This window comes from Pinus tabuliformis, chromosome 2_1 (assembly GCF_031772625.1).
Source record: "Pinus tabuliformis cultivar Carrire ecotype Pingquan chromosome 2_1, CPIR1, whole genome shotgun sequence".
Classification (NCBI taxonomy): domain Eukaryota; kingdom Viridiplantae; phylum Streptophyta; class Pinopsida; order Pinales; family Pinaceae; genus Pinus; species Pinus tabuliformis.
Window position 1 is genome coordinate 638,218,992 of NC_142299.1, and position 72,089 is coordinate 638,291,080.

The window sequence follows — 72,089 nt, forward strand, 5'->3', positions numbered from 1 at the left end:
ATGCATGTTCCAGGATTTAAGAAGAATCTTATCTCGGTGGCGATGTTAGAAGACAAGGGGTATGATGTTGTTTTCAGCGAGGGAAAGGCTTTCCTGCGCAACAAGACAACTGGTGAAACCCGGAAGATAGGGGTTCGAGTGAGGAACCTTTATCAGTTACATGTAGATGGATGCGCAGCAATGGCATGCAAGGCAGAAGGATTGGTGAGCTGGGATGATGGCGAGTTGTGGCACAGGAAATTGGGTCGCCTTCACCATGGAGCCTTGAAGATACTGCAGCAAATCACTACAGGGCTTCCTAAAGGCACTCTTGCGCAGTCAGATCGGTGCAAGGGGTGTACTTTGGGGAAGTTTGTGAAAGCCACCTTTCACGAGAAGGATAGTTGCACCACAACGATCCTTGAGAGAATTCACACAGACGTGTGTGGACCTTTCTCAGTTGCTTTGACAGCAAAACACAGGTATTATGTGATTTTTGTTGATGATTTCTCTCGTAAGTGTTGGATCTTCTTCATGCAGAAGAAGAGCGAGACATATTCAAAGTTCTGTGAATTCAAAGCATTGGTCGAGAAGGAGTCAGGGAAGAAGGTGAAGGCTCTTAGGAGTGATAATGGTGGTGAATACATCTCTGACAAGTTCAAGGATTTCTGCAAGGCAGAAGGGATTTGAAGAGAGCTCATAGCTCCCCATAACCCACAACAGAACGGGGTTGCTAAGCGGAAGAACAGAACGATCGTGGGTGCTGCACGGGCGATGTTGCATGATCAGGGCCTACCCCTTCACTTGTGGGCGGAAGCATGCAATACAGCAGTTTATGTGCAGAACCATTGTCCTCACAGGATACTTGGCATGAGTACACCCGAGGAGGCTTATTCTAGTAAGAAGCCTGATCTTTCTCATTTGAGGATTTTTGGTGCTAATGTTTACATGCATGTGACGAAGGATGCCAGGAAGAAATTGGAGCTGACCGCAGAGGTTGGGATATTTGTGGGGTACACTGATACGCCCCACAACTATCGCGTGTATTTGCCAAACAGTCATAAAACTGTTGTGCGACGGGATATAAAATTTCAGGAGGAGAAAGCCATGAAGTGTTCACTTGAGATGGAGCTACACTTGCATGTAGATGAGGAGCTATTAGTTCCTAAGGATGAGCTTCAGGATGTGGATCAGCCACAGGACGAGGTTCATGGAGTGGAAGAGACCACTCACGTAGCGCCAACCATCAGAGGGCGAAAGCACTTGACAGAAGCTGAGCGACTGCCTCAAGATGCAGAGAAAGTTGTAGGACCACCTACGGCCCAACGCAGGCAGAGACAATCACCTGATCGGTACACTGGATACATGGCTCTTATGAGCAAGTGTGTTGTGACTGAGCCATCCTCTTTCGAGGAAGCTGTGGAGGATCCCGCATGGGTAGACGCCATGGTGGAAGAGTATGATTCTATTGTCAGAAACAGTGCATGGGAGATTGTTCCTAGACCGGAAGGGAAATCAGTGGTGGGTTCGAGATGGATCTACAAAGTTAAGCAGGCAGCTGACGGGAGTGTGGAGAAGTACAAGGCAAGATTTGTTGCCCGAGGCTTTTCACAGATAGAGGGGATCGATTATGAGGAGACCTTTGCACCTGTCGCAAGGTATTCTTCCATACGGACGATTCTTGCTCTCTCAGCGCAGATGGGATGGCACATTCATCAGATGGATGTGAAGACTACATTCCTCAATGGAGTCATTGAGGAGGTGTACATTGAGCAGCCCAAAGGTTTTGAGATCTTCAACAGCGAGTCACATGTGTGCATGCTCAAGAGAGCGTTGTATGGGTTGAAACAAGCACCACGTGCTTGGTACACACGGATAGACAGCTATGTCACCGGACTTGGATTCTCCAAGAGCGAGGCGGATCTTAACCTATACTAGATTGTGGTGGAGGGTAAGTTGCTTATCATTGTACTGTATGTAGATGATTTGATTCTAACGGGTGATGAGCTGTTGATACTTTCATGCAAGGATGATCTTGCTAAGGAGTTTGAGATGAAGGACTTGGGCCTCCTTCATTATTTCATGGGATTGGAAATTTGGCAGCGCAGTGGTGGACTATTTGTTTCTCAGGTAAGTATGCTCGGGAGATACTGGAGAAGTTCAACATGCATGGCTACAAGCCTGTTGATACTCCTCTTCCTGGAGGTTGGAGGAAGGAGGATGCCACTTCGGCAGAAGAAGTGGATGCCACTGTTTATCGACAGTTGGTGGGGTCGCTTATGTATCTGGTCAATACACGACCTGATATATGCTATGCAGTTAACCAGCTTTCACAAGCTATGGTTAAACCTACCAAGCTCTTCTGGAAGGCGGGCAAGCATGTATTGCATTATTTGAGAGGCACATCGGGATATGGATTGTGGTATAGACAGGAGGATGAGGTGAAGCTATGTGGCTTCACAGATGCAGATTGGGCAGGGAGCCCAACGGACAGAAAGAGCACATCAGGAGGGGTCTTCAGTCTTGGGTCGACAGCAGTTTCTTGGTACAGCAAGAAGCAGAGATCCGTGGCACTCAGTTCAGCAGAGGCCGAGTATATGGCAGCAAGTTTGGCTGCATGCGAGGCTATATGGATGAGGAAGATCCTGGTCAGTTTGTTCGGTTCTCATTTGGATCCTACTATGATTTACTGTGATAACCAGAGTTGCATTAAACTCTCTGCTAATCCTGTATTTCATGATAGATCTAAGCATATTGACATCAGGTACCATCATATCAGAGATTGTGTGCAACGGAGAATCATGTTACTTTCAAACATTCCAATGGAGGATCAGGATGCTGATATTCTGACGAAGGCGCTCACCAGGAGCAAATTCGAATACCACCGAGGCAGGATAGGGGTTGCTGATAATCCATATCTTGTTGAGAGGGAGTGTTGAGAATGCAACAAGATGATGGAGCTTAGTGGAAAGGAGTTGCCTTCACTAAGTGGGCCCACAAGCAAATTATGGCGCAAAGTCTATTTTTAGACTATGTCTATTTTTAGACATATGGATCATGGTCTATGAGCTGCAGAATGTTGTTTATCGATGGTTGGTCATGTTGAGAAAAATAGATGGACTTCTATTTTTTTATCACATCAGGAGTGATCAGAGTCTATTTTTAGACTGCTAGTCAAAAATAGAAAAGTCTAATATTATTGTCTCATAATAATATTTGGACTATAAACTTTATCTTATCCTCTTGGAGCACTTTAGTTTGAGCTACAGATGTGGCACATGCAGCTGTCAGAAGGAAATACACTTTCTTTGTGGGTCAGTTGAGTTTTTGCATGCAGGACTTCAGTTAGAACTCAAGCAGTTGAGTTTGGTGGAGTTGATTGTGGAGTTGATGGAGTTGTGTTCAGTATGACTTGGTTAAACTAGTTGTAATTAGTCTAACTGTAAATAGACTAATAATGAGTTGTTAAACTAATTATTAACTCATAAAGCAACTAAAGAATACATCAGTTAACTCAGTTGCATGTCAGTGCATGTACAGTTCAACAGGGACAGGTGTTAGAGGTTGAGATTGCTATCAGTTGTGACTATAGTTGTGCATGAGGATTTGCACAAGCAATGTATTGAGTATGCCAATGAGTATTGCGTTGATTTTCCCAGTAGAATAGCCTGTGCTCACATGATTTCCAGTGTGAATGATTCTTAGAAGGTTTATGCAATAGAGGCAGGCAAAGCAGTGGAGAAGATTTGAACCTGTGACTTGTTCAGGTCTGAGCTGGTTTGTGTGTAACAGGTGGAGATAGTGTTGGATACTTCAGAGGAGTATTGTACTATGTAATGTTACATGTTCTCAATCATTAATATACAGATAGTGTGGGGTTTTCAGCTGTAAGCTTTCTCCGAGTTACATATTGTGTTAATGTGTGCATGCTATTGATGTTTTATTGTTATTGATGCTGCTAAATTGATGATCAACGTAGAGGAGCTTATGTATTGTGTATGTATTCTGCAATAGTACATGATCAGGATAATCTTCGTTGAATATGTGTTTATTATTCAAAATTTCTACATTTCAAGTTATCTTCATTGGACTATGCATCATTTTCTGAGATACAGTGCAGGAAATGAGATTCAGTGATTAGGCTTCACAGATTCATATTGGGTTGGCAGTGATGCAGATGGAAAGAGTACTACAAGTGGATGTTTTAGTTTCGGATCCTCTATGATTTCCTGGATGAGCAGGAAACAAGACTCAATTGCATTGGGTAGGGTTGAAGCCAAATATATGGCAGCCAATGAAGTTGGTCTAGAAGCAATTTGGCTCTTAAATTTGCTTGCATATTTGTTTGCAGGACCTTTGGACCCTACCATCATATGTTGTGACAACCAAAGATGTATAAGGTTGACATAGGACCCAATTTTCCATGCTAGGACAAAGCACATCAATATCAAGTATCACTACATTCGAAGTTTGGTGCAGGATGGGGTCGTGAAGCTACAATACATCTCCACTTACGAATAGCTAGTTGACATATTGATAAAGTATCTTCCTAATAGGAAGCTTGAGTACTTGAGAGACAAGATTGGGTTTGTGAATATTTCCTCCCTGGTTGAGAGGGAACGAGAATGGACACCATATTCTCCATGTGTCCTGCATTATGGCTAGGACTAATAGTTGTAAGCCTAGTGAAGGCACTAGTAAGGAGAATGGTGGATTAGATAAGCATCTGGGAACAATACTTCTTGGGCAATTGTATCCAAGATTGGAGTAGTCCCGAGGATCGATACTCTTTGAGGATAGGATATCAAAGATAAGAGTAATCCTAAGGACAAATATTCTTTAAGGATGGGCGATATCCAAGATAAGAATAGTCATGTAAGGACATACCCGATGAACATCTGGATGGGGTATGTGCCTTGAGAGGCAGTGGTGGTGTCCAATTGTATGCCTCCCAGCATTATGCTCTGATCTAGTGGAGAGATAGAGCTTGTAAGTCAAGGCCTTGCTATGTTTGACAATGTTGGTTATGATGATGATGATGATGTTTATCAATTTGAATCCCTTCTTATGAGAATATTTAAATTTGAAATTATCTTGTCATACCATTATGAATACCTTCCTAGTTAAGAGGGAGTGTTGAAAATGTAGCTAGTTTCGGTCTTCCTAACTAATCAAAATGTACTATTGAAATATTTATTATATTCATTTATTACATTCATTATTATTATTTGTATTTCTAGTTAAAGCATGTTCTTCATGCTTTTAGGGTTTATTGAGTCAAAAAAAAATTCATTATGAGTCAAAGAATTGTATTTGAGTCACAAGTCCTATTTAGACTCTTTGTAAGAAAAAAGAAAATCATTTAATCTTCAACGAAAAAGAGTCAAAAAGTCAATTTGTCACCCACAAGACCAAGTCGGCATAGAAGAGGCACCTATTTGACCTCAAGGACAACTATAAATAGGAGACGCTTCGACCTCATTTTATCACTCATCACACTCATCTATTTTTGTGCCAAGAAGAAGAAGAAAAGCAAAAAATTCAAAGGAGAGAGAAGAAATCAACGGAGAAAGAAAAAGTCAAAATTTTTCTTGTTTTTGTTCACATATGCAAAGATGTTGGGGCAACTTTGCAAATTGTAGGTCTGAAATTACAGGCCTGAATTGCAAGTCTAAAATCGCAGGTCTAAATTGCAGTTCTGAATTTCTGTGTTTGACCAGTTTTGACAAGGTTTTACCAGTGTTGACTTTTGTTGACTTTGACTTGGTTGGAGGAGATTTGAAGGAGGATTGACTTGGTCTTTGTGAAGGTCTTGGTCTTGGTCTTGGATCTTGGATATCTCACTTTGATTTGATTCTATAAGAAGAGGATTATGGGTTTTCTCCCTTGTGGGGTTTTGCCCTAGCTTGGAGCCTACATCTTTGTGTTCCTTGTCTCTTGTGATCTCACTGTTTTGAATATTTTAGTAATTGTTTGATGAAGAGAACATAATTAAAGTAATAAAAGCCAACAACATTCACAGGTAATTATCAAGTAAGAGGAATCAACCCTAATCTACAAGCACTTTGATTTCTCAACAATGATCATCTTCATTACTATTGTGAAAAGATTCTAAAAATTGCTTTGGTAAGCTAGTGTTGTTAAGGTTTGTTAAAGACAACCATGGTGAAGACAAGAATCTGAATGATCAACATTGAATGATTTATTATTCACAATGATACATAGTTATAATACATTGGAGTGACCGTTGGATTCCATATTCCAAGGTCTCTTGGACTCCCTTTGACTCCTCACATTCCACACCAACCCTTAGAGGATTAGGTGTCTAACATTCCCCCCCTTAATCCGAAGCGATATATATGAGTCCAAGAAGAGTGTTGTAATACAAAATGTGTGAAAATTCATGGCAGCACTAAGCTAAATGTGTTCGTTGAAATGTTGGTATAAGGGGGTGGTTTAAGGATAACCACCAACACTGAAACGCTTAGTGCAGTTCCCGGAACTCTTCCAAGTCTTAAAAGAAGTTGAAATATTCTACTAGAGGAAGTGTCCCTAATGATTTGGAGCGGGAGACCTTCAACCTGAAAAGGGGAAGTCTACAACCTACGGTGGTTTAAGGATGACCACCAACTCTGGAATGCTTAATGCAATTCTTGGAACTCTTCCAACACTAGAAAGAAGTTGAAGTCTTCTGCTAGAGGAAGTGTCCCTAATTCTTTGAATAGGGAGAAGCTCAACCTGAAAATGGAGGTCTCACCCTCGCATAGATGGTTTAAGGCTGACCAACAAACAATGGCATGCTCAAGGGCATCTCTGCCTCTGGCTACAACTCTGAATCTGGTATGACAAGTTGTGGCTCAAGCTCGCTTGATGTGGCTTTGACGCTTATATATGACCATCATTTCCCCCCATCATACACAAGGTGAGAAAATGGCAAAAAATCAGCTGCAAGACTATTCAATACTCTAGAACAAGTGTTGACATATGACTAAAATATCTTCTTGGTTGTTGAGGCCCATTGCCAAGAAAAGATCCATTCAAGATGAATATTGTTCTTGCAGGAGGCTTACAGTGAGTAGTTTTATGACAATTCTCACATGGATAAAGATCAAAACAGTGATCTTTCATATGACCAACTCAGTCACAATGTTGGGATTTAATAATATGTTGTGCCTACAAATGTGGAAGAGCATAATCTTAAACATGTGAAGGTGAACAGCAATGAAGAAACTCAACACTTTGAAATTGAATGGGCTTGGAATAGTCGGGAATATGAAAGGACACATCCTTGTCATATCCAAGACATGTTTTGTGCTTATTGTTGACAAGCTTTTCCCAAGGTCTGATGATTGACTTGGGAAGTGCATGCTGGATTTCTACTTTTGCATGCAAATATGTTGTTTCATTATGCACTGAATGTGAATCTTCCTCAACCTTACTGATTTTATCACTTGCTGGTTGTTGATGGGTGTTTGTTTTAACCTTGAACAAGGGATTTTTTTTTAGCAGAAAACAATTTAGAACGACAAATTTGTTGAAGCTCATCTCACTGGAACTGGGACTCCAACTACAAAAATTCCATGTTTTCTTGTGCATTTTGTAGGCAAATTTTAAAGTCGGAAAGAGTGTCCTTACTGATTTTTACCATCCCATCAACACTAAAATGTATCAGAGTATTTTACAACTCTAATGCATTATCAAGTTTGGTCATTTTCTTCATTATCAAACTTACACTTTAAAGAAATTGATCACAACTATTAACCAATGAGGAAGAAGCAACAGTCACTCACAATTCAATGTGACTCCAATAGCCTTTGTAAATGTGCACCAAATAACCAGTGTGCAATAGCTCCATTCAATGTACATACCAAGACTTCAACGCAAGGACTTAATCCTCCAACCAACAAGCAACAATGATTGTAATGCATTCACAATCGAGTACATATGCATAACAGTTCACTCATAACCAACATATAAAAATAAATGTAGCGACCAATATTACTCACTGCAGATATAACCAGCATATACCTCACATCATAAAAGTATTCATCAATTTCTTGACTTGATCCTTCCTTGATAATTTGTGGGAACTCTATCAATTCTTTTTACTGAAAAATAATCCCTCGCTATTGAGCCTCTCAAGGCCTTGAAGGATGGCCTGAAGGATTTGGACAAGAGGGTCGTGTATGGGATGACAGCTTCTGAGTTTTTCGACAATATCAAGCCGACGGAGTTTGTGTTAAATTTGAAGAGAAGTATGAAGGTGGCTCCAACACATTCCCAAGATGCGAAGGATGTGGCACCATTGGATGTTCCAGAGCTTTTGGCAAGTCTTGTTAAGCAATCTGGCCCATTACTTCATCAACTTGGTGTAAGAAAAAATGTGTGTGACAAAGTCTTGGATGTTTTATGCAACCATAAACGAAAGGATCAGCTTGACTTGAATGGTGCTTTGTCAACGAATGCCATAATAACCACTAAAGATAGTGAGAAGAGCACTAACGAATTTTATCTTGGATGACTGGAGCAGTTGTTAATCCTCTTTTTTGTGCAGCATATTTGGCCAGAAGTGCGAAGCATAATGTTACATTGCTTGTACATTTTCGGGAACACTGAATGAAAAGCATGAGCCCATCGCATTCGAGACAAAGGCATATGTTATTGTAGCTATGATAGCATATGTGAAGCCCAAGGTTTATATGATGAATTGTGGAATGGCCTTTGGCCAGGCAACAATGCTTCTGTCACTTGGAACCAAGGGTCGTCGTGCTCTTATGCCTAGCTCAACAACAAAATGAAATGGAGGCAGTGTTATATATGATAGAGGGAGGCGAGTTCGGGCCCCATCTTGATACAGAGGCAGCGTTATATATGACAGAGGGATATGGTGGATACACAGCGTTATATATGGTAGTGTTATGGTGGATACACATATACGCTGGTGGATACAGCGGTGGAAACATAGTAATATGTAGAAAACACATGTATTAAAAATGCAGTTAATACACGGTGGCAACACAGTGATATGCTAACGCATGTATATATTAAAAACGCAGTTGTACATTGAAACAAAGCGGTATATCGGAGTGTGGTATGGTATGGAGCAGTGATACCACCAACTGGGAGTCAAGCGGTTTGTGGAGCGAGGAGGTATTAACCATAGCAAAATTCAACGTATTTAAAAGCCTTCAACGAATTTAAAAGCATACTAGCACAGAACTCAATGCATATGTTGCATACCAGTCAATGAAGTTTCGGTCTTCAACAATGGTAAGAACAACACCAACACAGCGTATAGCAAGAATGGTCTTTAGAACACAGTAGGAATGACCAATTCAAAGGCACCGAGCACAGTCAACACAACACGGTCTCAAACCAGTTGCAACGTATACCATACGACTCTGTGTCAAATTGGTTAAGCACACCGCCATTAACAGTGGAACTCATAACATACCATCCATACACAACATTCAGTCGAACATAGTCCTTCAACGCTTATACGCACCCTTCATTGCACACCAACATAGTTCCAACACCGTTCAACGCACAACAACCGAGTGTCAATTCAATCCAATGTAACGTATTGGTTTCTAAGCAGCAAGAATAGATTACAAAGACAGAGAACCTGGCAGGCCAGAGTAATGCAAAGACTGATTTTATGGATATATATGGAAAACTATATAATAATAATAAAAAGAGCAAAAAAGAGCGACAGATTTACAAGAGCGGGAGGAAGCTAAAGAAGGGTTGGCTCTGATACCATGTTAAAGACAACCATGGTGAAGACAAGAATCTGAATTATCAACATTGGATGCTTTATTATTCACAATGGTACATATTTATAATAAATTGGAGTGACTCTTGGATTCCATATTCCAAGGTCTTTTGGACTCCCCTCCTCACATTCCACACCAACCCTTAGAGAATTAAGTGTCCAACAAGGTTCACCACAAAGATGGCTATAATTTAGAAAGAAATGAATTGTTCCTTGAAGTAAATTGAGTGATGCAAGGAAAGAAGTTTATGGTCTCTAAACTTATGGACCAACAAACACAAGTAGTGCTTGTCATTTCTCAATTGTTATACTTCCAAAGTCAAAGTCTATACTACCAAATCATCCTCCTAAAATTTTACCCTGTTATTTTGTTCTAGAAGTATGTTGTACTTTCTTTCTTCTCCCACTAAAGCCAATTCTTCTTCCAACTACTCTCCCATGTCTTTCTGAGTTACCAAGTCAACCTCTAATTCAATAATATTTGGCACATCAAACAACCTACTCCTTGGTCTTTTAATTGCTTCTTTTTCTTAGCTCTCTCCCAGTTTTGATTCTTCTACAATATCATCCAGTTTTGGTTCCTCTATGATATTACCTCATTCTTGTACCTAAATTGTATAAAGGGCAACCCACCCTTTGCAAAATTTGTTTCTTCTACATCAACTCCATCATGGACAACCCCTTCCTCTACAAGCTCTATTTTTTCTTTTCCAAGGTCTTTTGCGATTACATTCTCTTGAAACTCCTTATTTCCTTCATCAATTCTCTTTTCATCCTCCATCTTTGTACCAGTTATTAGGGTTAGGTTGAGAGGTTCTCCTCTCTCTCTCTCTCATTCCACCTTTAACCTCATCCTTTTTACTCCATATACCCAATTGATTGAAGGCACTAGTCATTATGTGTCAATCTTCTTTAAAATTTGGTATTTTTCTCCTTTTTAATGATAAATTGGGGTTAGGGTTTTACAAAATCTGTACTAACTAGCATAAAACACCTTAAATGTCGTATACTTGTTTACATCCATTAAGTTGAAAACGAAAAATATCATTTTTCATACATTTCATTAGCAATAATTATAAGGCTAACATCTAGGGTTTCCTAGTTATTTTGTGTATTTTAGACATGGAAAATTTTGCCTTAACCTTTTCTCTTATTTACATTTTTAATGGTCTTTGATATTTTATTGTGTATCATCATTTATAGGCTATTTTTATTGTTGTTGTCATAAATTTTGCAAGTTGTGAAGTGTCTTTATTTCAAACCCTAATTTATAACAACAATTGTTTATTTAAAGGTAGGATGTGTTTAGAATCTATTTGAGCATCTTCTAGACTTATCTCAGCCATCTAGACTTAGCCATAGGTTCTTTCAATTCACTACTTAATTTTCACCTAGAGCCCTACCTTATTTCATACATTTCTGGAGTGTCTTATTAACAAGCTCCTCTTAGGATATTTAGCATGTGCTTCCTTGAGTTGATCTCTGGGGCTTGTTGAGAAAACCTCCATTGGAGGAATAATATCCAATCACAAAACAACAAGAGAAAGACCACTACGGTGATAGTGGTTGCTGATTTCATTGTTGCTCTAGAGTGTCTAGTGAGCCTTTGCACTACACTCCTAGATTTTGTAGTAACATAGCCAAATTAGGAATCTTCAAACAAATTCCATACTAAGTCTCTTTAAAATGGGTTGTAAATTATGTTTATCTTGTAATAGATTATTTGTTTGATGTACAGTAGTTCCATGTGTGTGTACCTATGAACAAGGGAAGATAGCATGCTAGGAAATTTTGTTACTTGATACAGAAATTTATTATTAAAACATTTTCAACCACATTGCACTTATTGAAAAATAAAACAAGATTTATATTTTCTCTATAAAGGAAAGGAAATTGTACTTACTGGAAAATAAAACTAGATTTATATCTTATTTATAAAGAAAGAAAAATAAAACAAGATTTATATTTTCTCTATAAAGGAAAGGAAATTGTACTTACTGAAAAATAAAACTAGATTTATATCTTATTTATAAAGAAAAAATTCACTTGGAACTGTCTCACTGAATATATAGGGATTTATATCTTATTTATAAAGAAAAAATTCACTTGGAACTGTCTCACTGAATATATAGGGGGAATGAGTATAGTTTTCTCTCATGTGATGTCATAAGGGGTCAAAACTCGGGGAATAAAGTCAATGTGCCCCTACAGTGGAGGCACAATTTGTCAAATTCAGCGTATTACCCGAGGTGTAGATATAAAAAATGATCTTCACTCTTTCAGATTTATGAATGTTAGAAATTCCAAAATCACTTCAGTAAGATATTTATATGCATTTTACATACACAAACAACAACAGAACTGGAATTTAATCCAAAACATTCTTTGAATCCTCTTTAAAAAGCATAAGCATAATTAAATAAAACATTATATATTTACTTGTAGTTCATATGCATCAGTTATGAATTGTCAAAACATATTAGAATTCATTACCTGTAGTTCGCATGCATCAGTTATGAATTTGTCAAAACATATTGGCTGAATTCTCGTTCAGAATTAGAACTACCTGATAATTCAATCAATCAATTAAAAATGCCCATGAACTATGGCTGCTCATGTGTTTATGTAATACTGTAACATATTTTCCAACACTGCATACCAGTCAAAATCTTATACATGAATGCTTGTGTTAGTATTTTACTACCTAATATATTTTCCAGAACTGCAATCTAATCAAAGACATCATCAACCATATTAGTAATACTGCAATCTAATCATAAACCTCATCAACCATGTTAGTAATACTGCAATCTAATCAAAAACCTCATCAACCATTCAGTTAATAATAGTTAAACCATACTTTCAAGTATGTTCCATTAATTAAACTATACTTTCAAGTATGTTCCATTTGCCTGCTGGCCCAAATTATGTATGCACGTTTCTTAAATCTTCTTGAAAGCATATTCCACAATCTTAATTTACTCTCAAATATCTTCAATTTATTCTTACCTTAGTAGTCCCTCACTTCCCTGCTTTTTTGCGTCCGGAAGTCAATTTAAATGCCTCTTCCTTATACTAATACTATGCGTGGGCCATATTAAAAATATTGTCGTCCATTATGTGAATTTACACGAATTATATGAAACAAAATCCTTATTATTGCCAAAAATATAAGATGTTCAGACATAACAATGATGTATATGAACCCTGCCTCGAGGTATGTCGCGTTTACGAAGATTTCTTATTGTGTGATTATTGTTTGAAAGAAGAGAGAAAACAATTCTGTAATACACGTCATAAGCACAGAGACTACTATGTTTGCCACCAACATGTTCCGCCGTTCGATATTATCAATCTCTCGAATTAAAATAGCAAAGCCCTGAAATGCCTCCTTATCGCAATAAATCATAAAAATTCAACATCTGAAATTTTGGTGTTTGGGGAATATACAATATTACCCTCCAATTATTTATCTCGCCATGGCAAACCAACACGAGCATTACTTTTGCTACTTTCTGGACATGATTGCTTGCTCTCTCAGTTGACAGCAAGGTTTGTATCACATTTGTTCTTTCATTCGCCTTCAAGGTTTATATCACTTTCGAAAGACTTAACAGTACAGCATTCAAAAATACCAGAAAACAAAAAAGAGAAGCCACTGTTACTTAATAGATAAGCTTACTTGGCAGACACACTGCTGGTGTGAAACTCCAAAAAACAAGATACGTAGTGCCATTTGACTGCTGACCTTTGCCGAATCGAGAAAGAAGGAAAAAAACAAAACAATATGTTATAATCATGAGTTAGGAGCACTCATAAAGATGTATACGTGACACTTAATGATAACAAATGGTCCTTTCAAAACCCTGTAGATAAAACATGAGTTCAATATTTCTTACATGAAGATGTAGAAATACAAATTCTTGAAGTCAGCTGGTAAAATCACGAGATGTTAAAGAACTTTTAACACCTCAAAAACGATCACAATATAGCAAGCCCCAGGTTAATCCAAACGCTATGTATAACAAAATCACGTCCCTAGACAATATTTTTGAAGTCTAGCAATGTCGACATCCATGCAAGACTATGATGCACCTAAACACACTTGTGGTCAGATAATTTACAAGGTCTGCAAAAGTCAAAACCCAGGCCAAGGAATACTGATCTTGAATAATTTAAAGAGAGTCAACAGACAACCCACAAATTCAAACGTCTTCAAAACCATCTCCCCACAAAATTCCACCCACAAATCCAAAAGTCTGTGCACAAGCAGAAAAAATTTGGCAAAACAACAGAAGATTAGAATAAAACTCATCACCATGCTTCCACTCTTTCTATTTGCTGATCAATAGGACTTAGAACCCTTCTTCCTCTTGACTTCACTGCAGAATGGTTCATCTGAATCATGCACTGTGCATGGTCCTTTACATCTCCCTTGGTATCCTCCACATCATTTTTTGTTTTCCGATCACTGAAAATCCCATAAACTTTGTCAGAATCCACTTCACTCGTACCTGCGTAATCCTGATCTCCTTCTGAATGAAACATGCGAGGGCCTTTCCCAAATTGAAAACCATCACTTTTGTTAATTTTTTCTAGTATTGTTGCTCCTATATTTTCCCTCACTGCAACATCTGCACTGCTTGGACTAAAATCACCAGCTCTGCTATCACCAGAAAGCTCATCATCATCTGTGGTATCCTTCTCGCCAAAATGAATCACAAAATCTTCCTCAATGTAATTGACTGAATCACGTGAATCCTCGATATCATCTTCAGTACTGCGGGAATACCCATCCATGAGAAACTCACCGCTACCACTTGTGCGTTCATCATCTGTGCTGTACTTTGCTTCACAATTGCCCAATGTCTGTGTTGTACTGTCATAACCGTCATCATCACGTGAATCTGCACAATAAGTTGGCCAGTGACCTAACGCTATCTCTTCACGTTCCCTCAATGATTTGAGAATTAAGGTCTTGAGGAAATTCATCACTTGAACAGCATGCATAAGGGCAGTCAAGGGATCTGACATCTGTTGGTGACAGAAGAGAAACATTACACTTTCAAAACCATCATTCACAAAATTTTCCAGTCAATATTCAGTAAAGGAATAGAATTTGAGGGTGAAGTAACTACTTGCGTCATATTTGGTGCAAAGACCATTGCAATGTTCCTTGCATTCATTTTGTTGTGCTTCTCTTCTTGTACAACATCTGTCATTAGATCAATTGCCCAATTTAAGAGGGCTAGTTGTGTTGGAGGAAGAAGCTTGACAAGTTCAACACACTCTTCTTCTGCATTGCACTGAAGTACTTGCTCAGGGGTGAGTGAGTCCAGCACTCCTGCTGGCAGCTCCCTAAACCATGCCTGTATTACACAGCATGTCATAAATTTAGCACCATCTGCGAGATGAGGAGCCTTCTACATAAAATGTTATTTTAAATAGAATGAAAATAACAAGCATATATTTGAAATATACCCATATCCAGCTCCACAAATAATACAGATATAGCAATCTAGAAATTAACACGAAGAATATCAGCATTGAAACAACTGAAATTTGTTCCCTGTTTATGCCCATTTCCTTTTGCCTTTCAGCATACAGCGTTTGGGCACGTAGTGATGAGAAATGAAAAAAAACAAAAAGCCTAACATCCTGGTTGACAAACTAAGTGCTTAACCATCTAAAAGCCAATAAGAGTTTTGTGCCTCGACCTAACACCATTGTTTTTGTCAACCAGGATGTTAGGATTAATACCTATTTCTTAGGATTTGTTGATTTCCTAATGTTCTAGTTCATCAATAAAATAATGACTCGGTGAATTGTCATAAATATAATGTCATAATGACCAATCTGGGAGTTAAATGAAAAAGGGATATTGTCTTCAGAGCATATTTGGACAGACTCTATAAGACATCAATCACTCCGTTCCAATTTGACTGTATTGAAATATTCTGTTATTGAATCTCTAGCAACAACTGAATATAGGGATTTCCTCCTTCTCTCCAAGATCGTATCTACCTTTATGAGTCTTGTGGTAATAATTACTCGTGTGAGAATTTTTGGGTATCCGATATGCTAAGGTGAACCATTAGAACTCAAATTCATTACAGCTTTAATTATAGCATATGGGATCAGAGCATTAATTTGATAACATGGTATCAGAGCCATGACCATCAGTGTTTCACAGGGTCATATCCCCCAGGATGGGGGGCATGGTCATAAGATGAGGGGAAACTCAAGAAACGCAAGGAGAAACATTTTCCCAGTGTGAGGGGATGTGTTTCCCCAAAAAGAATACTTGTAGGCATCCCCCCTCAAGAAAATTTGGGCGTCTCCTCTAAACTTTACGTAAAAACAATAATTTATGAGTGGAGAAGCCTAACATTCAACCCTAGTGCACCACAAATGCTATGCAATTAATGGTAATGTTAAATTCTTAAAGTAAAATCCTTCATTGTTTCAAGATGTTTGAGTAGTTCCAACTTCATTGGATTTCATATAGAGAAACTAAAATTTTAGATCCCACTCAAAATCTAGCAGACTAAACAGTTTTCACGATTTCAGAAGTGGGGGGAATGCAATACTTCCATTAGATTCCATCATGTATGAGGATTATGAAACTAATTCTATCATGTATGAGGGTATGAACTAGCATTCAATCAAGAAAACCAAGCCCTCTATGTGCCTCAATGTTGGTGGCATTGACTGTTGAACTCGTCTTTCATGACCCTAGTAAAAATGTACCCATACTCACACAAAATCTTGATTTGACATGTTAAATTTTTTCCATCTTACTTTAATATTTAAAGGGTGATATTCATGATGAGAATCCCAATATAAGCAATGATTTTGATGATATGTAGGTACTTGTTTGTTGGATTATAGTCCATAGAGGCCATCTAGAGCCTCTTTGTTGATGTATTTTTGGTTCAAAAATGGAATGCAGTCGATACTATTTTGGTTATATGCACCCTCACGTGATATATATGTGAAACTTTGCATATTTGTGTACAATGCTTTGGATTCATATGGATGCACATGAATATTTATGTATTATTTTCAAAATTTGAATATTTATGTATTTTTTGGTCGACCAGTTTTTGGGTTCGGTTTTTTTTCCAGTTCCCATTTTTGGGGTCGACCAATTCAATGACCAGTTCAGTTCTCATAAACATTGGTTCATTATCTATCGCTCATTTTCAGTTTCAACTTTTGAGTCTCGACTCTAGATACTGATGACCTCAAGCTGAGTCTTTGACTCATCACCTTTTACTATTTGATTTTCAGTAATTTCAATTTACTATTCCAAACTCCAGACTAGTATCTACTTTTTTGCTTAGTACTAATCAGATAATAAAATAATGTATGGTGAATTTAAATCTATGTATACAATATTTTACTATTTCTATTTCATTATTGAATTTGAAATTGAATAATGTTTATATATATATCTATGTTGCACGGGAACCGTTCCTGAGAGCTGGGAAACCCGTTCCGGTGGTTCCCACGCTCCTTGGAACTTTGGAGCTGCACAGGAACGTTCCGTTTTCTGTGGGAACGGTAAAAGAAACTTTGGACGGTTTCCGGAACTGGTCAGACTTAAATTTGCAACGCTCCAGCGTTCCCATGTGGACCCATGTGGAAATTCGAATTGGCAGCGGTCTTTTAGCTATGACAGCTAGTTTCAAACCAAACATTCCAGTATGATTTCGATGGAAACTGCCAGCCTGATATGAAAATTGGCTACTTTGAATTCACTAATTTAATAATTTTCACTTTGAATTCACCCACGAAATTGCAGAATTTAGTAATTGAATTCACCCATAAAATTTTATAGTGGATTACCAACAATATGGTAAGTCAAAAATACTGTAAATCCCAAAGAAAAGGACCTGGGTAGAGAAAGACGCACTTGCTGTTACACACTGTATGATCAGAGAGGGAAATACGCACTTGTTATTAATAGACGATGCACTATTCGTCTTTCCACGAGTTTCTGTGGATATGAATGGGTGGGAATGTTTTTGGCGCCAAAAAAAACCCTTCAGTGTTTCCATAAATGCTGGTTGCTATACTTCTTTTCACTGAGAGCTTTAGTTGTTGTTTGGCGTTGAGAGCGGAGAGCTAAGTGTGTTGAGAGCGGAGCGCTGAGTGTGTTGAGAGAGGTAAGTGTGTTGATAAGTTCACGAAAAAAACAAATCAAGCATATTTTATTTTTATTTTTGTTTCTGTATATATTCGAGTTGTTTAGGAATGCAGCGTTTAAAAATTTAGGCGGAGAGCTCATGGCTTAAACATTTACATGTACGATCCAACATTTTACTCAAACATGTTCATGGATACAACTATCTAACGCAATGATTAATTCAAAAGAAAATAATAAGATATGGCTTCAAACTTAAAATTGGTATCTACACTACATTAGTAAAAAAGTGCCTTTAAATTTGTTACGGATCACTAAATTTTTTAAAGAAATATCTGCAAATTCTTTTTCTTACCTCTGTAACTTATATTAATATAATTTTAGTAAAGGTTCACCCTATTGGTAAATATTATATTTTTTTGGTAAAATAGGAGACATATGTCGTAACATATGTCAACATATATATCTTTTTGCTATGGCAGTTGTTTTTTTGATTATATATATTATTTTTTTATTATATAATATTGTCGCTCCCAATTAGCCGTTTCCTGGAAATTTTGGGGAAACCTCTAGCCGTTCCAGACACCCGTACCCAAGTTCCCAACGTTCCCAAGTTCCAGAAACTCATGCAACATAGATATATATATATATATATACACACCCGGATATCGACCTATCCCCCCTGAATTTCCTTACGACTTGTGGAGGTGCTCCCACATGTCATCCTTGTGCATCTCCCCATTCTCATGTCCACCTTGTCCCCAAAACCTAGTGGAACATTGATAACCATAATTCAGTGTTCCATGAGGGCATGTCCCACAAGGTGGAAGGTGCACCCACAGGTTTTCCATGCTCCAAGGATGGGAGGACACATGGGGAAACGTTTCCCCACATCCCCCCCTTCCAGGAAAAACTTCAAAAAATGTTTCCTTGGTGTGGGAGATGCATTTCCCATAAGAGGGATGCGAGGGGGATGCCTGAGTACTCCCTCCAAAAAATTTGTCTAAGCCCCCATGAAGATAGAACAAAGATGAGGGATAGAGCTTTGGGGAGTGTTGGAGCTTGGTAATTAATGATGATATTAAATTCTTAAATTAACAAATATTCTCCCTTAAATTTTTAAGATTATTGTTAATTGTTTCAAGGTGTTTGAGAGTGGTTCCAACCTCATCAGACTTCATATGGAGAGAGTGAAATTTCATATCCCATTCAAAATTCAGCACACTTAACAGATTTCAAAAAAATTCAGCACACTTGACAGTTTTCAAAATTTCAGGATTGGTAGTAGTATTGCACTTCCACTGGATTGCACAACACTGACTTTGCATGGGATGAAATGTTCTTGTTGGGATTTTATCATTATTATTTTTATAATTTATTATTTATGGACAGTGACCCCCATGTTAGGGACCCCAAAATCCCCTCATCCTCTCTGAATTTTCCTGAAATTTGGAGGTGCTCCCACACATCTCCCTTATGTGTCTCCCCACTGCTGTACTTCCCCATCCTGGGAACTTTGTGAAACATAGCTAGATTTTATGTGAATGGCTGTATGAATTGTGAGAGGACTGTTCTTGTAAAAATGTTAAAATAGTGATCCACTCATACTTTATTGTATGTATGCTCATCACAGACTCTACTTTTATATGTTGAATGTGAAAATCAACATAGCTATGATTTTATGTGAATGGCTGTATGAATTGTGAGAGGACTGTTCTTGTAAAAATGTTAAAATAGTGATCCACTCATACTTTATTGTGTGTATGCTCATCACAGACTCGACTTTTATATGTTGAATGTGAAAATCTGTGTTGGGTATTCTACTTCAGATCTATGCAGATCTTTTTTTTGTGGTCTTGGGTGTGAAGGAGCTACCTGCAAAGGTTTGCAAACTTTTGTGAAAAAAGCTGCTGAAGATTCAAGAAGTTCAAGAAGCTGCTGATCACCAAAGAAAAAGCTAAGCAAGGTGCGTAAGTAATGACTTAGTGCAACAACTGTAACATTGTGTCTGGTGCCGTTTCTCCCCATCACAGAACTGAGATATTATGAGAGAGATCTGTTAATGAAACCTCTTTGCAGCTCTCACTGAAGAGATGGGTGTTCACTGTTTTCTTACGGATGGATAATCCACATAATTATCCCTTGGCAGTATGATAGATGGTAGTGTGCCTGTGAATTTTAGTTTCATGTTTCAACAGGACAACATGAAATTGCGATGGCACACATGGGAGTGTGTTCTGAAGTGCTCGGTAATGAAAGTGTGAATTTATGTTGAATTTCAACGCAAGCAGCAAGATCAAAAGCATCTTTGAATTATTTAAGGCATTGGGACGGAAATTGAGTTTCTCAAACCAATTTTCATGGGTTGTCATGTTCAAACTTGATCAGATCTGATTGGTTCCAACAAAGAACACAAAATTCATTTGCACGCATTGAAGATAAAGAACAAGGTACGAAGACAATATAGTGGCCAAACAAAGGGATATAGGAAATATAGATCGATGATGAGCCATATGCACGGAGAAATTGTTTGTGTCAGATAAAATAACACTGGATAATTCCCTTGTGTAATGGCATGATGCTCCCTTATATTGAATGAATGGACTCTCCAGTGTCGCAGATGATGAAATTTATCCACCTAATTAAGGGTGTAGGAAAAGGGTCAGACATTGAGGGGAAGCAGATTTGGATGCAAATTTCACAGATGACATAGCCAATCAGAGTCTGGCACAGACAAACTGAAGAGCCCAGATTTGATGCAGAAAACATTTATTCCAATAGTCATTAAGGGAGAGTGTAAGGATTAATGCCAATTTTCCTGCCTTTGTAGATTTCCTAATGTCCTAGATGATAAATAGAATAGCATGTAGTTGCACATGTGGCACATAGAATTATCATAAATGTAATGTCATAATAACCAATCTGTAAACTACAAGACAAAGAAATATTGCACTAAGCATCGTAAGAGGATATTTGAATTTTAGAACCTCAATGGTTATGTATTTTGTTGCTGATATGTATTGTAATTGGTGCCATTTGGATATATTCACCCTTACATGGTATATAGATAAACAAACTTTGCATAATTTGTCTCTAATGATTTGAAATCATGGTTTGGAATCTTAAAAAAAAAATCCATGAAAAAATAATTATTTTACGTATTTTTTTGAACGGTTCATTGAATCCGGGTCATCTGAATCCGAGTCAAAACCCAGTTTGACAGGTAGCCAAGTCAAAGACCGGTTCCACGCTTTAAAACTATGATTTGGAGTTAATAAAGGGATTTACCTTTTTTTATCCAATATTGTGCCCATCTTTATGAGTCTTGCAGTGATAGTTCATTATGTGAAATATTTGAGTGTGTTTGGTATGCTAAGCTGCACCATTAGAACTCACTCTCGTTACAGAACTTTGATTATAACATATATGATATAAAACTATAATATCATAGAGTATAACACAAGTTTTGGAAGGCACCCAAAGATTCCATTCACAAACATTCTACCACTACATATTTGTTAAAAGCTATCTAGTTATAAATTAGGCACAAGGTTATCTTTATGATCTATTTCTGAAAGACATTACCATAAAATATCTACAACTAATAATAATGGTTTGGAATCTTAAAAAAAATCCATGAAAAAATAATTATTCTATGTATTTTTTTAAACGGTTCATTGAATCCGGGTGATCTGAATCCGAGTCAAAACCCAGTTTGACAGGTAGCCAAGTCAAAGACCGGTTCCACGCTTTAAAACTATGATTTGGAGTTAATAAATGGATTTACCTTTTTTTATCCAATATTGTGCCCATATTTATGAGTCTTGCAGTGATAGTTCATTATGTGAAATATTTGAGTGTGTTTGGTATGCTAAGCTGCACCATTAGAACTCACACTCGTTACAGAACTTTGATTATAACATATATCAATATGATATAAAACTACAATATCTTAGTGTATAACACAACTTTTGGAAGGCACCCAAAGATTCCATTCACAAACATTCTACCACTACACATTTGTTAAAAGCTATCTAGTTATAAAGTAGGCATAGAGTTATCATTATGATCTATTTCTGAAAGACATTACTATAAAATATCTACAAATAATGCTTTTTACTTTCCCACATGCTTCTGAGAGTATTCATTACAATTAGCAAATTGTAATTTTGCATATATGTGTAACACTGCTCCATAATTCCAAGGTTCCGGGCTCATATCGTAATGTAATTCAAGCTGGGGAGCAGGCTGACAAAATTTACTATGGGTATTCTAGCAGCAATTATGCATGCCAGAGTAAATCTCTAGTTTGCTTTCATAATAGCATAAATTTCTTTATCCTGTCCGAACCAGGGTGACACATGGTTCCGAGTTTCTTAAAAAGAAAAGGAAATTAGAAATTACAACAGGCATACCTTTATCAAGCCTGCCAAACAGTGAACATCTATATCATTTGGCACAATCCCCTTATTCAGCTGGTCTCGTACATGCTCCTCTTGACTATTTTCTGCATTTATTCTGAATATGCCTTCAGCCTGAAAGTTTAGACAGAGAATTGATGAGAGAGAACAAAATCAACTTATGTGAAGATCTTCAGATAATTTTCGAACCACCTTTTTATAATATAAAAGAGTCCATTATGCAATGAGTCATATAACTACAGACCTTAAGACCTCCTTGAGAATACAATCGCTCCTGCATAAGCAAAAGAATAGTGGGCACACTATTTCCTTTTGAATCATATGTACACTGCATTGACTCTGCAGAGACCCCAAATACACTTGCACTGCAAAATATAAAATACAAAATAAATTCATTTTTCTGGTAATATATTTCCCCGTGAATTCGGGGATTTCCCTACCATCTTATTATCTATATTTTATTTGCTAGACTACTATACTTCTAAAGCTTCATTTTCATTCAGTTACCCCATTTGCAACTCCCCTCTCCAACTGATTGTTTTGTGAAGAGAAAGCAGAGCAAGGAATAAATGTATAATTGTACGAAAAAAGTTTAATGATTGATCACAATTACCACTATTGATAAGGACAATTCACAACAGTAGTGACCACAACAACAACAAAAACAAAAACAAAACAAACAAACAAACAAACAAACAAAAATATATATATATATATATATAAGATGTAAAAGAAATCATGCCACGACTTGTGTGGCTAGCAATGCCTCAAAGTTCAAACATGTCTTCCTACATCAGGTTGAATCTTTATCCCATTACTCAGGAACCAGGGTACAACCACCGATGTTACTGATAATCTGTAATTGCCAGATAGAGTGCAACCAAAAGACAATGTATAATTGCCAGTCCTATTATTTAGTTAATGTATAATTGTCGGAAAAATTTTAAAGATTGATCACAAATATCACTATTGATGAAGACAAATCATAACAGTAGTGACCACAACAACCATACAAATTAGATAAAAAGAAAACTAGAAAGTTGCTCTGGACCACACAGACTGCACATTGCATCAACAAAATAGAGGAAATATATTGAAGATATAAAAGAAATGCTGGATATGACGTGTGTGGCTAGCAACAACTCAAGGTTCAAACTCCAAATCTGTCTTCCTAAAACAGGTCAAATGTTATCCCATCACAAAGGAACCAGGGCACATAAATAGGGTTGTTGAAACCACCAAAGTTACTGATAATCTGTAATTGCTAGATAGAGTGCGACCAAAGGAATCCAGCCAGTTCTATACCTCATATTATGCATCTTAAAATAATAGTATCTGTATACCTTGTGTTGTTACTCGACAGTTTTGCAGAACAAGCTCCCCTAATTCCAATCTCAATCATATTGTGCCATGAATCTCCTTTAATTTAAATTAGAGATCCATCAAAAATCTATGTAGCCTAGCACAACAGAATTCCTAACTTTTCTTCCTTGTACTATTCTCACCTACTTTAATTTAATTCCATATGTTTTGCCCACATCCAACAAGTTCAAATACCAAAACTGTCACCCCGTAGCCATCCCCGCTTGCACACCCACCATCCCTAGTAACTGTGAAATCCATACATCTATTGAGGAAGTGTTTGTGTTGGGTTGGAGTAGGAATCATATAAGATTACAGTCATCTGAAAGAATAACCATAAAATCTTAAGACCTGGATTTAATATATCTAATCATAATGTGGACATACCAAATTACTAATACTAATCCATCTAAAATAGTCTTCCATAAACTGTTGACTAACTAAATAATTTTAAAATAAAATGAATAAAATAACCTATTCTATAGTGTTTTTAATTCTGCAATTGAGCCAATGCTTGATGGTCATGATTAAACATTGGAGTGAATATTTGACAATCCATCAATGAAACTAATTCAGTGTCAAATGGCATAATTTCTTATATTTCAACAAGATTGCAGAAGACACATACAGTAATGTGTTGATGACGTAACAATTAAAATAACCATTCTTCCATATACAACAAACATTGAACAATAATTAACAGCTGGCAAAGGCAAGTTTAATGATAACTCTATGAAAGACCAAGAATTTTTAGAACTACCAGTATTTCAAAAAGGTGATATTAGATTTAATTGTTCAACACTGTCAATGAACAAGCTACAAGTACTTTTGTCAAGAATTGTCTAGAGTTGTGACTTACAAAAAGCAAATGCAAAATAATTTATTTTTGGCAACAGTTTCCCTCAAGATGGAAAAGATTTTGAAAGAAAGTTTATTTTAATTACATCAAGTAAATGCATGGTTTCATCAGTTGTGAACTGCTAAGAATGGAATTGGGCCCTTCTCCAAAAACCAACAGAGAAAGGAGAAGCCACGAAACAAGACATTGGAAAAATATGTAGCAATTGGAACTTTATTAAGACCTATTACCCACTAAAAGTGAGTAACCAGTAGGAGAAAAATGTTCTCCTTATTTGTCAGCCAGCCAGCAGCCCTATGATTGCCCACAGATAGCTTTACATCAGAGCTCTCTACCTATGCTCTGGTCAGTGCTCAAAGGAACTTGGTTCATGGATCCTTTAACTTTAAATCTCCCATATAGAGAAGTCGCTAGTGTTTCTATGGAAAGAAATGTAATCTTCCGCCCTCGTCATCCAAGGCCCTCTATCATAAACCTTGCCCTAATTCAATCCATTACCAATTTGAAAGAAGGCGCTAATGTAGTTGTGGTGGGCATCTTAAATTTCTACTTCTTTTCTTAATTCTTGGTAGCTAGCATTAGGGTTTGGTTTAAATTTGCATCTTATGGTAATTTTGCATCTATATGTCATTATTCTATTGGTAAAATTTTGCATCTAATAAATTGGAAAGGAAAATCTAGCATTAATTGCATTTTTATCACCAAATTAGGATTGATGTCCAGGATCCTATTGCTGTTTTATGCATCTTCAACCATTAAAAACTTCAGAAGTTTTCTTTTCCCTGGCATACACCTTGATAGCCTTTAATACTTTATTGACTCTCACTTTAAGAGGCTATTTCCTGGCCACTATATGCTTTCGCATGTTATAAACTTGCATTCCATAAAACCCTAGTTTATAGTAGCCTTCTTGTAGTGCACCGGGTTTGTTGAAAGTGTACTTGATTGCTTGTATCATTTATATCAGCCATCTAAGCCCTGCTAGTACTTTCTACATAACTATTAGACCTTGTATCACCCCTCAGCCCTTGTTTGTTGAAAATCTTGTTGGGTGATATCTTGAGAGAAGCCTCCTTGCAAGGATAACATCCATCACTAAACAGCGGGACAACAGCCACTAAAGTGAGAGTGGTGGCTAATCTCTTTGTTACCATAACAACTAGGTTTCCCAGTCCCTTGACTCATCTAGAGCGGGGCAATCAGATTTGGATAAGTTTGTCTTTTGGAATATTGTTACTTCTAATTTATAGCATCCACAAGGAGGGACTTTAGCTATTTCATCTCCCCAGTAATTTGGTCTTTTCTACCTCTTCCTTTTCTCTAGCTTAAATTTGATGAGGCGTCCAAGGGCAACCCAACCCATGCAAAGATTAGAGTTGTCCTATGGGGGCATCAATTTGCATGTTTCTCAAAAAATATTGCATTGCTACCAACAATAAGGCCTATCTACGAGGGCTTCAACTCACCGATGACCTAAAGGTTAAATAGTTCGTGATACATAATGATTCCCTAGTCAATATTCAAACGCTTAGCAAACTCATTATCGAAGGGAAATTCAATATTCAAAAACATAGCAAACTCAATAGGAAAGGGCATTGGTTGTGCAACAAACTCACTAAATATTACTCATGCCCCTTCCAATTATTATGACCCTGTTGCCTCAAAATCTAGCATGCCTTGTGAGATACCTCACAAGGCAAAGACCAGACCTAGTTACAACAACGAGGTGGATTGTCACTCTCTCTCTAGCAATCCTTCTCCTACTCTTCAATGGAATTTCACCACACTAGAGGCTTCTTTGTTTTCACTAAGTCGAATGGCTTAAGGTGATATGAATCAAAGGCTAAGCAAGGTAATTCTTTAATGGACTAGGGCACAATTCTTTATGTGTAGGATTAGTGTACCACATACAAAGCCTTAGAGAGGCACTTGACACCTAGGGTTTCAATATGTAGATCAACAAAGGAGTGCCTAGGCATACAAGCACAAAGAAAAGGTTTGCAAAGGATGTAATCAACAAATGAGAGGGAAAAACTTCAATTTAAGCCCCAAGTTGAAGCCTTAGCCAAAGTTAGGGTGTCTCTAGGGAAAAAATTACTTAGGGAAGACAACATCAATCCTATTAGGGCAAATCCAACTATGAAAAATGCTAGACTTTGTGTGTCAAGGATCAATCAAGGTGAATTCAAGCTATGGGAGCCTCAACATCCATCTAAAACTTGCCCTAATTGAACTCAGCCCTATGTTCTAGCCCTAGCAGCTTGCCTTAAAGAGCTTAGGAAAATGACGAAGAAAGAAAAATAAAGTTTGTCATTTTTTAGCACCACAAGGATTCCCAATGCCTTTCCCTACTTGGGTGATGGAGTCTTTAGGGCTAAATTTAAGAGATATTAAATTTATGCTTGGAGTTAAGGGGAAAACCCTAGTTTTCACTTGATAAACACTTGTTATCTTTTTATGAGGGGAGAAATTAAGCAGAGGAAAGCTCTCTAGGAGGTCCTCTATGGCATTCAAGGAAAATAATTTAACATGCAATGATCAAGCAAGATTTTCCAATAAAGATATGCATTTAGACATGGAACAAGAGAAAAACCCTAGCATACATTCATTACATGAAAAAACATTAAAAATCTGCAATTCAACTAATATTTTTTTCCAAGAAATAGCCTTCTTTCAATCCCAAAAAGACATCTCAAAGACACAAATCATTCTCCAATACCAATAGCTTAAAAAATATCACATCACTACAAGTAACGAGATACAACTAAGCTAAGTCGAGCTCTCTAAAGGACGTTGAAATCCACAAGTGATAATGAAAAATGAGAATAGAGTGAACCTCTATTTATAAGAGGCCAATCACATCCATTAATTCATTTGAAAGTCCTTGTTACCTACCAAAAGTGGGTGACCCCATAAGAGAAATTTTCTCCTAGTTATCTCTTCAGCCGACAACTGCTGACAGCCACCAGTGTAGCCAATACATTGTACCATTTGATCTTTGCTCCCTGCATCAATCATATGTTCCCCCGCCCATCTTTCAAGAGCATATGTTAGAAGGTGGGCAATCCAACCCAAAAGGTATGTTTTTCATTGTGCAATCAGGTGCTTATGCTTGTTTTTCTTGGGCATCTTAGGCATGGATTATTGAGTGACTTGGAAGAAGGAAGGGCTTTGACCGTGGTTTTGTTCCCTCACCTTAAATGGGGGGCTAATCCTCAATCCTAGTCTTATGGGATCTCCCCTATTGACCTATGGTTTGAAGAAGGGCCCTACTTGGGAAACCCCGATTTTGGTTGTGTGGTCCTGTTTTACCATTCCACATTTTCACTCCCTTCCACACATTACAAGGCCTATTTCATCATTTTCCTTCTCTAGGTCCACATAACCACAGGGTCCACAAGGCACTGGCACTCCCCTCCCTTTGTCCACATAGTTGGGTCGAGCCTAGAAATGTTGCCCTAGAGGTTGATGCAGCTAAAATAACGTTAAAAGCATATCATGGCCACAAGCAAGAAACAAAAGAAAATCATATTAAAAAATGCAAAAGATGGTCAAGACATTTAATATAACATTTAGGCAAAAGCCAAACATGAGTTCTACCCCTTAATCATGGCCATCACCCTAGTTCCTAGGTCCCCATCAGTGCCCTCACATCATTGAGGAACCCATGCACATCCCAACCCTTGGTGGGCGATGAACTGCCCCACCTTACAGGTAATAATTGTTTCATATCATACACAGCATGCTCTAATTTCCCAGAGCCCCAAGCAATAATACAAAAAAATCAAGAAAAGGCAAAAGGCAAATAAAGAGGGGTGGAAAAACAAAGGTTGAGGTAACTCATGTATCCACGATTGCTCCCTCCTACATCTATACACCGAATATGTGGGCATCCCTCATTATTGCCATCCTTGTACCCATGGCATTTGGCCTTGAGACCCCAATGACCCCATCCATTTCATCATCATTCATATGCCACCTATCAATTGAAGGATGTACTAAGGACCTGTCTTTCCCCTTAGGGGTTGGGAACACCTAATAGGGTTGTTTATTAGCCACTCCTACCTAGGGAGGTAACACTATTACGAGATTAAAGCCCCAAATTTGGAAGGGAAGCCCAATATGAAGTCTCAATGTGCCCTTGATTAACAAGCTTGGTTCACTTAGATGCATTAATGAATTATTGTACCTGATGGTGAGGATGCAACACTAGACATTATATGTAATTGGCAGGTGGTTTCATCATGGACATAGCAACTTAATTGGGGCCCATGTCCACTAGAGGATCATATTGACACCCCTAGGGGAAGCATTGAGAGCCACAGAACTCCCAACATGTGCAAGCATCATTTCATGCCATGGGCACCTTTAGCACCCGCAACAATCTACTCGTTACCCCACATTATTCACGAGATAATGCACTTGGACTAGTGTGCCCCAACTCCAAGAGGGAAACCTTAGGTTCTTCTCCCTCAACATGTTCCTTGAAAGTTGTATGATCTTGGTACTTGTTGAAGTAAATCATAAAAAGCCTTTTCTCCCAGGCCTTAACCTTGTATGGAATGTAATGAATGTTCCTAGTGGATAAATATCTTTGAATTCTCCATGAAACTCCATTATCTCTTGAAGTAGGTGAATGTTTGAAATTGGTACCTAGGGCATCACTTTTGAGCCTCATTAGGGATGTTTTATCTCATCTTAAACAACCTAAGACACCATATGCCCAAAGGACAAGGCAATAATCCAAGTCCTTGGTCGTCAAACTTCCTCCTTCTCCATAATATTTCCTCTTAAAATTTAGTCATTTAGGGCTAGGGCAAAAATCTAGGGCTTGCAGCGAAATTTTAGGGATGAGATTTTTTTGCAATTTGAGAGCCTAAACATCAAGCTTAAGGTCTAGGCCACATATGCTGCAAGTTTGGTAGGCATCCACTCGAGTTTCATCCATAAAATCTCTTGCACTAGGTGTCGCTCCAAGAGGGAAACCCTAGGTTCTTCCCCTCAACTTGTTCCTTGAAAGTTGTATGATCTTGGTACTTGTTGAAGTAAATCATAAGAAGCCATTTCTCCCAGGCCTTAACCTTGTATGGCATGTAATGAATGTTCCTAGTGGATGAATATCTTTGAATTCTCCATGAAACTCCATTCTCTTGAAGTAGGTGAATGTTTGAAATTAGTACCTAGGGCATCAATTTTGAGCCTCATTAGGAATGTTTTATCTCATCTTAAACATCATAAGACTCCATATGCCCAAAGGACAAGGCACTAATCCAAGTCCTTGGCTGTCAAACTTCCTCCTTCTCCATAATTTTTCCTCTTAAAATTCAGTCATTTAGGGCTAGGGAAAAAATCTAGGGATTGCAGTGAAATTTTAGGGATGAGATTTTTTTGGAATTCGAGAGCCTAAACATCAAGCTTAAGGTCTAGGCCACCTATGCTCCAAGTTTGGTAGACATCCACTCGAGTTTCATCCATAAAATCTCTTGCACTGGGTGTTGCTCCAAGAGGGAAACCCTAGGTTCTTCTCCCTCAAATTGTTCCTTGAAAGTTGTATGATCTTGGTATTTGTTGAAGTAAATCATAAGAAGCCTTTTCTCCTAGGCCTTAACCTTGTGAATATGTATTTCAATCGAAAAACCTCAAAACCCTAAGTCTTGTGATTTCTTTTCTAGGGCTTTTCTTAGAGAGCAAGTTGTTTCCTTGAGGCCTTGTGCCTTTATTGAGCCTCTCTTTAGAATGAGCTTTAGCGTGATCACTTCGTACCCTATACCTAGCATATCTATTCTAAGTGATCTCCTTCCTACCGAGACACCTCCCATCGGTGAAAGTCCCTAAAGAGTGGGGGTCCTTAGATGTGGTGACAGTGGATCATTGTCCTATTGTTGTTGCTTAGTCTGACTCCTTGTCCTATAGGCTTTCCCTCCTTAGGGCTTGCTAGATTGCGTAGTAACAGTCCTATAACAAGTTTAATTTCAAGTAAACATGAAGTGAATGGGTTACAAGCCAACCCAATAGCTCAATATATTGAAATAAGCCACTAATTTTCCACATGTGTGAACCAAAAATCCTCTCCAAGCATGACGTCATGCCCTTTTAGGGCTAGTAAGGCTCCAAAAGTGCAAAATGAGGGCTAGATGCATATCCAACCATTATAATCAACCATGAATTGAGGAAGATTCCTCAAATCAAGCCTCAAAACATCTCCATGTGTTGAAAAGCCAACTATGGGTGCCATCAAGATGACGTGGTGCAATTTCTCTGCAATGTTGGGGCTCCATGAGGTAGTACAAGCCCTCCCTAATCATCCTAGGGATGATCATCATTTGAATTGTGGATCAAGGCATGCCCATCAATGTCAAAGCCAATCTGAGGGCATGCTAGATATGTTGGGTAAATCATTAAGAATATCCAATGCTAAGCAAAGCAAGCACAACATTTCAACATCCAATGGAACTCAGAGGTGTCAACCAATTGTTAGGATCATCAAAGTGCCAACACTCTACTATGGAAGGGCAACACTGCATCTGCAAAGTCATCACTATTTTTTATAATTGTAGTACGGCCTCAGCATCATATACAATAGGCATGGAATTAGTGTGCCTTCAAGGCCTTTGCTACTCTGTGAAGAACCACCTAACAAAACCATTTCAAACTCAAATGAAAGCAACCATCCAATAGCTATAATGGCCATAGATGCATCATAGTGGACCATACTTATATGTTAGGGGCATAATAAGACTTCAAACTTGGATCACCTTCAAATATCTAACTAGACCAAAACCCATAAAAGTGTTCCCTACCTTGTTAGAGGTGGTTAGATAATCAACCTTATTAGGTGCTTCTAAACCGTAAGGGAGGTGACATTTTCAAGGTCAACCCTTCAATTCATAGGGGTTAATGACAATAATGGAAATGACAAGGAAAAACTTCATGGCTATGAGACCAATTGATGTAGGTCCAAATATTGAGTCTATAGATGTATGGAGGGAATAATGCTAGAGGCATTAGTTACCCCTTTCCTCGTCCTGCTTTTTCCACTCATTTGGTGCACCTTGTACTTTTTTTTAGTGATGCTTTGATATAGAGTGTAGCTCAGGTGTCCAAGCTTGTTTTTTATGATATAGCATTTATTTACCGCTTAAGGATGAATCGGTTTCTTTCTCATTAGGGTTGGGACATGCAAGGGTTCTTTATGATGAGATGGAGCATCTAGTGCTCAGGAACCAGGTGATGGCGAACAAGGGGGGTAGAGCTCATGCTAGGATTTTGTCCATGCATTAATAATGTCCTGGCCATATTTTGCATTTTAACTTTTTTTTCTTTTGTTGTGGCCATTTTATGCTTTTATCTTTCTTGTAGCTGCATCAACCTCGAGGACAAAGTTTTTTGGCACTAACTCAAGGGATGCGGATGTATGAGTGCCAAATCCCAATGAACCAATGAAAATTAACATGACGAATGGATATGAGATCAATGGAGTGATGAAAGGTGTTAAGTATAGAATGGTTATGGACATGCTACTTCAATCCAAGTTTTCCAAGTAGTGCCCTTCCTACAACCCTAAGGCCTTAATGGAGGTCCCATTGGACTAGGGCTAAAGACTAACCCCAGCTATAAGGTGAGAGAACAAGTTTATTGTCAAGATTGGTCAATCATCTAAATCACCCCTTATCCATGTTGAATTCCCAAAAAAATAAGGAAACACACTTGACTGGAAAATGGTTAAAGCACCTGCCAAGTGGTATCCACCTTCATTCAAGAGGAAAGTTGGATGGTGAGAGGTGTATGACCCTGCAAATGGCAGAGGAATGTGGTATATCATCATAATTAAGCAATATGTGGGGTTGTTGGTTGGCTAGCTATTCAAGGTAGGAGAAAAGTTTTCTCTTATAGGGTTACCCACTTTTAGCAAGTAACAGGCCCAATTGCCTTACTCTCACTTTGGCCTCTTATTGTAGAAAATGTACATTGATCAATGTCCTTTCATCTTTTCAAAGACGATAAACCTTTTATAGCTTATCATCATGAGAGGGGCATGTTACCGCTTAAACTATCAGGGGGTCCTAGAGGGGCACTTGCTAGGTTAAGAGCAACAATGAAGCTAAAGCCCACTGTCACCACAGCTAAAGCTTCCTACTCTTTACGGACTTTCACTGATGGGAGGAGACCTGATATATAGAGAATCACTTATGAAGGATAGATCAACTAAGATGGATGTGAAGTGATCTCAATGACCCTTTCTTAGGAGAGACTCAAGAGTGGGACTTGCTTGCTTTTTAAGCAAGGTGCAAGGTTCTCTAGGATAGGGGAATAGGGATTTGAGGGCTTGGCTTAGGGAATGTGACTTGTAAAGGAGCTTCCTAAACCCTAAAATCCTTGTGGAACTTGGTTTCCCAAGTGGTTTTTGAAGAGTTGACTTTGATAAGATATGGGACCACACAGGACCAAGTGGACCCAAGTTAGGTCAAGAGGAGGGAGTTTAGCAACCAATGATATACTTAACGTAATTAGGGAGGGGAAAGGGATCAAGGAATGAATTTTCAATGAAAGGCAATGGCAAGATCCCAATGAGATTTCTAGCCTTAGGGAAACCAAGCGCAAGAATTAGTATCGATCTAGGGCTTGCGATATCTCAAAATCCCATTGTCAAAATCTCATGAAATTTGGAGGACTTCTTAAGGACACACCAGCGCAGTTGTGGACCAAAAATCGAATTATTTGGATGGCTAAATCGTGAGATAATTGATGCCCAAGGCGACCTAGAGGACTAGACTCAGAGAAGAGGAAATGGGAGAAGGAAAACAGGTTTAAGGTGATCATCTTTGGGTGGACCAGTGCCTAATACTTTAGGGAGATTAGAGTCAGGTAGAATTATGACTATGGACCTTTGAATTTTCTAGGTCAAGGAGGCCTCAAAGACAACTTTGCTTGGCACTAAGGCAGCAACAAAAGCAGCTTCAAAGACTTTATACTTCGTTTTGCAAGATAAATAGCTTGACAAGATGAATTTCAATAATGAAACATTCCTAGGAACATTCATTCATTATACATGGCCCATACATGAAGCATTCACTATCCAGAAACAAAATTTCCACAACTTCACATAGGAAATGCAACAAATAAGCCCTAGTATGGTGAAATCCCAACAACAATGTATGTGACAAAATTAGATAGAAAGAACAACATTAAAATGTACTTAACAATGTATGTGACAAAATTAGATAGAAAGAACAGCATTAAAATGTACTTAACAATGTATGTGACAAAATTAGATAGAAAGAACAGCATTAAAATGTACTTACATGTATAAGAAAATATCCAACCATCCAAAAACTTGCCATCAAGAAGCTCCAAAACATGCAAATTATCCAAAAATCAAAATTCATTCCATGCCCCAAAAATTCGTCCACCAAGAAGGAATAGCGAAATCTCTAGAGAGATACAAGTCCAAACCAAGTGTTGATGCTAAAATGAATTCACATCACTTGCATTTATACAATTCTAATGAGTTTGATTTAGCTAATTAGGCCTACATTAGCCCCTACAATAAAATAATGTGCAAAATAACTAACTTTTGGTGACAAGCCCACCAAACTAGCTCATAAACAAAAGAATAAGCCTCTCAAGAGGTTGAATAATGAATAGTGCATGTCGTTGGGCCTTGGAGGAGGCCTAACGGAGTCCATACGTGCCATAATGTGTAGTTGAACTCCCAAAAGCAGTGGGCAAGGGGTTGGCCCCTTGTAATAACTTGTGGCGCTCCAAATGACATGTGGGGCACACAAGTGTCCTCATGGGTCTCCAAACAAATCGAAGATGCCTGTAGATCGTCTACAAGGGCTAGGATGATGGTGTAGGTGATGCCACATCATCGTGTAAGTCCTAGATCATCTGCCAAGTGTATGGTTCAACTCTGGGGCCAACTGGACATGATGGATCAGGTGCATCTTCTTCATTCAATAAGTGAACCATGAGAAATATTTGAATGGTTGTGGGGATCCATGGAGTGCTTTCTGTTGTTGTGGAGACCCATGGCTCTCTACACACACCCTACATGTGCCAATGTAGCCCTCTGGGGTCAGGACCCCGTATAGGGAGACCAAACCCAAATGGAAACCACCTGCAATCTTGCATAAGATCCAATGCGTCCTCGTGCCTTCTAGCACACCAAGTCATTAAAGAAATCAAGTAAAGGAGTTCATAAACCATGGGTAACAAGTGAGCACTTCATAATGGCATGCCCTTCCATAGTGGGCTTTAGCATGCGCTCATGTGTCCCAACGCCAAATAGGGTTAACCAACCATCCTATATTAGGTGGTTTTTACCTCTAAAGGGGGTGGTATGTTTGTGGCACATCCTTCAAATGGTGGTGGCATGTGGCATAATGATGGAATGGAGTAGGGAATAAAAGGGGGCAACCTGGATCGCATGCCATGGTATAAGGATAGCTAATAAAAGGGAAGCCCACACTTGGGTAAATAATGTGTAGGAGGGAGCAATCATGGTGCATGAGTTACCCTGACCTTGACTTTTCCACCCTTCTTCATATGCCTTTTGCCTTTTTATGATTTTCTTTGGTTAACTGCTCGGGGCTCTAGGTAATGAGAGCATGATGCATATAGTATAGCAGTGGATACCCCCTTATAAGGTGGGGCAATTCATTACCCACCAGGGGTTGGGACAATCATGGGTTCTTGAATGATAAAGGAGGCCATGTAGGAACCAAGGTGATGGCCATGAAATGGGGTAGAGCTCCTGTCATGGCTTTTGCCTGCATGCTAAATGCTTTTGTCTCGGCCATCTTTTGAATTTTGTGGTACAATTTCCTGTTGAATGTGGTCAATTATGCTTTTTATTTTCTTTTAGTTGCATCAACCTCTGGGCATCATTCCAAGCCCAACCCAAGATGTGGGGCAAGGGGAGGGGGTGGCTAACCCTATGTGGATCCAGTGGAGGAATGTGGACCCAGGTGGGATGAAAGATAGTTGGGGGTGTAATTAGCGAAAGAGGAGTAATATATGTGAATCGGGGAGTGGGACCACGCAACCAAAATTAGGGTTTCCCATGTAGTACCATCCCTAAAACCAATAGGTCAGTAAAAGAGATCCCACGGGACTAGGGTGCAAGGTTAACATCCCAAAAGAGACCTAGGGGACAAGAGCACAAACCTAGACCACTCTTTCCGTCAAATCCCCCCATTAATCCATGCCCAAAGTTTCCATGATAAATAAACTAGAATACTCAATTACCAAATAACAAGGCATACCTTTAGGTTTGGGAGGCCCACCTTCAAACATACGATCATGACAGATGGGTGAGGGACCACATGGCTGGCTCAGGTGGTGGAGAAATGACACATCGAACTAGTTGGTGGCTGCGAGGGGCTACTGGCTGCTAGCTGAGGACCATCATGGAGAAAAAAAAAACTTCTAGGGATATCACCCACAAAATGGTGGGTAACAGAACAAAGAGAGTAATCATTAAGAGAGGTGATATCAATCAAACACATATCCTCTCCTCTTATTGCTAGTCACATCCAACCATTAAATGGCCATTATATTCAAGCATTTGGATTTATAACTAACACACAATGGGGGCAATATCTGAAGGGAATCTTTTGCTTGCCATGCAACCTACATATAGATGGCAACATGACCATGAAACACCTCATCATTGAAATGTTGAACACTACAGACCTCGTGGTTTCAAGTTACTTTCAATGAGATAAAGGAAGGTAGAAGTGGTTTTAATTAATCTGTGGGTCTATATTTATTCTCTAACGGCATTAGTCATTGGTGTTTTGGATCCTGTCAATCAACGGTTAATTACAAAAGTAAAGAAGGTTCATAAAGACGAAATCTCTACAAGCTTAGAGAATGTCATGTACTCTTATACTTCTATACCTCTCTACTTCACCTAGTGTGCTCTAACATCGCTCTCCTGCTTGCTATCTTTTTTTAGTGCCTCTTATAGTAGCAATGGGCATGGTTTCCTTATTCTTTCCTTCATAATGTCCAGCAAACAGTTTTGTCTAAGGTGCCTAGTTCAACAAAGTTGCTCTAATTTAGCTATTTTCCTTCAATGGTTTGTCTTGTTGCATCTTGCTTCATTAAGTCCCTCTTGTTGTCGATTTCATGGTCCATCATTTTTGTTGGTATTACAACATATATTGTATAGAGTGTTTGAGGACCATTTCATGGCACTTGCAGTGTGGCACCCTTGGACTTTCTATGTACCAGTTGCAAATACAAGGGGGAATACCATATTACACATGTTATTTTGTCACTACCCTCATGGTTTACCCACCCCTTGGACAACTAAGGAAGAAGCTAGCACTCTTACAATATGACTTGGAGATATCATTTCCAATATTCTTTCACTCATTTTAGCTTATCACACTAAATATCATGTTTGTATTATTGGTGGAGGTTGCTTCAATGATATATTAGGTATATTTATTTTGTTGCAAGTGCTACACCATCATTAATTATTGGTGGAGAAATCTCCTATTACCTTTCTCTTGTGCTCATGATGTTCTAGTGATTAATTTCACTTAGTCAATGCATAATGGTTTCAAGTCTTACTCTTAATATCCTCTAGCTTGGTGGGGTACTTTTCTAGTGGTTTTCTTAGAAGTTGTGTCCCTCTCATTATCGATTCATCAATTTGCCTAGTTACTTATTACCCACCACCCGTGCGTAGTATATATAGGAGAAATTTCTTCTCCTAGACAGTCCTCAACAGGTAGCCAGCAACCCCTTACAGCCACCAGATAACTCGATGTGCTAATATCTCTGCCACCTGAGCCAGCCATGTGGTCACTCACCCACTTGTTATGATTGTATGTTTGAAGGTGGGCCTCCCGACCCCAAAGGTATGGCTTTTCATTAGCATAGTGGAGTAATTTTCCTTACTTGCCATGGTCACTTTGGAGCATGGATTGGTGGGGGGATTCGGCAGAAAGAGTGGGCTAGGTTTGTACTCTTATCTCCACTGCCCGATCTCGTGGTAAGCCTTGTATCCTACTCTCGTGGGGTCTCCTTTATTGACCTTAGGGTTGGCACTACATGGGAAATCTCGACTTTGGTTGTCTGGTCCTTTCCCGACACCATATACATCATTATCCACTTATTTTGGCCTCATTCATCTCTTTTCCCATCCAAGTTTGCATGGGTCCACATAGTGTTAGCCTCCCCCTCCCTTGTCCACACCTTGGTTGGGCCTAGAATGATGCCCCGAAGGTTGATGCAGCTAAAATAAAAGAAAAAGCATAATTTGGCCACTCTCAACAAGAAATGTACCACAAAATGCAAAAGATGGCTGCAACATACAAATTTAGCCAAACATGAGCTCTACCCCTTATCCATGGCCATCATCCTAGTTACAATGGGCCCTAGATAAGCCCCCTCCATCATTAAGGAACCCATGATTGTCCCAACCACTGGTGGGCGATGAACTGCCCCACCTTAAGGGGGGTATCCACTGCTATATATTACACATCATGCTCTCATCCCCTGGAGCCCCAAGCAGTTATGAAATAAAATCAATCAAAGGGAAAAGGCATATGAAGAAGGGTTGAAAAAAAAAGGTCGGGGTAACTAATGTACCACGATTAGTCCTTCCTACACTCATATACCCAAGTGTTAGCTTCCCTTGTTATAGTTACCCTTGCACCATGACATGAGGCCTAAATGATTCCCCTGATCCCCACTCTGTTCCATTACCATATCATTTGCCACCTACCACTTGAGGGGTGTACCATGGACATGTCACCCCCTTTAAAGGTTGAAACCACCTAATAGGGTCCTTGATTAACCCCCTATTGAGCTTGGAGACACTTGTACATACCAAAGCCCACTATGGAAGGGCATGCCACCATGAAGTGCCCCATTGGTTCCATGACTTGTAAGCTCTTTTACTTGATTATTCTAATGATTTTTTGTATTGGAGGGCAAGGGGATGCATTGGATCTTATGCAGGATTGCAAGTGGGTTTCCATTTGGGGCTTGGTCTCCCTATACAGGGTCTTGGCCCTCCAGAGGGCCACATTGACACTTGTAGGGTGAGCGTTGAAAGCCATGGACCTCCACTATAACAGAGAGTACTTTATGGATCCCCAACACCACTCATTGATTGCCCATGTTCCACCTTTTGAATGAGGATGATGCATCTGGTCCACCATGCCCATTCAACTCCACACTTCCATCATACACTTGGATAGATGATTCAAGATCCAGATGAGCACCACAGAGGGCTTATGACATCATCCTAGCCCTTATAGATGGTTTACAGGCATTTTTGATCCACTTGGAGACCCATGAGGATGTCCTTGTGCCCCTCACATTCGCTTTGGGGCACCACAAGGATTTGCTTGAAAACAAGGGGCCAACCCCTTGTCGACTATATTTGAGGTACATTCCCACATCATAGCACACATTATGGACTTCATTAGGCCTCCTCAAAGGCCCAACGACTCACTTTATTGATCATTTGACCCTCTTGAGAGGCTTATTATTATGTTATTGAGCTATCTTGGTGGGTTTGTCACCAAGGAATGTTATTATTGCACATTATTTTATTATTTGGGGCTCAAATAGGCCTAATTGGGCAAATCGAACTCATTAGCGATTGTATAAATAGAAGTGCGGTGATTCATTCTAATGATCATCACTTGGATTAGGTTATTAGCTCTTGTGAGATTTTCGATATCCCTTTTAGAGGACGAGTGTGGATGATATGGATGGATTTTCATGTTTGGATTTATTTCTCATCTTGGAGCTTCATTATTGGCATAATTTGATGATCGGATATAATCTTTTGTACATGTAAATGCTCATTTTCATGTTTATTATTGTTATTTACTTTGTCACATGAATGTTGATGGGATTTTCGTTATACAAGTCTGAAATTTACTTCTTTCCTATACGAATTGGTGGAAATTTTGATCTTTTATAGTGTTGCATCATGCCATGGGTCATGTATGAATCGGTAAATGTTCCTAAAGACAATTTGTGTTAAATACATCTCGATAATTCATCAATTACTACAAATCGAAGTATAAAGTCCTTGAAGTCATTGCTCTCATGCCCTAATGCCATGCGAAGTTGCCTGAAAGCCTCCTTGATTGGGTGAATTATTTTCAAACAATAAATTCACCTTGACTCCATCTCTCCCAAAGGACAAGACAGTAATCCTTCCATAGGTGGTCACTTTCAAAGCTTATTTTTCTCACCTCTCTTCCTCTTTCTAGGCCTAGCCTCCATAGGACATCATTTATCTCATGTTCTAGGCATCAAAAGACTTCGATCTCTTGCCCATAAATGCATTGGGGTTTCCTCCAGAGGACCTAAAATTTCACGAAATTCTAACGATGGGATCTCGAGATATTGGAAGCCCTAGCCCAAGGATTGTTTCTTGTCCTAGGTTTCCCTTGGCTAGTGACCTCATTTGGATCATTACACTTTATTCCAAGAAGATTTGTCCATTGATCCTCCTCTTCTACAATTATGTCAAGTTCCTCCTTAAGTGATCAATTCCACTTCCTTGACCTGATTATGGGTCCAATTGGTCTCGTGTGGTCCCACAACCTAACAACTCCAATTCCACAAAGATCATACAAAGAACAATTCTCCATAAGGATTTTTAGACCAAGGAATCATCTTTACAAGATATATTCCCAAATCGTAGCCTCAAGAATCCTTTAGTCCTTCCTAGAGAGCCTATCACCTTGCTTCCCAAGCAAGAAATCCATACAAATGAGTCTCTCTTGTGAATAAGCCTTAGGAATCACTCCTCATCCTCGTATTGACCAACTCATCTAGTGATTCCCCTTTATACTAGGTCTCCTCCCATCGGTGAAAGTCCATAAAGAGCTATCACTCCATTGTTGCTCCATTGTTACCCTTGAGCTAGTAGTTGTCGTTTAGAATCCCCACCTAGGACTCTTGCTAGTTTGAGCAATAACAATATTGTTACAGCAAAATCTAACATCCTAGTGGAAAGCCTCACTAGGCAACCTAAACAAGGTGCAACATGAGAGAGTGTCACCACTTTCACCTCAACAACTACTCCCCTCTATTTTAATGAAGGACAAAATCCAACATAAGGGAGGCTTCCCTTATAGGGCTTAGGGATCAAGTAACCAAAGGATCTTAAGCTAAGTTCCCCTAAGGATCCTATAATACAAATCCACTGGATGAAGGTATTGCAAATTAGGGTTTAAGGTGGATGGAGGAGTAAATTCTGGAATTGAGTTCGAGTGAGCTATAGGTTAATCTAAAGGCTAGGGGTGGACTAAAGACTCTAAAATTAATTTCTCAAACACACCAAACCAAGCTAATATTCAAGTCTAATATAAACTAGGGTTTTGAACTAGCAAATTGTAGCAAAACAACAATTTGTAACAACAACAAATAGATGTGACAATAGTGAATAAACCATGTGAAATGAACGCTAAATTAAAGAGTAAACTAGGGAAAAATTTACAACAAATTTTGACGATTAATAAGGCATGAAACACCAAATAATCTTGGACGTCAACCTTAGAAAATAGTTGAAAATGCATGAAAAACTTTAATTTTGCCTCTCTAATGCATTTTTGCACAATGTCTAACCCTAGTGCATACATCAAAGTCATTAAATGCTAAAAATACAAAAAAAAAATTGTAATTCAACCCTAATTTACCATCAAATAAAATAGAAAAACAGTATTATACTTTAAAATAATGCCACAAGGGAGATGGACTAGTGCCTTAGGGCATATGGAGTCTAGGAAAATAAACTAACCTACCCTAACGTTTGAGATTTAGTTTCTGAATTTTTCAGATGATTAGGGGAAAGAATGACCGATCTCTATTCCTAAAGTACTTGGAGGAACAATTTAGCTCAACAAAGGACAATGAAGCAAATACCAAATAAAATAACCTACCCTAGGGTTTGAGATTTAAATTCTCAATTTTCTGGATGATTAAAAGAAAGAACGACCTATCTCTATTCCTAAAATACTTGGAGGAAGGGTTTAGCACAACAAAGGACAATGAATCAAATACCAAATAAACTAACCTACCTTAGGGTTTGAGATTTAGGTTCTCAATTTTTTGGATGATTAACGAAAAGAACGGCCTATCTCTAATTTACCATCAAATAAAATAGAAAAACAGTATTATACTTTAAAATAATGCCACAAGGGAGATGGACTAGTGCCTTCTCAATATAGGGCATATGGAGTCTAGGAAAATAAACACCTACCCTAACATTTGAGATTTAGGTTCTCAATTTTTCGGATGATTAAGGTAAAGAACGACCAATCTCTATTCCTAAAATACTTGGAGAAACAATTTAGCTCAACAAAGGACAACGAAGCAAATACCAAATAAACTAACCTACCCTAGGGTTTGAGATTTAGATTCTCAATTTTCTAGATGATTAAAAGAAAGAACAACCTATCTCTATTCCTAAAATACTTGGAGGAAGGGTTTAGCACAACAAAGGACAATGAAGAAAATACCAAATAAATTAACCTACCTTAGGGTTTGAGATTTACGTTCTCAATTTTTTGGATGATTAAGGGAAAGAACGACCTATCTCTATGCCTAAAATACTTGGAAGGACAATTTAGCTTAACAAAGGACAATGAAGCAAATACCAAATAAACTAACTTAGCACAAGATCATTCATCCCATCGAACATAATACCAAGATAAGGCAAATAAACTAACTTAATTCACCATGCAACATCCAAGATCCACCATAAGCATGCATGAAAAAAAATCACATCACATCAAAATTCCACCCAAGAGAAGTTGCTCCATTAGGCCCAAGGTTACTTGGGAGTGGGAGAAGGAATCGACATTTTCAAAAGCTCTCGAGTCGGGGGTGAATTTTATATAATATATATTTTTATATATTTTGATGCATATGTGTCAACAAAAGAATGTAGAATGATGAATTGGTGATAAAGAACATAAAAACATGGATTAAACCATATAACATCATTCACATAGTAGTTATAATTTTCATCAAACATAGGTCCACAAATTACAAGTTCTCGTTTATATAGCATGTAAGAGTGCACATAACCAAAATAGCATCGAGTGCAATCCATCTTTGAACCGAAAATACTTCAACAAAAAGGCTCTAGATGGCCTCTACCATCCAAAAAAATCATGCTACAATGAATACCCACATATCATCAAAATCATTGCCTATCTTGGGATCTGTGTCATTAATATCACCTTCTAAGCATTAACATAAGATAGTAAAAATGTAGCATGTCAAGTCAAGATTTTGTTTGAGTGATGGGTACATTTTTAGTATGGTCATGATAGAGGAGTTCGACAACCAATGTCACTAACATCAAGGTAAATAGAGGGCTTGGTGCTCTTGATTAAATACGAGTTCCATACCCTAGTACATGACAAAATCCAATGGAAAATTGCAATCCCCCCAATCTTCAAATCTTGAAAAACTGATAAATTTGTTGGATTTTGAGCAAGATCTAAAATTCTACTTTCTTCATATGAAATCCAATGAGGTCAGAACCACTCTCAAACATCCTAAGTCATTTCATGGTAATGTTAAAAATTTAAGTAAAAGGATGAAAATGAAAGATAAAGGAGAATGTCACTTTTACTTTCAGAATTTAAGATTACCATGAATTGCATATCAATACTAAGGGGCCATAGGCTTGAATATTAGGCTGCCCTAGTCAAAAATTCTTGTTTCCAATCTTCAATAACTCCCTCTATCGCTCCTGAATTGGCAGGGAGTGCAACTTTTTTTGGGAGCACACTTCAAGAGCAGATTCGGGGGGGTGCTCCCCCGCAACCCTGATTAGGCCTCCATATTGCACAAAAGAGAAGAACACTAATCAAGAGAAGTTATGATCGAAGTGTGACCATGAATCCTAGAGACAAATTAACACCCTACATATATGAGGCTAACCAATTCAATTTTACCTCTAATTTTCTCTAAAAGCCTCGAAAAACAAGTTAACCGTGATACAAGATGAATAGATCATCAAGCCAACCCCCAAAGATAGCCAAAATAATGCAATAACATGAAAATACGCCTTAATTAACCCACACATGAGTAGAAAAGCCTCCAAGGGTGATGTCATCATCCAAAACGGCATGTCTCCCCATGACAAGGAGCAAAGGATAACCCAAGGGGTTTGTCTCGTCCCATAAGACATATTTCCTCATCAAAATGGTGCCTCAACACCAAAGAAAAACCCTCTCAATCCCATGCCATCCTCTAGAAAGCCCACATCATCATCAAATACATCATAAGGCTGATGTCATCATGCTAGGACATGACATCACTATGGTAGAAGGTGTAAAATCCCCTCCAAAGGGGTCCCAAGTTATCATCATCTTCAACCATTATCAATAGAAGAGCAATATCTATTAAGAAGGTATCATGCCAACCTAGGGGTGTCTTGTTATCTCTTGGGTGCACTTGATCTCTAAGCAACATCCAAGTCTATATCATGAATGTAAAAGGTCCCAAGGCTGAGGGAGTGCCTCATCAACTATCCCAAGTCAACCTCAAGTTCAATGTCCATCAAAAGGTGCCTATGTGCTCTGCATCATCATAAAAGTGGTTGGACATCATCTCTAAAGTGCTCGAGAAGTATCATATCATCCCTCAAGGGATCCAGGCTGCATCTACAAGAACAATCTAGCACAAACTCTATGGAATTAAGTGAAATAAGAATCATGGGTACAAGAACCATAAGAGCATCAAAGTGTGCCATATTCAATGTCAAAGCCATTGAAGTACTTTAGACAAGTATTATCTTCAAATGTCTTTAGGTTATGCTTGTATACAAGTTATCATACTTAGGTATGGAAGGGTTATCACACACTAGGCTAACCCTTCAAATGATAGGTGCAAGTGGTATGTGTTATACTTATAGCTTGGGGTTTACTTCATGAAAGGTATCATGGTCATATACTAGGTTGTGTAAAAACCATCATTCATGAACACCTTTGTAGAGGGAGCACTTAGCTGCTTGAGTTACCTTCCCTTGTCTTTGTTTTCCAAGCCTCCTATTTGCCTTTTTCTTCATTTAATTTGGAGCCTTGTTTAACAAGCTTCATTGATTTATCATGTAATAATGATAATATAATCCCCCTTTGATGATGGGTAATTCATCGCTTTAGGTCACAATGTTCTTTGAGAGTTCCTTTTACCTTGATAGGTGTGATATACATAGACACACTCAAGGATGAGTGGTTATACAAGAAGGGGTAGAGCTCAAGCTATAATTGGCTTTTTATTGCTTTACATCCCTTGCCATTCTTCTGCATTTTAACATTTGGGTTATGCTTTTTCTTTTCTTATAGCTACATCAACCTTGGGTATTTCAAACCCCTTCTTCTCATAAGACAAGCCCAACAGGGAACCAGTACGAGCGATTAACAACCAATCAAAAGATGGGATAATGAAATGAGGGGAATGATGACAAGTGTTTAGTATAAATAACATGGAACACTACCATCATCAAATCCTCCTATTTGTGCCCCTCCTAAACAGTGAAAGAAAGACCTTAAGGAAGGTCACACTAGACTAGGGGCAAATGATAACCACCAAGGCAAAAACAATGGCATGTAGTCCAAGTTCAACCCCTAATTCATACCAGAAAGCCATAAACAATAAATGAAGCACTCGAATGCAAAAATGGTTAACATACCTTAAGAATAGATGACCCATCATAATCAAATGAGTAAGCTAGACCAATGAATGTACCAACCAAAGAATGGGCGAGAGGTATATGAGGTTGGCTATCTATGGATCATATAAGGGTTGTTGTCTAGCAAGTTGCATCATAAAAGGAATATTTTCTCCTAAGGTTACCCATGTATGTATATGGGTAACATGTACCATCCATTCAAAAATCATATTTTGCCCATATTCCATCATTTACCCACTCCTAGAAGATGCATGATGCATTTCATCCATGTTCATGTAGTTTTTCCTTCATAACTAGCCTCTCATTGAGCATATTTCATTATATCACCTTTTCCATGTGTGAACATGCAAAAGTGCTTTCGCATATTTTATTGTTGGTTAGTCAAACCCAAACCTAAGGTTGAAGTGCTACATTATTGGCCTATTTTATTATTGAATTTTAAACCTTGATTAAGGTCCCATTCCCTAAGCCTCAATTTACATAATGAACAAAAAATACAAACCAAATATAAGAAGAAAAAAAAAGAGAATAAAAATAAAAATAATACACCAAAAGTAAAAACAAAAAAAAACAAAAAAAATCACTAAGGATTGCAACTTATTGCCATGTGGTATACAACTTGAGAGTAGCATTTTTCTTTGGAACATGTTTAGGCCACCCATATTAAAAAAATAATATCTTAAGAGTGGTTGCCCTCATAAATATTCATTGAAGGTTATTTTGCCTTCATTCACATGCACACATGCCACCTTGTTAACTAATAGTTGACTGGACACACATGTTGAGGAGTTGGTTGAGCTTGCACAGTTTTTGAGGATTAGTTATGCATGCTCCATATCCACTTCTCCACCTTCGTATTCATTTACCTATTTTTTATTCACCCCGTTTTCTAGGCACTCTCTCATAGGAGGTGCACTCCACTAGAAGGTCCACTACTAGCTTGCAATAAACCATGTTCAAACCATGTTTTAACCTTGATTATGGTATTTGATTTGGAACTTTTGTGCCCGACTATTTTAAGGATATTTTTCACATGGTTCAATATTTACATGTAGTAGGGATCACAAGGATATCCTTCTTTTATTCCATGGACTTGGTCTCTTTCCATTTAGAGTGGCACACCTTCCTTGGTGTATTACTTAATGTTTGTATCCCAATCATTGTTATTCTTTCTCTTTTCCAAATAATATAACCTTGCAGTCTTTATTTACCAAAAGAAAATTTGCCCTTAAACTCACTCAAACAACCTCAAGAACCAAACAATCCTTAAGCATATCCTTTGAGGCAGCTCTAATTCAAATTATAACAACTTGGACAATAATGCAAAGGTAGTTAAATGCATGAAAAGAGCACAAGCATTATAATCTATTTATCAACATCACCTTGAAAGACAACATCTTGAACAAAAAGGTAATGTTATCAGATTCATTTCTTACAAAACCAAAGGAAAACGATAATATATAAAATTCACTTTGTCACGTGAATACTTATTTTAATTATGTACACTTGTAAAATAGGTTTCCAAGGGATGGATTCGCCACCCATTGATGGGAATTCATACATGAATGTCATCACAAGTTAGGGCAATAAAACAACAAAGGAGCAATGGGCACAAAACCAATTCTCCCTCAAATCTCAAGCAATTTGCGACAACACAACCCTTGCCAACCCTAAACAAGTCAAGAGAAAACGCATGTTGCCTCAACGCTTCTAAAAAAGAATATTTTTTGTTCTAGCCACAAAACACCTTACTCGCAACAACCAAATCATGGTCTCCTTGCTTGCCCTAACCAAATCAAGGAAAAAATATGTATCAATGCCTCTTTGTCAACCCCAACTAGGACAAAGGCCAAATACACTCCAAAGTTCTAAACATTGTAACAATAAGTTTTTAGAGTCATCTCTCAATTCAATCTCCTTATAACTATAGATGAGAAGCCCAATAATAATCTAGGGAGGCCACCAAAAAACTTGTAAAAGGACATAGAACCAATAACAAGAGTACAGAACAAAAGACATGAGCTTGGAACATGGAACCCCTCAATTCTCAAGGTGACCAACAGATAGAATCAAGTTGAACAGTGGGGTTAAGAAGAGAATTAATACCCCTGATTTGATTTTCCTATGATTACAAATAGGGTGGTACTTCCTACCTCAAATCACGCTCTTCCTATGCATGATTACTTATTGCCAATAAAGAAGATGGACATACATTACTCCATTTCAATTCAATTTTTTATGTAGTTCCAAGGTAATTTAGTAAAAAAGCTCTTTAATTACATTTCTTGTAAAGTGAACAGCATAGAAAAAATCCACAGAAATGTTCGTGCATCCTACACTTCATGGGGCCTTAACCCTTAAACTCCTATGATACAAAATTTGGAAAGTTAGCACCCAAGTTCTTTTTAACATAAGAATCACATAGTAACATTACAATATGATTTATAATATCAAAAAGCGCATTACAAATACTCCAATGAGAGGAAACTAAGATATTAATCTGAAACTTTTAAGTGTCCATATAACAAAACAATCCCAAGTAAAACCAGTGACCAACAAGGAGAGAGAGACTCAAAAATCCCAATATAATCTAGCCACCAACTTTGGCTTAACCCATAACCACAGAACAAAAACTAAAAATAGAGGCATATAAGAAAACAAAACATGAATTAACAAGACTGCAAATACTTATTGAAACACCAAAAATGAATTATTAGTAAGGAAAAAGAAAGTTATATACAACTAAAACCATGTGAACAGTGAAACTCTATATGTTGAATCAACACTCTTTCAGAAGACACAATATTGTGGGAAAATATTACAACAAAAATTAGGTTTACAGGTGCCAGGGCAACGCAAATGAAGAAACAAACACCCCAAAAAATCATCCTTTGAAAATTAATAATAGTCAAAATAGCAACAAAAGCAACAGACAGGAGCTCACTAAAATGACCGTCATTAAAGCAATGCAATTTCATTTTTACAAAAGATAGTTTAGAAAAGTTCTCTATTGACATGTAACAAGTCTACCACAGAATTGTTCTTAAAATAAGAAGAACCTTAGCCCAAAAGAACTTTTGTAAAACAGGAACAAAAATAAAATACCCTGCAAGATTAAAACAACTGTGCAGAAAGTATATGAAGAATGTATGTGGAATGCAGAATATTTCTTTTCACAGAAATGGCATTAATGATCACTAGTAACGACAAGCTTATTTTTCCAAAAGTCACTTAGGAATAAAAAGACCGAGATGAAGACCAAGACTGATGCAAAGATGGTTCAAAACTTTATGGAACCGTAAGAACACCAAGATGGAAAACTCAAGAAACACGTTACACAGCACATGCTTGCTGCAAATCCAACAGAGGGCAGACTGGCCACTTTGTTGGAGAGAGTATCAACCCTAGATCGGTCATTCATAGCAGGCTATGTAATTTCCTATAAAGCTCGGAAATTGGGGAAATGAAAATAAGGGAAACTTTCAGAAAAGATGAAGAGCAAAAACTATTGAGTACATCTGTGGAAACAATTATTTGCTCATGAAAAACAGTTTGTATGACAAAATCTTTCAATTTTGGGCTGACAAAGATTAGGGGAACATAACTTCATGCTTACTACACAACCGCATTCTCACATAGCCTCGGCAGGTGACACTTGGCACATTGTCATAGCATTGTTCCAGACAGAACAATCCATTCAAACAACAATTTGTGAAAGTAAGGCATAAGATATTCTAGAAAACAAGTACTTAGAAAAACTAAAGCTACCGAGAAAATCTGTGAAAACAATTATAAGCTTATTAAAAGCAGTTTGTAGGACAACATTTTTCAACTTTGAACAGACAAAGATTAGGGCTAAAACATAACTCGAAGTTTACTAAACACCCGCATTCTCACAGCGCCTCGGGAGGCGACACTCGCCACATTATCACAATTATAAGCTAAGCAGTTTGTATGATAACATATTTCAATTTTGACCTGACAAAGATCAGGGCTCGAAGTTAACTAGACACTCGCATTCTCACAGCACCTGGGGAGGCGACAGTTGCCACATTATCGCAACATTGTTCTAGACAGAACAATCCATCAAACAACAATTTGTGAAAGAAAGGCATAAGATATTCTACAAAACAAATAATTAGAAAACGCACAAACTTAACGTAATGTGAGCCATGGAACCAAGAAAATGGAATTGAAAGGAAGAAAAGTCGAAATTTCTGGGAAAACAAAACATATAATTAATTCCGAGGTCACCAAAAATAGAAAACCTGAAACTGAAACAGATAACCAAGTTGGAACAAAAAATAGATTTAAACATTGGCATGCATAAACACTAACTGAAAGACAATTCGCCGCTGTGAATACTTGTCTCGAGTCCAACATAATGATATATTCGCCGACGGGACATTAATTCGCCAGTATCCACCAGGGTTCCAACATCTGAGTTCCGCTGCATCTAAAAGGCATGACTTTCAAAAAGTATGAGACCGTGTACAAGTCTTTGAGCGATTTTTATGGAATAATTAACCCTCATAACTCACACGTTACACCTAAGCTGAATGAGTCTGCTGCAAACTGTGCAGCCGCCCTTGGTATGCATTTCTCAAAGAATTTTCAAAATAATAACAATAATCTCTTCTAAAACATGAAGCAAAAAGAAATAAACAAATAAATTTGATGCAAGATGCCAGAAATTCATAGTAATTATGCTAAATGAATTTTTCATAATTCAGCCAAAATGAGGAGGAACGAAAATCTGGGGAAAAATCTCAATGTGATGCAAGAAATGCAAAGTAATTCTCTTAAATGACTTTTTCGAAATCTAAACGAAATGTAGTTCCATTTATTTCACTAAGAGATTAGAATGGAGGTAGTAAGAGCTAAAATTACGAAGAAAGGGATTTTTTCAAAATTCAGCCAAGATGAGGAGCAACGAAAATCTGGGGAAAATCTCAATGTGATGCAAGAAATGCAGAGGAATTCTCTTAAATGACTTTTTCGAAATGTAAACGAAATGTAATTCCATTTATTTTACTAAGAGATTAGAATAGAGGTAGTATGAGCTAAAATTACGAAGAAAAGGGACCAGAAACGAGCAAGAAACCTGGCACTGGGAACTCTTCTGGGGATCTCGAGCTCGAACTCGACTGGCAACCCCAGGAAGCCATTAAAACGGTCGAAGGTCACATGCGCAACATGTCTTACATTTGTCGGCCAACTTATCTCCATGTTCGAAGGCTCTTCTCGGTTTGCTCGGCAAGCAACTAAAGATCGCCTAAATGTCGTTAAGAGAACTGCTAGAACAGATAACTGTTCATTACTACTGTTATTGTTCTCATTATTGTGCTCATTTTTGCAAATCTTCATGCCAACGGCGTCGTTCCTCTGACATATGCAGTTTCTGGATTTCTTGACAGAAACTTTGCCGTCATTACACGGATTCGCTATCTCAGAGGCTGGGGTTTCATCGAAAGAAGAATCTCCAGCCGTCATGAAATCACTTGCCGAGAAGATCGAAGTTCCTGCAACAGTGGTGGCATCTTCGAAATCAGCAGCCGTAAGGGACTCATCTGAGCGATAGTGGAGCGGCGAGGATGACATGACCTCTGCCATGGCCTTCTCTGTTGTTCTGCTCTGTTGTTGTTTGTCGTTGTTGAGCTTCGGTAGATTTGAAATGAGGGACGATTTCGGGCCAACCTTACTTCATGGCTCGCCTGCCAACGGCAGTTAGAGCTCGCGCTGCCCGCTGCTGCGTTCTCGACGGTGGAAGCTAGTGAGGTGCCGTCGGTGAAACGGGAATATCGTCGCCGGAGTTACAGTCCGGGAGGCGAGGCGGGTCAGAAAGCAATAAAAGCTGTTTTTCAAAAAAATCCGGCGTTGCAGGGGGGGCCAAGGTTGAGGCATTTTGCTCAGTTTTCGATGCGTTTCTGTCAGTGTTACTGACGTGGCAGTTTGCCGTCTCGTGACGCTGTCGGGATGGGTGTGTCGTTTAAACGAGCCCCCGGCGGGAAGTCGCGAGAAGCCTTCATGTGACCTGGCGCTCTGCTCCGACATTCCTCTAAAAGTCGTCGGAGGGGTTTATCATTTGAATCTCAGAATTTTCATGTGACTCAGATTCTGAGTTCATAATCACGAGTAAAGCACTACGGATTTTCACTCCCTTTTTTTGGGTTTTTTTTAAATGTACGAATGGATTAATAATATTAATATACTAGTGGACCATGCGGGAATGAAAGCGTGTGCACAGCCAACCGTATCTAAAATAGTAGTAAAACAAACCATATCTAAAATAGCGGACTTTATAGTAATATCGCTGACTTTAGTAATTAATGTGTAACAATTGTGGAAAATAAAATGCGGAAGAGATTACTCCCATTCCAAATTTTGTGTTTTGGTCATTATGTTATATTCTATATTTTGTCTGCGCGTTAATGATGCAAGGATTTTGGTACATAAGATTTTGACACAAAATTGAATTAATAATTTTTTATTATAAATATGGGTTTTTTATTTTTTTATTTTTGCGCTAAAATAAATGTAATTTTTTAATTAATATTATAATTATTTTTCCATAAATATGGTTTTTAATTTTTTATGTTAAAATAACTGTAATTTTATTTTTAAAATTAAAATTAATATCACGTTTCAGAAATAGTACAGATATTTCCATTTAATAATATACATTTTAATATATAATTAATAAAATATTGTAATTTTTTCAAGAAATAGTATAGATATTTCTATTTAATAATATACATTTTAATATATAATTATATTAATAAAATATTGTAATTTTTTCAAGTTAATAATAGGTATTCATATTCTAATAATATGAATAGTCTTTAAGTGTGTTAATTTTTTGAAAATTTTCAAGTTTATTTTCCATTTAATAATATATATTTTAATATATAATTAATAAAATATTGTAATTTTTTCAAGTTAATAATAAATATTTTAATAATATGAGTAGTCTTTACGTATGAATTTTTGGAAAATTTTCAAGTTTCTTTTTTGAAAGGGATTTGGTGAAATTATAAGTTTCTTTTCTGAAAGGGATTTGGTGAAATCATAGATTTGACTGGTGAATATAAATTATTTTAACTGCTTCTTCATCTGCTTGATGTATTCGACCATATTTTTGTGAAACTTCAAAATAATTGTTTCCAGCTTCTCGACAAACCCCTATCTAAATAGATTATCCCAAGAGCTAGTTGTCATATCTGCATAATTTTCCTTGTTGTCTTTGAAGGCCTCACATTCTAAAATGAAATGTTTTTTCCGTTTCCACTTTTGAGGAAGAACAAAAAATGCATACTCTTTCCTCCCACACTTCTTTTGGCCTTTTCCAGCGCCCTGTTTCACAAGGGAGTTGATGAGAATTAGTCCTTAACTGAGCAATAAGAATTTTGACTCTCCAAGAGATATTGGCCTCTATGTATGCTTTTGGTTGATGACTATGAGTGGAATTAAACACTTCAATATAGTATTTTTTCTTTCTTCCTAGCTCCTTATCCCAAGTAAGCTTGTGGAATTTTTCCATAACAAAAGCTTTTATCTCTTTGTTGTTTATGGGACAAGCGTTCAAGCAAATACCCCATTTACTAAACCATTTGTTATTTTGCACAAATTGTCACAAAAAATTTCACCCTATTCAACCTAAAAATCTTCTAGAAACTCCAAAAAATCACACTTAAACACTACTCCTAATAATATATAGGAGTTGTCTTTAGTGCGACTTTTTGGACTTTCTTGTGGCGAAATTTGGCAGTGAATTTTGGGGTGAAATCTTGATTTATGTTAGTGAATTTTGGGGTGAAATCTTGATTTATGTTATTTAAATTGGTTTTTTGATGGTATATATGGATTTAGCACCCCTAAAAAGGCCCTAAGGCACTTGGATTGTGCAGAGTAAAGGTATATACATGGAGCCCCTAGGGCACTTGGATTGTGCACAGGTTACCAAAGAAACTCATCGTAAAAACTTCCTAAAAATCGTACTAAAGACAACTCATAATATATATAATATTAATTACACTAAATAATTAAATATTCTTTTTTATATATAAAAATATTAAAATTTATAAATTAAAAATAAATCAAATAATATTAATTACATATATACCGTAATTAATAATATATCTCGAAATATATACCGTGTTAATTGTATGAGTGATTATTGTTTGTCGACCTAAAGAATTTTTATTGCGAATATGTATTTTTTTAATAATTTATATTGATTGCACCAATGATTAGTGTTTGTGTATTAAAAATGAATTAAATAATTATAAAAATTAAATACTATTAATTATATAAAAATTAATAATATATCTGCAAATATATGCCGTGCTAATTGTATTAGTATTTATTGTTCGTCAACTTAATCAATTTTTATTGTGAATATGTATTCTTTTAATCATTTAGTTTGATTGTACCAATGATTGGTGTTTGTGTATTAAAATGCATTAAATTATATTAATTAAATAATTATAAAAATATTGAGGATTTTTCAACTTAATAATATATTTCTAAATAGTATTGAATTAAATTATATTAATTAAATAATTATAAAAATATTGAGGATTTTTCAACTTAATAATATGTTTCTAAACAGTATTAGTATTATATGTTTTTTATTTTTAAGTTAAAAGTGAATTAATGAAATTTTTCCTATTTTATGTGGTTAATTTTAATTAAAGTTTGAAGATTTTTAAAATCTGAATTTGAATGGTTTAATTTATAGAATTTAAATGTCAAGAATTTTTAAGGCATTGAATCTATTTATTCATTTAAAAATGTATTTTAAACGATAAAAAAATCATAATATTGTTTGAAATTATATCTCTAGATTAGGATGAAAAAATTTGTAAATAAGTTAAACAATGCATTTTTTCACTAAATATATATTTTTAACATAAAGTTTTTAATTAAAATAAATTTTAATATTTTAAAAATATTGCAAATATTTTATCACCCCTATTATTTAGTAAATGTATATTTTTAACATAATTTTTTTAAAGTATTGCAAATATTTCATCAACTCTATTATCTTATATGGATGAAGTTTGGGGTTGCAATATATCAAGAAAATTATGGAGGAAGATTGAGTTGATATAAAAGTAATTGATAACCTAGAATCTCAAGATTGAAGGAAATACTCCCTGCTCTATCCTCTTGATTGAAGCTAGCTTATGCATAAGGATGTCCAATCTTGGCTAGAACATCGGAGGTAAAGGAGGAAATCAACTTGAAAAATAATGAGAATATTAAAAATATTATTAGCCTTTGCATAAGGATGCACAGTCTTGTCTAAACCATTTGGCGGTAAAGGAGAAGATTATCTTGAAAAAAAAGGGCAATATTAAAAATATTACTACTTCCAAATTTAAGGATGAGTTCTAGGACTATAAGGAGTTAGAGGGAAAAAAAAGAAGTTGAGATATTATGAGGTGATCAACACTAATCTCGAAAATAGAAATATCTTTTTGTCTTGACCAATGCTAAGAAGAAAATGAACATTGCCAATCTACAAAACTACATTGATCTAAGTAGGCTTCTCTCCCTTCTTTTCAATCATTGTAATAAAATGTTAAAGAATCTCAATTAATGGGTAGATTTTTATTTAGAAAAGTGCAACCAATTACATGATGAGCTGAGCATATTCTGTGAGAGAACCAAACAACCAATCACGTGATGAGCTGAGAATATTCTGTGAGAAAACCAAACATCCAATTACATGATGAATTTTTGTTTCTTTTTCAATTAAAAATAATTAATTAATTTTTATAAATATGTGTTTTGTAAATAACTTATTTCTTTTTAACTACAATATAGCTAATTTTTTAAGAATATCTTAGATTTTGAATTCAATAATATATATCTTACGATATATAATATTAATTACATGGTTATAATAAATATTGAGAATTTTTCAATTCAATACTATATATTCTAATATATAATGTTAGGGTTTATTATTTACCAATTTTAATATATGTTAGGGTTTATTATTTACCAATTTTAATTATTAAAAAGAGCGTAACTTATTAATTTTTTATATACTAGTGTTTATTATTTACTAATTTTAATTATTAGAAAGAGTGGGTTGTTTAGTTTAACTCATTTAAATTAAAATGAATTTATTATTTTTAATTATTTTATAAGAAATTTTAGGGATTAAATTTAATTTATATATTGATTTTTGAAAAAAAATCACTTAAATTTTTTATCATAAAAATATTTTATTCCAAATTTTTATATTATAAAATAATTTTATTCTAAATTTTTATATTATAAAATTATTTTATTTCAAATTGTTAACCATATTAAAAATTATATAAAAGTGTAATATTTTTATAAAAAACTTTTGAACTTTTTATGGTTGTCATTTAAAAAATAATAAGATAAGCTAGTGTTTTTCACTTTAAAATGATTTGGATCATTAAGAAATTCTTGATTTGTTACATTATTTTCTAATTTTTAAGAGTATATTTTAAAATTTGAGATTAACGTTGCAATTTGTGATAAAAGAAAATTAGAGTTTTTATTTATTTGGAATTGTGATCAAATTATTTATTGTTTAATACAAAAGGTTGGAGATCCTTAGTTTGGAACATTGGATATACTTTTATCATCTATGCCAATTCAAAAATATTAAGCAAAATTCCTAGTTAAATTGTTCCTACCATACATGAATCTTACACCATAATAAAACTATGTGAATAACTTTATATTTTTGTTAAATCCTTATCGAATATATGTTTGAAAAGAGAGCTCATTTGCAACATGGTTGGTGATCTTCACCCTTGATTTATCAAATGCTAAGAACACTAAATTTGTATAAGTGTGATTTTTTTCTCAATTTTTTTACATTATTAAAAAGATTTATCTATTAGGTATTTGATCCAATTCAAGAGATTTCATGTTACATTACATATCTCTTTCATGCTCAATTGTAAAAGAGACTCAAAATACAATAATATTATGTATATAGAGGAATGATTGGTAAGAGAAAGAGAGGGAGTATTTAGTTGTCTATGAATTGAATGATTATATGAAACAACTAAGTTTACATTTTGTGCGTTACTTTAAAAAAACAATTCAAACAATTACAATTGCGAGAGCTAGTGGTACAATCATGGAATTCAAATCATAAACTTGGTTTACACAATTGGATATGTTCATCTTCTTTTTTACCAAGCATTTATTACCCTATTGACTCTATTTTTAGCAATCTACTTCCTTCCCACCTCATTTTTTAGCCAACATTCTTTTACATCTCACTTTACCCTCCTAAATTATTAATTTTCGTCTCTTTTTATCCAAAATTAATATCTTCGTGATGTTAAAATATGGCATGTGATGTAGGGGAATGCATTACTCAATTTATATCACTCAACATAACCTTTCCTCCCACATATACTTGGACTATACCCACCTTGTCGTTTCACACTTCACCCTGTTGGAGTTAGCTCTTATCTACATTGTTACATGTTTTCATGCCATGAGATGTTAAGATTCAAATAGTTTTGCACTATAATATATGCCTCTTAGTGGAAGTTCTCTATCTTTTGTTGTTATTCTCTTTTGGTATACTTCCTAAAACTTCCCTTGTAACATTCTTGTACATTATTTTTCAATGTCTTTGTCTATTTGGGCATTTGTCTCTTTTATAGCTTACTCTTCAAAGCATTTTACAAATAACTGATTCTATGTTTTCTTCCTCATTTTTAGCTCCTTTAATGATTGTAACTAAACAATTATCCATGGCTACCATTTTATGTCTATACAAAATGACTTTTATCCATCCCTCCAATTTTATTAGGTATAATCCTCATTCAACTACGAGTATCTCAGAAAGGGTGTTGTTTTTTAACTCTCAAGCAACTTGTTATCACAGGTTTTCTTCTCACTCAATATAATTGTATATGTTTTGAGATATAATCGGTCCTTGTAATTCATATTTATAAAGCTGAAGAATATCTTATAATTCCAAATCTTTCCCTTATGTCTATTTTGTTGTAGGAAGAATGATGTATTCCATCCTTTTAGTACTTGTCTTTCCACACTTCTTACTTTTACTCCTCATTAAAATCCTATCCCAAATATTTATAGTGTAATAAAATCCAATCCCACATATTTAAAGCTATGTTATCTTTAGTGGCTTACCTTCAAAACCAATAGGTGTGTTATGTTCTTTAATAGCAAAAAAACTACCATCTTAATTTTGCATATCTTCACATTCCTCCCAACCTCTATACAAAAAGTCTATAAAGCTCCTAGATAATCTTATAAGTTATCTAATTTCTTGGATGTTAATATTGCATTATTTGCATGGAAACAAAATCTTTGTAGTAATCATTATTATTTTCACTTTTGTCCCTCCTTTCTTACATATCCATTCCTCTAACTTATTTATATAAATTCTTTAAAAAGTTGTATACATATATAATTTTAAAGATTTATACATTTCTAATTTTAACCTTTATTTACTTGTACATTATTTCTTCTTCAAATTGAAACTCTCGTTTACTTTTTATAAATAAAAATAAGAATTATTTTAAAATAAATAAAACAAATTATTATATATTTTTCTTTAAATCTTTTATATTTTTGCTCAAGGTTATAAAAATAAGAATTATTTTAAAATAAATAAAACAAATTATTATATATTTTTCTTTAAATCTTTTATATTTTTGCTCAAGGTTAATAAACGAATACTCAAATCATCCCATTTAAATTGTGCTCTCAAACGAGAATAATGAATGTTTAACCAAACTAGTACTCAAACCATCCCATCTAAATTGTACTCTCAAATGATAATAATGAATGTTTAACCAAAGTCGACACCTCCTCATATGTTATATAAATAACATATTATAATTATTTAATTGTAAACAATTTTTTTAACTAAAGATTATTTTAATGTCAATGGGCGTATTTCAGATAATTGGGTGGAATGATTATTATCTTTCTTATTCATATTCAAATTTTCACTAGCGATATGATGAGCTATAATACCTTATTGTTATAATGATTTTGTGCCTATGAATATTATTGTATTAACTTAAAGCTCTTTATAAACTCTTAAATAAATATAGCTATGAATTACCTTCTAACCTTAAAATTAGATAAATTAATTTCTTTCGAAAAAAACTGTATGAAACAATCTTTTAACTTAGTAAATAAATTTTTAATTTTTAATATTAAAAATTATAATAATTAAATCTCAATTATATATATATAATTATTTACAGTGTAATAATCATGTCTCAACCAATGAAATTACCAAAGACTATGATGAAAATGACCTATGGAATTATACATTTAATAATGATTTGTGACTTAAATAATTAATCTCCAATACAATGGCCAACGATAATGAAGTGACATTGATGTAATGGGGAGGACAACTCATGGAGAAACCCTACGGTGCAACAACATGTCTACTGCCAATGCCCCTAAAATTCCATGTTTCTTTCACTTTTGTTTACAAAAAACTATGATGAAAATAACATGTGGGATTATACATTTAATAATGATTTATGATTTAGATGGTTAGTTTTCAAGATACAATGGCCAACGGTAATGAAGAGACATTGATGTAATGGGGTGGACAACTCATAGAGAGACCCTACAATGCAACAACATGTCTACATAGCTAATGCCCCTGCAATTGCATGTTTCTTTCACTTCTATTTATTCTTCAACCAAATCATCGGTTGTTACCGCTCAAGATTCAAGACAACCACGGCTTGTCGTCCACTCATGGGCCCTCCCCACCCCCATATTGTCATTTAAAAAAAAAAATATAGTTGTGGGATGGATTATTGATGTGCAGGTTTAAATATTTCATTTTTTATTATGGTTTAAAAGGACAATAATGAAAAAAAAATTAGTGAAATATGAAATTGTGTATGAGATTTCTTGATGAGATAAGAAATCAATTTCCGTCCAACAAATTTAATGTTAATTTTATAATAAATTTGTAGTGGTTCATCTACTACCTTTTGTTGTTATTCTCAAATTTTAATTAAATTAAAATCACTTAGACAATTCATGTTAAAACTACAATAAAATTTATTGTAATTTTCAAATAATTATTAATAATGATGTTTGGAAATGGTTTTTTTCTTTTTTTTAAGTGTGGTTTATGAACACCTTGGTTGGTGAGTGGTCGCTACATCCACGGAAAAATTTGGGCTAATCACCTCTCGGCCTACTGGCAAGACCTAACCCCAAGGGCTTCAGGCAGAATCGACCTTATGACCTCTGGATGGCGAGGCACAGTTTTTGACCAACTAAACTAACCCTTGGGACTTGGAAATAGTTATTTATCATATATAAATATGTTTTCATTTGATTAGGATTAATACTATGGAAGGAAATTGTTACCTATCCCAATTTTAGTAAAATTAAAACATGGATCTTATGCATTAAAAAAAAAAACATTAACATTGGATGAAGTGGTCACACTTAATATTATTTGGCCGTTGCTAAATTTTAAAAATATATGCCATTGCCGTGGTTCACCAATAACAATTGTTTTAATTAAAATACATGTGTTCTACAAAATAAGGTGGCATGGCTCACGATAGTGTTGTGGGAGGTAGGTTAGGATTTGATGAGTTAGATTTTGTTTTAATTAAAATACATGTGTTCTACGAAATAAGGTGGCATGGCTCACGACGGTGTTGTGGGAGGTATGTTAGGATTTGATGAGTAGATTTTTTATTATTATTATTAATTTGTTTAGTAGGATTTTATTAATATTAAAAGATTTTATATTGAAAGTTATTTAAAAGACATTTAAAACTTTGATTTGGGAGATTTTGTTTTCTATCCGGGATAAGTATAGGTATTGCCAAATTTACAGACGACCAAAAAGATGAGTTGATAATACCTTATTTTTGATATCTGAGATCTGGAGATTATAACACATAATTTTTCATTTCCTAGACCCACTAGGGCTCTGTAACTGAGCTAGGTAAATCCAAAAAGGAGCTACAGTAATGTATATAGTCACCCAAAAACTAAGCTGACAAAAACATCATGATGTTGTTCACACAAAAAACACAAATTGTCACCCACAACAGAACAACAGACAAAGTGCTTGGTGGACTTGCTAGTCCAAGATGATTATTGGCGATGTGGTGGAAGGGTTGGCATGAGGAGAGGCCTGAGTTTGAGTGTTAATGACCGCTAGCACCTCTTGTTGCTCATTTGATTTAGTTTCTGAATTAGAAACCACATAACGTTCTACTCGAGACAGTCTGACCACTATATCATCCAAGTTATATCTGATATCCCTCAGAATTCTCTTGATCTCCTCCTGTCCTGCAAACAACTTGTAGTTGTCTACTTGCTTATCTCTAATTACCATGTTGAGTAGAGTTTCCAGTTGTTGATGTAGGTTAATGGAATGAAGGAAGTGAAGCTTTCTCTTGTGAAACTTCCCCAGTTCTGGTACCCACTTGAGGTTGTTGCCTCCTATCTCTGAATCTGAGAAATAAACATGATCCCCAAACTCTTTTGCCTCTAGATGGAGAATTTCCTTATGGACTTCTAGAGGAGCTGCCTCGAAAAAGTTGGCAATAGATTCCCATCCAAAAAGATGTCGTCGTTGCATCGAAGGTGACTTAGGAGTGCCACCATGGCAACTAAGAAGGCATTGCTGAGGAGCCATAAAGGTGATTGACCTGCAATGCAAACAAATAGAAATTGTGGTATATTGACCAACTCTGATGGACGAAACCAAGGGATAGCAAGGTTCGCTAACGAGAGGGGCCACAAACACTAAGGGGACACCATAGATAGACTTATGTGAACGAAAAATAAAACTTGAAAAACCACGACATTGGCAGACTGGGAACTACCCATAACCCCAAAATTTATGAACATTGTTTACTGAAGGAGCTGGAAGGACTTTCAAAATTGAAATATTAACAAAACCATAAACCCTATTAAAACCAAATAGAGAAGGTACCAGGGTACCACACTCCACAGACCACAATTGGGCAACTGAAGGAAATCCCAGCAGGGTCTGAGTTATGAGGAGTCGTTGAGGGTAATATTGCAACCAGTTCAAACGATGAACCAAACCCCAAATTGTGAAGGAAAAGTACAAAGAACATTGACCCCTCTGAATAAGAAACAATGGAGCCAAAAACAAGGTAAATGATGAGCAGTTACAAACCAAAAGACTAAGATATGACCTAACCTCTACAAGGCTATGACACAACCATACATTAACAACCTGAGTAAAATAACATAATAGCATACCTCTGCACCAACCTAAATAGAACAATGATTACAGATACACACAGGCCGCAACATTGACACTATATTTCGGCCACCTTGAGTCTATGGCCATGCAAATATAATGAGTTGAGGACATGAGAGACCAAGCATGTAGAATGAGGTAAAGAGTATGAACGCTCTTCATGGCGAGTCAGGTGTAGTGTATAGGTCAATACTCTATCCTTCCAAGACCTTTGAACATGATTTGCTCATAAATGAGCTTACCTCGGTTGTCAGAGGTGACTTTGCTCGCATGCAATCCACCATGAGAGGGGTATCCCAGCTGAGAGTAAGCAAAAGACATTTTGTTGGAAGGGAACTTAACGTAAACAAAAACGCTACCTCCCACCTGCTCACATTTAAGTCAATCAAACTTGAACAGGTGTGAAAAGGCTAGGGATCCAAAAAAAATCAACGTGAAGGGCATGTTGTGCCAAGTGTAGAGCAGAGCTATGACACTGAGGACTGCCACCCTATTAACCAATCAAATAGTGTTGCATGTTAATAATTATTTTACCCTCATTAAATTGCCACCGAAAAACCATTTTAGCGTTAAACCAGATGCTGACTGAAACTCCAGTGATATCTCCTGCCATGAAAATTTGGTCGTGAAAGCACCCGCATCAAGGAGGATTTGATGAATTAGATAATCAGACAATATATAATAGTTTGGCCTTACAGGTATGGAGCCTGGTGAAAGGCCAATTATTTGATTCTTTTTTTCCTCTTTTTTAAAACCAATGAGAACATAGGCAAAATATTTTGCATTATATTGTAATTTTGTATATTGAAAAATTGAAGGAAAAGTAATTTGTTTCACCTTACTCGGTGAAATGGCAATATAATAAAAGATGTTTTTGAGTTCATTAATTTATAATTGACAAATCTAATAAATGATGTACCTAAATATAATAAATGATGTACCTAAATTCCTTTGTCTATGATAATTAAGAGGTCTGAGTTATTTCTTGTAGTTTAATAAATGATGAGTTGATTCAATTAAGTAAAATATCATGAAGTTATATAATTATAGTTGAGTGTAAAATGTAAGTTATGATTATGGTTTGGAGTATGCCTTAAAACTGCTTTTGCTAAGAGTTCGTCTTCCTCTGACATAAGGAAACAGGTTAATGGCCTAAGATCCAGAGGCATCTAGCAAGAGTGAAAGTTTGCCCCCTCACAGATCACCAATGGGTAATTACAGGTAGTGTGGTTTTCCTCAAATAACAATAATGAGTCAACTTACATTTGAAGATAACAACAAGTGATGGTTGTCGCCACCATTAGGTTTGACAACATAATTATGATCAATTTTCCCACTGTTTTTTAATAATAATAATAATATTATTATTATTATTATTAAATAAATAAATAAAAATAATATAACATAAGATTATAATAAGTTATAAATATTAGTACTCATGTTATTATTTTTCCTTGAGGAGTAATAATATGTAGAGAAAATACTATGTAATATGTCATTTAAATAAAAAATTGTCAAAGAATTTAATGGAGCAAGTTAAAAAAAAATGTTGAAAAGAATAATGTGGCTACAATTAGAATGTGGATTAGATGAAATCCCAATACTAATGGGAAATGGTGGTATGTGTGTCAATATGTAATGGGGTACTAAGCTAAAGTAATTCATGTAAATGGAGTATTATCATTAACCAAGGGAAAATGAGAAAATGAGATGTAAGTCGATGAAGCTATTTCTTTGATCTTAGGGAAACATATTTTGGGGATAGAAAATGAGGAAAGAGCAATATGAGTAGTATGTAGATAAAATACTATGTAATATGTCATTTTAATACAAAATTGTCAAAGAATTTAATGTAGCAAGTTAAAAAAATGTTGAAAAGAATAATGTGGCTATAATTAAAATGTGGATTAGGTAAAATCCCAATATTAATGGGAAATGGTGGTATGTGTGTCAATATATAATGGGGTACTAAGCTAAAGTAATTCATGTAAATGGAGTATTATCATTAAGCAAGGGAAAATGAGATGTAGTTTGGTGAAGCTATTTCTTTGATCTCAGGGAAATATATTTTGGGGATAGAAAATAAGGAAATTGCAACATAAACAAATATGATATGTTTTCTATAAATTATCTTGAATAAGTATTCCAAAAGGATAAGAACGAGCTTCATAAAAGATGGTTCTAACCTAATGACTTGTAGACATGAAATAGATGCCACAACATAAAAGTAGACGTGAAATAAAAACCAACAATGCATATGGAGAAAAAATAGAGCTCGCATGGGTTTGTACAAGAGATAATCAAATCTAGCCTTAAAATAGTGCTCAAAGTGAAATTTTAAAATAATTTGTTCATTTTCAATTTTGCAAAGTGTGTTCCCTAAATCTTTTGCAGCTCACCATAGATAATTCAGATGGACCAATGATTTTTTATTTTAATATTACCATGTTAGAGCTCTTGATTTGTAGTTTCTTTTCATTTGTTACATTTCTTAAGTTAGGTGAGGTTTGGTTCATATAGAAACCCATCAAGGTTTCTATTGGATTGTGCAGAGGTTAAATTAATATCCACATGGGTTATCTAGATGTTTCCTCAATAGTTACATTAACCATTGAGGTAGGTGAAGATATGACAATGTGAAAGTTGGAAACTCTATCAACACCATAGGTGCACAAGTTACGATTCACACAAATAACACCAAAAAATGATGATATGGAACATGTGAAAGAAGACTCCATCCACAATGAAGTTAAGGGCACAAAAGCAATTGATGGAGTGCTCATATGATTTTCCAGGAAATAATCATGATCACCATTCACAATTCGTTAAAATGGCAATGAAATTTTATTAATGATAAAATTATTTTAGTGAGTGCTTTAGTTTGACATTTTAGTGAAGAATTTATGATGATGAAAATTATCATTTATTGAGATCAATTGTAAAAAAAATGATGGAATATACGTAACATGGAAACTCGTTAGGCACTTCCTCTCATTCTAAATATGGTACTTGATGTAAATTGGTCATTTGCAATTTTTGCAACCTAATCCAACATGGACATCGAATGGAACCTAATAAAAGTCATACAGCTAACCAGTCTGGGGATTTGACCTCGTGACCTCCTACTTATAATTTGCAATACCAAACTACTAAATGTAACCCACTAGACTAAGATCAATTGTAATTTATCATGGATTTGTCAATTAATTAAATAAAAAATATAACAATTTGTTAATATGATAATGAATTATTACTAACGACATGAGTATTTTAGCGAGTTTTTTAGTTTGACATTTTAGTTGAGGATTTATAATGATGACAATCACTATGTTTTTCAACCTATGAATTAATTAAGTGAAAAATATGACAAATTCTTAAAATGGTAATGAAAATTTACGAATGGCATGAGTGTTTTAATGGATGCTTTAGCTTGACATTTTCATTAAGGATTTATGACAATGATGATTCCCATCCATTAAGATCAACTTTGATTTACAAAGCTAGAAAATAAAACTAATCATTTTCATTTATGAAGTTGTTCTTATGATCATCTGAAATGAAATGCCATAGATTCTTTTTGTTCTCAAGCATTAACAAGTTATAGAAAAATGTATTGTTACATATGCTATGAAAATTAGATCTATTGTCTATTTAAGTCGAGAATAACAAGAGTCAATTGGGGTTATCTTGGGTGGTTGGATAGAACCATTATTATCCTCCCCACCCAAGTTGAAATCCATGTTAATGACATGTTGAGCTTTGATGAACATTGTTGTAATGACTTAGAGGCTAAGAAAATCAATTTTAAGTGAGTATAATTGTGGGTTGACCAAATACCAAGAACCTCACTCTTGCTTGAGATGCTGATCTCTCAACCTCACACTGGCCAGGTACCAACAACCTCACTCTTACTTGTGACGTTGATCTCTCAACCTCACTCTTGCCTTCAGGCTGAGAGAGACATTGATTTCTTTCCTTAAAAAATGAAAAAAATTAAGAATTCCAAGAGAGAGATATATTGGTCCTCCTTTATTCATCTCACACATTTTACAAATTCTTTTATGCCAAGATATTTTGGGTCTTATTCACCATCCTAATTCACTATGATACCCATAAAAGATTTGTTCTTTATCTTTACAATATTTATTTTTTCAATAAGCTAACAATAATAAAAATATGTTTGATCCTCTAATTTTAAATTAATAACTTTAATTATCTTATAATTATTATATTTATGCATAATTATAAGTTTATTTACATATTTATTGATTTAATTTTCACTAATAAAATATTATACCAAATATATTAATTACATCTTTATAACTTAAATTTGTATTATGAAATAAATACCTTATTAAATATTTAAATTTTGGATTTTGATTAAAATTTTATATCCATAAATAATAATCATCCTATCATATTTTAAAATCTAGCAAAATTAATGATCCATTATAAACGTGTAAAACTAACTTAATAAACAAAATTAAAACTCAAATTCAAAAAATGTTATTAGAATTACAACACGGTTGAAAATCTTTACATTGAGCAAAATTAAGAAGGCCTTCTCTTTAAAATTGTCTACGAACTAAAATAGACCCCTCTTTTACACACTAACAGCGTTTGTAATCCCTAAATGTGGATCTTTATTGGTTAGTTAAAAATTGTGACACCGCCATAACAAAATTGTCAAAATATGTAAACAAAATTGCAATTTTAACATACAAAAGAAGGAAGGAATAAAAGTCCAACTAATAATTTATAGGCATTTATTGCAAGGCAAGATTCATTTAAAAAAGAGAACACATAAGGCCGTAATGAAGACACTAAGTTCCCTCCTCCTTTTTTGGAGTGGTACTTCCCTTTTAACTTTATAGCTGTCCTTGTACGAATTATATAATTATGAATATTCTCCAAATTGTACAAGGATTTATAAACCATGAAGAAACATATACTTGCAAATTATTAATGATCAGTTTTAAATAACATGTAATTTGGACATAAAAAGGAAGTTTCAGAGAGGCAAATTTGCTATTCTTTGAAGCGGAACCAAAAAGCCTCTATAAAATCTGTAGAGTAAATTTGTTCATAATTTTTTTTTTTTTTTTTTTTTTAATTTAAAATTTATCTAAATCTTTAATAGGGAGAAAAATGAGGTAGCTCAGGAGGTATGGCTAAGCTCATCACTTCACTTTTGAGCAAATGATTTATGAGGGGGTGGTGTGGCCAACTCAAAGCATGTAAGCATTAAGGAAAATGAGGTAGCTTATAAGGTAGCGGCCAAGCCCACCACCTCACTCTTAGCAAATTATTTATGAGGGGGTGGTGTGGCCAACCCCAAGCATGTAAGCATTAATTGTTCATTTAATTATGACAAGTGGGATCTCGCTCTTTCTTTCTGGCTTACAATCTAGTCATTTGTGTATTATAAGGTTGAATGGGCCTGTGCCCCTGTCATAGGTGGGATCTTTTAGGGGTGCTACTAGTGTTGAGGGGCCAACCCAAGAAAGCTCCGCAACACCTTCGGAAAACTCTATCTTGTTTCCTCCTAGAGTGGTTCTATCTACGCTTCTTACCAGACTTGTGGTGAATTATTTTGATATGGGTGAATGCCTTGTTTGAGGGACATGGTTGACTTAGTACCTGCAACATGCGTGGAGAGGCGGGCTAAAAGAGCACATGGTTTGCTTGGATGAGGAAATTCGTAGGCAAGAGTGCATTCTCTAGCGATCTAAGTCACTAATGCTTCTTCCTTCCTTCAACATCTCAAATCTAGTTCGCGAACAAGTTTCTAGTCATGGATATTATCTTATTTCCCACCTGTATTGTCATTTCATTTTGCATTGAGTTAATTGGTCTATATATAGCCAAAACTATTGCATGAGTTGGGCTCTAGGTGCATGACTAGTGGTTGTATGCTGACAATTTGGTTTACTCTCCTGTTGGTAATGTATCTTTTAGCTCTGGGATGTTAAATTCTTTCGTCCAATGTCGGAACCTTTGGTTTGGCTTGTCACATTCTCCCTCATGGTTCTACACGATCCCTTTCAGCTTTCATCCTTCTGTTCTTGATAAACCCTGTCCATGCCCTTGGTACTTCTATCATTTGGGTAGCATGCCTCCACAGTGCATGCGAAGCCATTGAGGTGGCAAAGACCGCAGTCATGCTCAACAACAGGCACAAGAAGTCGTTGATATTTTTCACTCAGTTGTCCCTCCTAAAACTCGTAATAAAGTTCGTCACCTTAAATCCCTTATTGTTATGGAGCACCGAGTGCTTTCATACTCAAAGATACTAGAGGAAGTCTCTCACTGGGTTCCCGACCTTGGTCACACGAGGGGAAGACCCTCTTGGGCAGGGTCTTAAAAGGAAAACATGATGAGAGATATGATATCTATTTTGCATTGATGACGTTAAACGTGCTTAGCAATATCAACGAGTTTCCCTAGAAAGAATGGAGGCCAAGATAGCTCATTTAGAGAGCCACTTTCAACGTGATATTGATACTCCAACTCCTCCAAGATCCAACGCCAAAGATCTTGCACTAGTTACTTCCTCTGATCCCTGATTGTTTGTAATGCCTGATAGCGACTTTATGTACAATAAAATGGTAGCAAATTTTATTTTGGATAATTTTATTATATTGTAGGTGGTTAAAAATATTTGGTTTCCCTCATGAGAGATTGAAACTGCCTACAATAAACTCTATTTAACCTATGTTTGTCTAAATACTATATCTTGATATTATGATATTCTAAGGCAATACAAACATTAACAAATAAAAATAAATTATCCAAACCTACACTTAGATAATTCTCATCATTTTCAATTATTTCTTGTTTAAACAATGTAGGATTAGAAATAGAAATTAAAAAAAGATATATACACTTTGTATTTGGGCGAGAGGCACTTTATAACCCAGTGTAGGGTAGATGTGTAAAAGTTAAGTGTTAGATGTAAATATTTTTTAAATTCATTTTTTTTTATATTGTAATTTTGTTTTTATTAATAAAACTATGAACATTTTTTTAGATAAAAGAAAATCATTATATATATATATATAAACATCCATTTTACCATATAAATTAAAATAATGATTTGTAACCATATTTAAATTTAATTAATAAATACATAAAATTTTAATATTTACAATATAACAAGATTCTTAACCATGAATATTCACTCTCATTTTACCATGGATATTATTAACTTCTAAATAGGTTTTCTTACAATACCATGGGCCAATACCATGACTTATCAATACCACATACCCAAAAACTATAACCAATTTAAAAAATATATATATATATATAAATATTTTATTTTAATTTAATTTTATAACATTTTTAAAATTAAAACTTAATTCTTACAATAAACCTACAATATAATAAGATTCTTAACCATGGATATTATTAACTTGTAAATATGCTATTTTACACTACTATGGGGAATACCATGTCTTATCAATTCCACTTGCCCAAAAACCATAACTCATTTCAAAATCAAAATATTTTATAAATGTTTTATTTTATAACATTTTTTTAAATTAAATCTAAAAACAAAAAGCTATGAGACATGTTGCACTGGTGTAAATGTTTGTAAACATTTACATGTGAGCTCAATTAAAAAATAATGAAATGTTAGAAGTAATTGCCTAGAGAGGTGCTCTCCAACGGAGTAGGGATGTTTTAATGTCATGTAAACATTTTGACTGGGTCAAAATAAAATAAAAAGATTAATAATGATAATTATCAATAGAATATTTTGACTTGGTAAAATTGATGATGATGATGATGATGTGTCCATTAATACCAATGTGGTCTATCAGACCGATAATAGATTAATTGAGACTCTTTAATATTTTATTTCTACGATAAAAAAGAATGGAAATAAGTGTTCCTAGATCACTATAGTTTTGTTGACTTAACAAGTCAAAAAGGTTGGTAGTGTGGAAAATGTTCTGGAAATGAGAACATATATGAGTAAGAGCCAGGCAATCCAAGAGAAAGTGTTTTTCATATTCAACCCTCTTAGTATCGCAAAGGTGATAGATTCTTTCATCCCAAGGTGTTTTGGGAATAAACCAACATCTGATTTCACTTCGAAGCTCATGAGAATTGGTTCTTATCTTCACAATGTTTATTTTCTTCTTAGCATTGGTCAAGACAGAAATATAATTCTGGTTAGCAAGAGTGGAGTTGATCACCTCCTCATAATATCTTAACTTCCTTTTCCCCTCTAACCCCTTATCATCCCACAATCTATCCTTAAATTTGGAAGGAATAATATTTTTAATATTACCCTTCTTCTCTAAGATAATCTCCTCATTTATCCCCCAATAGTTGAACCAAACCTAGGCATCCTTTTACCATCCCTACTTGAGACGAATGTGGGGTTTTGGCTAGAGTTCGAAGAAATTTTGGGGAACCTCTTGGCTTCCATGTTATAAAATTTCTTCTTATACATCAGATACCTAAACATAGTCATGCTTTTGATGGGGGGAAAGCTAGCTTCAATCAAGAGAATATGATAGGTAGTATTTCCTTTAATCTTGAGGTTGCATGTTATAAATTACTTTTGGATCAACTCGATTCTCCTCCACTGTTATCTAGATATACTGCAACCCCAAACCTCGTAGATATATAAATTAACAGGGGGGATGAGAGTCTCAAATAAGAACTTTTTTACTCCAAACCCAAAGATCAATCAACTTACACCTATTTTCAAGCTCATAATAAGATTTATAGCTTCCCATAATCTTTTTCTCAATGCTATAATTCTAGTTGAGTTGATTATGAATATCAATACCTAAATATTTGTATGAAGAAACCTTCTCCAAGTAATTGTTATCATAAATGAAATTATCATGGTTGATCTTTTTGGATTTAATTATCACAACTTTAGTCTTGTCAACATTAACAATCATACCCATCTTAATGTAGTAATCATGGAGGATTTTAAGTTGCTTGTCGAGATCATTATGGCTTCTGGCAAGAAGAATGATATCATCAGCATAAAGGAGAAGAGTAATGACCATATTAACGAGCTTGGGGCCATTGCTTCCCACAATTTCAAAACATTCTTCTAGCTTATTGATGTAAATACCCAAAAAGGTAGGGGGAAGGGGACACCCTTTCTTAATTACAATTAATTATAATTAATAATAAAATTACCCTAGATCCATCTTAACTCTGGATTTACCAAGCGCCGAGAGGATCAAATCTCTTGAGATGCAAACCTCTTTTAGAGTAAAAGGATATTTGATTCCTCTCGACGCTTGGTAGATTTGGAATTAAGATGGATCTAGGCTAGTATGACCAATACTATGAGTATGTTGCAAATTTAACAATAAGTCGTGGGAACAAAAAACATACATTTATATTGTCTCTATTGAAATATAAATTTATTTTTAAGCGTGTGTGAACGAGATAAAGTTGATTTAGACTATAACATATTAGTAATCATGTCTAATTATTATTTAGGAAATTGGGATATTATGTTATTGGAGTATACAATTCTTTTTTGATGTATTGAGGTTTTGTCCATTTTACATTTATGTTAAGACCTTCGTTTCTATTTTTTTCCTCACCATTTTAATATATATATATATATAAAAGTTAGGTATTACATTTCTATTTTATTTTTATAATTTTGGGGTGTTTTTAACATTATATTTTAAATATAGAAAAAGTTTATAAAATTTAATTTATCAAACATTTATGCTGAGATTTTTCTTTAATAAAAGTTCATCACTATATTTGGTTTATATACATTTATAAAAGATAATTTTATAAATTTATTATCTTAATTCTTCAAAAAAATCTTATAAAAATATAGTCTTGAATAAGAAAACATTACATTATAGTTCAACATTTTCTATAATGTTATAACAAACTTATTTTAAAAAACATGAATATGAGGACCTTGTATAGAAAAACAAAGAAATATATCAAAAAATAATTAGAGAATGAATGGATACACCCCCTCTAATCTCCTCCATAGCCAATGATAATTGCATGTGCCATTGATCATCCTTTGATAAATATTTTGCAACTATACACAATTATTAGAAAATATGAGTAAAAGAAATAAATTCAAAAGAATCTACAATTTATTTTATATTTTCTCTAATTGGCCCGAGAATAATGTTGTGAACTCAAGAACATCATTTCATTCGATTGATCATCGGAGAGGAGTTTCCAAAAACATGAATATGGATTACACTCCTCTCAATGCATATTTTCACAAAAGTCTCAATGACATGAGCTTAATTAATTGTTCAATCCAATGACTAAACTTGCTTTGAACTTTACACGGTGATGATAAGAAAAGTAAAGAATGCCTCTAACACTGCTAAACTCTAGATGACCCTACCTATCTCTATAAAGATACCCCAAGGTAACGATTATTCAATTTGCAATTCACCCCATTGTCTTTAACCTCCTTGATTAATAAGCATTCCATAGTTTGAAATCATAAATCTCTCCTAAACATAAACTTGAAAATAATGGAAGAAACTTTGTATAAAAATTATACAAATTTTGGGAGCTTCTTGTTAGTTAGATTCCCCAC

At 35.8% G+C, this 72,089-nt stretch overlaps 1 protein-coding gene across 1 annotated transcript; it reads right to left on the reverse strand.

The window, feature by feature from the left end:
* Positions 1–13,590: 13,590 nt before the first annotated feature.
* Positions 13,591–51,097, reverse strand: LOC149202171 (rho GTPase-activating protein 2-like). The gene is made up of 5 exons (XM_089403117.1): positions 50,345–51,097; positions 22,569–22,689; positions 22,319–22,438; positions 14,893–15,123; positions 13,591–14,788 (listed from the first exon to the last, which is right to left on the reverse strand). The coding sequence occupies exons 1-5, from the start codon at positions 50,851–50,853 to the stop codon at positions 14,069–14,071; spliced, it is 1,701 nt and encodes a 566-aa protein (XP_089259243.1). The 5' UTR covers positions 50,854–51,097; the 3' UTR covers positions 13,591–14,068.
* Positions 51,098–72,089: the final 20,992 nt, after the last annotated feature.

Coding starts and splice junctions, on each gene's coding strand:
- LOC149202171 (XM_089403117.1), bottom strand. CDS start 50,853: ATGGCAGAGGTCATGTCATCCTCGCCGCTCCACTATCGCTCAGATGAG. Junction 22,690..50,344: donor AGAAGAGTTCCCAGTGCCAG/GTTTCTTGCTCG, acceptor TATATTTTGCAG/TGCAAGTGTATTTGGGGTCT. Junction 22,439..22,568: donor ATTCTCAAGGAGGTCTTAAG/GTCTGTAGTTAT, acceptor CTAAACTTTCAG/GCTGAAGGCATATTCAGAAT.